This window comes from Phalangium opilio, unplaced genomic scaffold, assembly GCF_054372755.1.
Source record: "Phalangium opilio isolate 3A_F unplaced genomic scaffold, DU_Popi_V2 ptg000055l_1, whole genome shotgun sequence".
NCBI lineage: Eukaryota > Metazoa > Arthropoda > Arachnida > Opiliones > Phalangiidae > Phalangium > Phalangium opilio.
This window is the reverse complement of record NW_028324174.1, coordinates 3,613,703-3,685,791: the sequence shown is the minus strand read 5'-3', so window position 1 is coordinate 3,685,791 and position 72,089 is coordinate 3,613,703. Positions and strand designations below refer to the sequence as shown.

General features: G+C 34.8%; 6 protein-coding genes and 1 non-coding gene across 7 annotated transcripts in view; 4 read left to right on the top strand and 3 right to left on the bottom strand.

The window, feature by feature from the left end:
* LOC149668664 (uncharacterized protein F54H12.2-like) overlaps positions 1-1,124 on the bottom strand; it is a 1,729-nt gene extending 605 nt beyond the window's left edge. Inside the window, exons 1-2 of the mRNA XM_089840874.1 lie at positions 773-1,124; positions 1-657 (exon numbers count right to left, since the gene is read on the bottom strand). The exon at positions 1-657 is cut by the window's left edge and continues 605 nt beyond it. Coding sequence (XP_089697000.1) covers positions 1-657; positions 773-1,124 — 1,009 coding nt within the window. The remainder of the gene's footprint in view (positions 658-772) is intronic.
* A 17,429-nt stretch (positions 1,125-18,553) lies between these two features.
* Positions 18,554-20,976, bottom strand: LOC149668663 (uncharacterized). Its single transcript, XM_089840873.1, has 2 exons — positions 20,037-20,976; positions 18,554-19,944 (listed from the first exon to the last, which is right to left on the bottom strand). The coding sequence occupies exons 1-2, from the start codon at positions 20,974-20,976 to the stop codon at positions 18,554-18,556; spliced, it is 2,331 nt and encodes a 776-aa protein (XP_089696999.1).
* A 5,014-nt stretch (positions 20,977-25,990) lies between these two features.
* LOC149668662 (uncharacterized) lies at positions 25,991-26,729 on the top strand. Its single transcript, XM_089840872.1, has 2 exons — positions 25,991-26,448; positions 26,628-26,729. The coding sequence occupies exons 1-2, from the start codon at positions 26,248-26,250 to the stop codon at positions 26,727-26,729; spliced, it is 303 nt and encodes a 100-aa protein (XP_089696998.1). The 5' UTR covers positions 25,991-26,247.
* A 400-nt stretch (positions 26,730-27,129) lies between these two features.
* Positions 27,130-27,818, top strand: w-cup (world cup). The gene is made up of 3 exons (XM_089840871.1): positions 27,130-27,190; positions 27,257-27,358; positions 27,431-27,818. Exons 1-3 carry the CDS (start codon positions 27,130-27,132, stop codon positions 27,802-27,804), a joined length of 537 nt encoding a protein of 178 aa, XP_089696997.1. The 3' UTR covers positions 27,805-27,818.
* A 22,530-nt stretch (positions 27,819-50,348) lies between these two features.
* On the top strand, positions 50,349-50,421 carry TRNAV-UAC (transfer RNA valine (anticodon UAC)). The gene has a single exon. It is a non-coding gene; the product is annotated as a tRNA-Val (tRNA).
* Positions 50,422-54,255: 3,834 nt separating this feature from the next.
* Positions 54,256-55,805, bottom strand: LOC149668659 (uncharacterized). Its single transcript, XM_089840838.1, has 5 exons — positions 55,626-55,805; positions 55,397-55,447; positions 55,266-55,339; positions 54,868-55,099; positions 54,256-54,383 (listed from the first exon to the last, which is right to left on the bottom strand). The coding sequence occupies exons 1-5, from the start codon at positions 55,768-55,770 to the stop codon at positions 54,265-54,267; spliced, it is 621 nt and encodes a 206-aa protein (XP_089696964.1). The 5' UTR covers positions 55,771-55,805; the 3' UTR covers positions 54,256-54,264.
* Positions 55,806-58,310: 2,505 nt separating this feature from the next.
* On the top strand, positions 58,311-59,538 carry LOC149668658 (uncharacterized). Its single transcript, XM_089840870.1, has 3 exons — positions 58,311-58,374; positions 58,469-58,605; positions 58,667-59,538. The coding sequence occupies exon 3, from the start codon at positions 58,696-58,698 to the stop codon at positions 59,536-59,538; it is 843 nt and encodes a 280-aa protein (XP_089696996.1). The 5' UTR covers positions 58,311-58,374; positions 58,469-58,605; positions 58,667-58,695.
* The last annotated feature ends 12,551 nt before the right edge of the window (positions 59,539-72,089 follow it).

Below are 72,089 nucleotides of genomic sequence, written 5' to 3'. Positions count from 1 at the left end.
ATTGCACTTTCGGAACGTACAAAATCGCTTCCAGAATTTCGCTCTTATACCCGTCGCCGGTAGTGGGCGCTGTACCCATGAGACAAAAAGAGGATTTGGCTCTATACAATTTGAATCTCAGAGATACGCCATTAATTAAAAATTTAGGGATATTGCATAAATTTAAACAGAGTGGAAAATAAGTTTCGAATTCTTTCGATTTGGCGCAAAATGATTTTCTTTTCAGGAACCCCTCGTTCTTCGTTACCGAATCCATATTATAAGCCGTATCCTTGAAAAACATCCCCGCTTGCAAATGAGATTTCGAGGCGTCTGAGCCGTACGTCGTCAAAGTTGAAATCATGGCGCTAATAGCGTACATATTGGCTGAAGGCGTTTCTAGACAATCTCCGATATACATATCTATTCTTTCGAACTGACTATGTCCGAAATTATTCACTGGACCGACTACGTCGCTATCTGTTAGATTACCTCCGGAAGCGCTTGTAATTTTATTACGCGTGTATAACATTATTAACGAAAGATCGATATACTCATTTCCAGTTCCGGCAACTTCAAATTCTAAAGGTTGGTTACCTTTTAAAGACGTCAAAGGCTGATAGGAAATGGTTTTTATATTTTCAATCGACGTTTGAGTGGAGGGAATAGTATGTAAATCTAACGGCGAAAGAATTACTTCACAAATTTTTTTAAATATCTTTGTATTTTAATTACTTGGAAAAAATATCGTGTGGCGTCTTGAACCCGAGGCTACGTTGAACTAATTTTAAACCGTTCTTAGCTCGTCCTTTTATAGTCTTTTTCTTCTTTTTTACAGTTTTTAACGGTTTAACGGTACTCTTCGATTTTCTTCTTCTCTTTCTTTTAATTCCCGAACCGTATTGTTTCTGAACATCTTCTAAAGTTTCATTCGCTCGTCGTTTAATCGATTCTTTCACGTTTTCTCCCCGAACCAAGTCGCCGAGAACTTTATGGGAAGTCCCTAATAATTTTTTCCCGACAAACTTCGCCCCCTTTACTACGAAAGGCGCAACGTATCTCGCGAATCGTCCCAGAACGGACCCAATTCCAAAACCGGTTTGACCCGTCCCAAAACCCCTTTGGTAGGCTTTCCCAACATACATGCGATTACTTAATCCTTTGCGCTTGATTTAAATAATAAGCGTCGTAACAGCTATGCTTATGATACTCTAAAGCCGCTGTTCTACGCATCTTAAATGTAATTTACACGACAAAGTTCCGAACTGAAATGGCGCTAATTGACCAAGGTGATTCAACGTATCGAAATATTTTTTCGATAAGGGAACGTAATGTGGCGAGTCGAAAGTTTTGACGACGATTGACCCGTGTTTTTTGTCATAACCGACGGGAATAATTCTTAATAATGGAACTGTCGAATTTCCGACAATTTGGTTTTCTACAATATCGCTGTATACGTACAATTCCGAAGGAACGTGGAAATTAAGAAGGGCGGAATATTTGCTAGTACCTAGAACACGCTTGTTATCCGCGAACCCTAAAATAGCCGTTATGTGTCGACTCAAACTTAATGAGCGTGACACGTCGGGCGATAAAACATTCCCGTGTCTCAATTTAACGCGGCCGCTAACCTCGTCGTAATGTAAACGTAAAGAAGCCGATTGACATACGTCCGTATCGTTAATAACTTGAAGTAAATGGTTAAGCGATTGATAATTTCCCGCAGAAATATTGGCAATGAAATATACTTCTTCATTCGTTCGGCCTTCGCTACTGGTTTTTTTTCTCCTCTTTCTCCTCTTTCTGCCCTTCCTCCTCTTTCTTTTTCTTCGTCTCTCTCGAGTCCTTGTTTACCTCTCCCTTGGACGTCGATTTCACGTCCACGCTCTTCAATCCTTTCTTCCGGGGCTTGGCTAACTGTATTTCCCTTTTTCGCGCTCGTCTTTCCTCATCGTCTTCTTTCAAAACGTTAAAGAAACTGTGAGTGTAAATTATTTCGACCAAGGCCACTTCCCACTCCCCGTTTAAATTAAGGGGAGTAGGTAATTTGGTAATAAAAGACGAAATTTTATTGGACGGGAGATAATCCATAGACGAGTCGCTAGGCAAGGTTAAATAAAATTCTGATTTTTTCGACATTTTCAGCTAAAACCCAAGCGTTTTGACTTTTAGGTAGACCCAAAAATTTAACGAAATATTCGAATTTCCCTCGACGTTTCCTCTTTTTAATGACGGATTCTATCTTGAATGTGTGAGGTACCGAGCACTTAATGAGTTGGGGACCGTAAAAGAACCCTTTTATATCCTTTCCTTCCAGATCTTGTATTTTATATAAATGAGGAGTTTGAGTATCTAAAACGCTAACGATTTTAAATACTTCCGTGGAGAATTGGGCTTCGAATCCTTTAGCAAAGACAGATTTGAGTTTACTAACTCGAACGTAATCTCCAATTTTGAATTTCGCGGGAATTATTTTCTTTTCTATCTTAGTTTTATCGTTAATTTTGTAAATATTTTTATAAACTTTTAAAACGTTAGACGGATTAACTTCATTCGGCGTCATTTTAATGCTGGAATGATAGGCCAAATTATAGGCGTTCAGAATATTCTCAATTTGGTCTATGTAGCGAAACGTGTTATAATGCGTGAAATATTTATTCTACAGGGCCGGTAGGCCCTTGTAGATATGACTTGATACTCTTTTGTAACGTTAAAGCAAAATTCACATGCTTTTACCAATTTCCTATGGAGATTAACATGGGGTTTTTCCTGATATTTAACCACCTCTAACTGAAAAACTAGAGCGAAGTTACTTTTCGGAATACTCTTAATTTAACAATTAAGTATTCAGGGTGTGCGATCGGCTAGTCTAATCAGAAAAAATTAAGTCTAGGTATGTTAATTTTAGTTAATTACGGAAGCACGGCTCTTGAGTTAAACGTCAGGTTAACCTGTTAGCGCGCTGATACCCATTTCTTCAATTTTCAACCAGATTGAGAACATGGGAGGGCCTAGCTTTGTGCCTGATAACAAGTTAAGTTGACATTTTCAGTTTGCTTCATTCTGTGCTATAGCGCGAGCAGCTTGCGTCCGCGAGTCGCGTGATCCAGGAGGCTATGATCTTAAGAACTTGTTTTTGAGCAGTCGACGCTTGTTTAGTATTTTCCGAGCTTGAACAACTTTATTTGGATTTTCTAACTAACTATAACACCCTTAGAAACAAATACTTTGTTATCAGGTCGAATTTTCGTCTAAAAAAGTAATTCAGGTAAATAATTACAGTTAATAGAGGTTTTTATATCGTTTGAAATACGTTTTCCGACGTTCATTACGGCCAAGGCTTAGTAAGTCTCTGTAAAGACTGCAATATAGTCTTTATAGTGTCATTCCTCTTTAAAGATTATTAAAAAAAGCTAATTTCCAGCTCCTTTTTGGAATTCTGTTGTCTGTAGTCTGCTTCGTTTCCTGCTAGAAACATATCCTAGATTTTACCGGATTTACGGGGCCCTTCCAATTTGAAGTAAAAATGTTATATCTATTCAATTTCTTAACGTGTTGATTCTTGAAATAGAGTGTTTTCACCTTGTGAAAAGTTAGAAAACTTCAAAATACTACTGGAATGATGACAAAAAGTTTAATGTGTTTTCACTAGGGAAGTTAAACGAGTGGTGTTTATTTAATTCAACATTCCCATATGAGGTATACAGGGTTTCATTATTTGTTAATCTCACTAAAATTCTACTAATTTGAAGGTGTGTGATATAATTCCTGAAACTCAACCAACGCATCATCATTCGTTAAAACAATTTTTAATCCTAATGATGTTACGTAATCATTTTTTAAACTATTTGTTACCAACAGTGGATTGTTTAATCCATAAATAGAAGTAACAGTGGTGCTGGTTAATCCAGGAGAACATTGTCTTTACGTAATTTTATTAGTGAAATAATTTTCATGTTTACATCAGCGGAGATTTTTCCAACGTAACCACGTGGGAGTCAAAGAGTTACGCTGTTCGCCAATCGGTTACACGCTATTTCCACAGTCCACATTGCCGTTTGTTTATTTGTCTAAATTGCTATGAATTATTCACGCATTTGATGGAATTACTGACATAGAAACCAAACTATAGAATAGGATCATTCATTAACTTATTTCATAGATGTTCTTTCCGTTACCGCAAATTTAGCAAGGGTATGATAAAAATTTAACGCAATGTGTTGGAATAATCAAAAACTCCTCTAAACATTACAATAAAGGTCAATTATTTATTCAAACTCTTTTTATAACCTAAATGAACACTGTCGAAACACAATCCAGCTTTAATTTCAACTTAATTAAGTATAATTAAAGTGAAATTAAACCAAAAATATACATTTTTCTGGATAAAAACTGAAATAACTTTTAAATAAACTATTTAAATAAGATTAAAACTAGCCAAGCCGTTGGTAAAGCCAAAGGTTTTCTATTTCACTCTTAAATTAATTTGAATTATCTTTACCAGAAGTTGATGACTTCTTATCCTGGGAAGTATTGGACACTAAGGCTTTATATAGCATCCATCCCTGCTAGTCAAAATTGCCTATGGCAATCGTAAAAGAGGGTCGAAAGTTTCCTCCCCACTAGGAAAACTATCTAATCTCCTGAAAAAAATCCCACGCCGAGAGGCTGTGGCACTCAAACTGTGGGGCGTGTTCAAAACTTCTTCAGCGCCAATCGTTGAAAAGCTGTCTGGCTAGAACTCTATGAAAATGCATTACAATCCGTGGGCCTAGGACCCCACACTAGTTTGAACGGAATTTCTAGCAGTCTATTAAAACAGCTGTTCTTGTCACCGTTTCTGATTCGTTACCTCAAACCACAGGACACACCTTAAAGTTTCGTTATTTTCCCGCTGCTGGCGCGCAAATCAACCTGCCAGCGAAAAATGAGGGAAATGCCGTAGGTGGCGCGGTGATCGGACCTAATAAGAAGTTGTCTTACAGAGATGGTTCCGGATATGGTTAGAGTCCAATACTTCCCAGGATAAGAAGTTATAAACTTCTGTTTTTACAGTACATTAAGGCGCAAAATTCTTAACTTTAGGCTAAAATAAGAATCAAAAACTCCACAAAAATGCAATTATGGTTAATTATTTATTGAAACTCATTTTATGACCTATATGGACCCTGCCGAAACAGAATCCTACGTTAATTTCAACTTAATTAAGTATAATTAACGTGAAATTGAACCAAAAATATACATTTTTCTGGATAAAAACTGAAATAATTTTTAAATAAACTATTTAAATAATATTAAAACTACCCAAGCCGTTGGTAAAGCCAAATTTTTTCTATTTCACGCTTAAATTAATTTAAATTTAATTAAAGTACTTTAATAGGCGTGAAATCCAAAAGTTTAGGGTAAAATCAGAAGTTAATGACTTCTTGTCCTGGGAAGTATTGGACACTAAGGCTTTATATAGTATCCATCCCTACTAGTCAAAATTGCCTTTAGTGTGCTACCACGAAGCTAGGGGGGAAAAACTGTGACGTCAATATTGGGTCCCGAATTTGTATTGCACAAGCTGACGACGTCTCGCGACTGCCAATATGGTCGCCTGAAAATAAAATAAGAGATAAGAGCATGTGACGTCGCTACAAAGTTCGTGGTAACACACTATGGCAATCGTAAAAGAGGGTCGAAAGTTTCCTCCCCACAAGAAAAACGATCTAGTGTACCGAGAAAAATCCCACACTGAGAGGCTGTGGCTCTCAAAACTGTGGGGCGTGTTCAAAACTTCTTCACCGCCAATCGTTGAAAAGCCGGCTGTCTAGAACTCTCTGACAATCCATTACAATCCCTTGGGCCTAGGACCACACGCTAGTTTGAACGGAATTTCTAGCAAACAGCTGTTCTTGTCACCGTTTCTGATTCGTTACCTAAACCACAGGACACACCTTAAAGTTTCGTTACTTGCCCGCTTCTGGCTCGTATATTAGCTTGCCAGCTTTAACTGAGAGAAGCGCCGTAGGTGGCGTGGTGATCGGACCTAATAAGAAGTTGGCTAACAGAGTTGGTTCCGGATATGGTTAGAGTCCAATACTTCTCAGGATAAGAAGTCATAAACTTCTGGTAAAATAGATAAAGTTCGGCAAGAATCAAAAACGACACCAAACATTTCAGCCTGTTAAGAGTTAACTACCGCCTTAAGACTGAAGTGACAGATATTATACTAAAATGTCTTAATTTGAACCAAGGCCGAAAAACAAACGATACGAGTGAGGTTTATCAATTGACTGAAGTTTCAGATATTGCAATTTTTCTTTAATTATAATTATTAATTTAATCCTTAATCACAATTTATTTCTATCAACTGATTTTACTGTTAATCGATTTATTCCCTCTAAATTTATTCAAAAAATTGCATATCTACGCTTTTTCAAGAACAATTCCATTTTCCGAAAACATTTTACCATGAAAATATTTTGAAGGGATTTCGTATCGGTGTTCACTAACATGTAAGCACCTTGACGGACATAGTTTTAAATGTTAGTGGCTTGGCAATTAATCTTCAAGTTTGCACCACTAGTAGTCTTTTCAACGGTTACAATTTGCTGAGAAGACGGATATTCGATAAAATATGATAAAGAGAATTTATTTTGCACGGACTAATTAATAAAATAATGACGTTTACTTAAGACATAGGAACAACGTTTGTCCCTTGTGGTTTCTTTTAGTAGGTAGCGCTACTTTCATGGACTGGAAAAATATTATATAGGCAAAACCAAGGTTAGGGTAAAGATTCTTTAAAAAGGAAAACGTGTCAGTACCAATGATATTTATATTCTTTTCCTTCGGAATTAATACATAAACCACTCCACTCTAAACGAGTTATGCGAAGGAGGGCACACAAAAGCCCGCCCCTTCCAAAATTTTCTTAGTATATAAAATTTTGCAATTAACAGTGCTTGCAGTGTATGGGTCATCAGAGCCCGCTCAAAACACGCGGTCAGATCCAAATCTTTCCACAATGTAAACGGTACGTGACTCTCTGGACTATCCTGCCAACCTTAATAATCTATGACTACAAATTGTTTGCTCTTTTTAGGGAGTCAGCAGAATATTTCAAATATTCATTATTGATCCCTCAATACGTATTTTCTTCAAAATAATTAATTTCATGATGTAATGTTTTCGGAAAACGGAATTGTTCTTGAAAAAGCGTAGATATGCAATTTTTTGAATAAATTTAGAGGGAATAAATCGATTAACAGTAAAATCAGTTGATAGAAATAAATTGTGTTTAAGGATTAAATTAATAATAATAATTAAAGAAAAATTGCAATATCTGGACTTCAGTCAATTGATAAACCTCACTCATATCGTTTGTTTTTCGGCCTTGGTTCAAACCAAGACATTTTTGTATAATACATTCTAGTTTTGATAGTTCGATTAAACCTTTCGACAAAGGGCGCGTGGTGCGGTTCGGAAGTCATTAAATCAAATTTAATTTTCCGATTTTTAAAAAATTTCTTTACTTTGAAATTAACGAATTCCTTTCCCGAATCGGAATAAATAAGCCTGGGAGAATTTCTTTCGTCGGGGAACATAATTTTTAACCCGTCCAAAACTTCGTCGGCGCTTTTACGTTTTAAAGGGACGATGTAACCTTTTCTAGAAAAACAGTCGAGGCCCATTAGCAAATAATTGAAATTATCGTTATATTTAGCTAAAGATTTCATGTCGACCAAATCCAATTCGAATCGATCACCGATGTTTGTAACGGGTATTCTACGTTTCGGGAATTTTTTTAAAGCTGTTTTGTGTAAAGTATAAGCCTCGGACCCTTCTAAAAATTCTCGAACATTTTTTCTCGAAATTCCCTTATCTTTCACCGCTTTGTATAAAGATTCGATACTGGAAAAAGAAGCCGGATGCGAAACGTCGAAATATACTTCTTTCAAGACATTCTCTTGGTCTACCGATATGTCACCCATCCTCCCTTTTTGGCAACTTTTTCCTTGGCTGATCCCTGGGTCCCGTCGAGAGGACTTTTTAAAATTAACCTAGAATTAAAAGGGGTTCTCGGAGTATCTTTTTTCTTTCTTAGTATCTTTTTAATCGGCAATGAATTAGGCGTTGCTACTGGAATCGAGGCTGTTTTACGTTTTAAGGGTGTAGGTAATAAATTCGACGGCGAGAGGTTAGGTACACCTGATTGTTTGTTCACGTAATCTTCGATATAAGGATCGAACTCTCGCCAACCGATCGGAGGAGGTATTTTGGAAGCGTTGTTTCCGTTGTCAATGAGCTTGATAGTGTAATAAACCAATTCGCTAATGTCGCTCTTTGCGATCTTTTTGCCGTTTATATAGACAGAGCCGTCGCTGTTAGACCACCTAACTCGTCGTTCGTTATTGGTTAAATAATTTAAAATTTCTTTAGCACGCCCTCTATATTTCATAGAGAACAAATTTATCCAAGGTTGCAAATTATTATCGTACTCGGGAAATTTATATTTCGTTAACGCTAGATATCTTTGCATTAATTGATCGTACAGAATCCATTTCGTCTTATCGTCTAAAACGGTATTCGCTAAAATCTGCCTCATTTCGTTTTCCATATTCGACAAAATATTATAATTTTCTTCTTTGTCAGTCGACGAATCGAGTTCCCTCGTTGTAGAATTCGTTAGAGGTTCTTGATTCTCTCCGAGGGGTATTAAAGTCATCTTTCGCGCGTACTTCATTTTCTAGAACCGAATAACGAGGCAATAACGGACGCCGCTACCGGTAAAAGCAAAGAAAATATCCCCGAACCTTTTTGATTAATTAACGAAGAACGTTTCAATTTCCAATTGATTTTTTTATTAGCTAATTTTCTTAATTGATTTTTATGTTTTGCCAATTTCTGGAAAACTTTCGGACTTAATCGAACGTTTCCGTTTAAAGTATTCAACGCGACTTCGCCGAGGGTTTCTATCAATTCTCTATTAGCCTTTTCTAAAATCCCTAATCGTTGTTTCCTTTTTAATCGCGCTAAGACTTTAATTAAATCTATATTTTTCTTGGCTAAGCTTTGACAGTTTTTGTTTAGTTTTTTGGACGATCTATTACGTTTCGAAGTCATAGTGTAAATGAAGGCGTCTATTAATACCTACTTTCTTTTATTTATTTTGGTATACAACGTTCGTTTCGCCGGAAAAAATATTAGTTCTGATTCTCCATTCGTCTGGACAATTCTGACTTAAATCGAATAGTAAGTAAGAATAAGGATTTTTAGTCGCGTCGGCGTAACTTTCTTGTATAAATTTCCAATTACGAGGATAGATTTGCTTAAACAAAAAATTAACTTGCATTTTATCGCGAATTTGGCGGAATAAAATTATGTATTTAGAGTTTAAAGATATTTCGCGGATATTTTTATGAAATAAATTTTGGACTAAAAAGAAGACCGACAAAGATCTATGATGGCTGTATTTGGTAAAGAGATCGGCGATTAACGCGCTTTTATTTTCGCTCATTAAATCGTCGACGATTAACAAGACGTTTTTACTGCCGTCGTATATCGAAATATCATCCGGTAATCCTCGAATAAAATTAACGCGATAATTTCTTTTCATATCATCGTAAAAAGGTTGATATTCGGAAAAATACCAATCAACTCGATCTATTTTAGGTTCAAACATAACGCAGTTTTTCCGCAACCGGTACTACCGGATATTAAAACGGAAGCGGGATGCTCGAACGGCATCATTTGACGTCCTTCTGGGAAGTTTAATAAAATACGAATAAGAAAAGTTAGGAAGAGTAATTCGTATATAAACGTCGGAAAGTATCGTTTTTTAATTAACCCGACGCGTTGCGCCACGCGGAATTAGCGGCGATTTTTTCTAAAGAAAAAATCGCCGCTCGCGGAAAAATCGCGGTGGCTGCCCTGCCCTGCCCGGCCCGGCCCGCGCTCGCGGGGGGGGGAAGGCGGAAGGGGAAGCAAACCCTTTCACTCTCTCTCATTTCGAATTCCTTTCCTCATCCTTCTAAGAGAAGAAACAAAATCGGTTATTCTTGATTTTTTTACCTACGTTCCCCTCCGTCATTGTTAAATCCGATCTCCCCTTGACCCTGAAGGTTATTTTTTGTATTATTCCGAAAATAGATTTCTCCAGAACCGAAACATATAAATCTCGTTTACGGTCTTTTCCAATTAGGAAAGAAATAAACATAATGGCAAGTTTAAAGAGACGAAAGTCGCGAAAAAAAGGCTTTTTTTAAAAGTACAGCCCTTCTCATCCGAAAGTATTTCTGTTAGTTTGGAAACGTATCGGAATTCGGAAAAAAATCAATTCGTTTAGGCGAAAATTACCTTTTTTACGGATGTTCCTAGAAATAGATTTCGTCGTACCTCTCACCTGATTTGGTGTGTTTACCCTTCCATCGCGACCTTTCTTCTATTTCGAAAAGGGTGGTCAAGATGTTAACCCTCCTCTTCCTTTTAATTTCGTTCATATATAAAAACCGTTTTACCCCTATTTCGGACCATTAGTTCGAAGCAGAAACAGAAAAGACAACAACCTAAAATTTAAAAGTCCTAGCACCCTTGAAATAAATGACCAAAATCCCCGATTAGTAAGCGAATTTTTACCAATTTTTAATAAATAGTATCAATTAAAAATAGAAATAATAAGATTCCTCTTGACGAGATATATTTATTTTCAGTTTATTGAGAATTTTTTGACGCGTACCCCCTAAAAATTTACATTTATTTACTTGACGCATTGCTATCTTCCAATCGGTTTTTTTATTTCGTCAACGGGATCTAGTCGTAGTTATCTTTCTCGAGCATTTTTATTTTCACTCTTGTAATTTGAAGCTGGGATGGTGGGGGTTTGTTTTTTTTAGTTATTTGCAAGGTGTCGATACGCCCTTTTCTCCGAAGATGGATTCACCGCCATCGCCCCCGCCTTCTCCCGTGCCTTCGCCTTCTCCCGTGCCTTCGCCTTCTCCCGCGCCTTCGCCTTCTCCCGCGCCTTCGCCTTCTCCCGCGCCTTCGCCTTCTCCCGCGCCTTCGCCTTCTCCCGCGCCTTCGCCTTCTCCCGCGCCTTCGCCTTCTCCCGCGCCTTCGCCTTCTCCCGCGCCTTCGCCTCCAGCCGTGCCTTCGCCTCCAGCCGTGCCTTCGCCTCCTCCCGTGCGTTCGCCTCCTATCTCGCCTTCGCCTCCTCCATACGTATTCAGACCGTGGAACGTATTTCCGTCCTCGGATTCATCGAATCCCCCTTCACCGCCAGCGCCATCGCCTCCTCCATTAATTTTCCGTCCCTGGCACGTATTTCGGCCCAAAATGACGAAACTTTAAATTGCAACGCTGCCGTGTACTTAACCTTTTATAACTAACTTACCCTAAATATCCGACGTGTTTTGTTAGGATTAAAGCGGGATTCGATATTTTACTGGGACAGGAGAGGGTTTATTTCAACGACGATTTTTACTTTAACGAACTGCTGAATCAAATAACTATCATAGTTGATCAGCACACGGTCACTGTTTTCGAGCCAAAGTGAGAAATTATTTATTATCAGCTATTAAGAATAGAATATTTAGATTATTTATTGAACACAATTTTTTATTATTTACGTAGCCTCTTACCATTGAACTGCAAAGGATTTCTGTAGGTTTTTCCCTTTTCTAATTTAATAATAATAAGGGAAAAAACATCTAACTAGTTTCTAATGGGGGTGGTTTTTTAATAGAATCCTGATTGAACTAATGCAACTTCGCCAATACCGCGCATGGTGGCAACTAAATACCATGCCAGACGACGAATGCGTCCGTGAAGGTTGTCGCGACGAATATTTTTTCGAGAAACTGTTTTTGGCCCTAATCGCGGGTATAAAAAAATATTAAAAAAAAACCATTTTTTTCTCTTTTTTAAGAAAAAAAGAATTTAAAAAGAAAAACTTTTTTATCTTTAAAAAAAAACGTTTTTTATCTTTAAAATTTATCTTTAAAAAAATACATTTTTTATCTTTAAAAAAATAAAGAATAAAAAAAACAAAGAATAAAAAAAACAAAGAATAAAAAAAACAAAGAATAAAAAAAACAAAGAATTTAAAAATATTTTTAAATTCACAATAAATTTTTATATTAAGAATATTTGATTTTATTTACACTTCCTTAACCAATTTTAAAAATTATTTTATTTGGTAACCACACGGGACAGTTTGGAAACTATTAGGCAAAAGTCTTACTTTATCCATTATAATTCTATAACTTTTATATTCTCCGCGCGATACAACGATATGATTAGGTAATCTTTTAATTCGTCTCGAGTCATAAATCTCCAAATCGGTTAGTTTTTCTTCTTCTTTTTCTACAATTTCGTTATCCGTATTTACGCCTAACAAAATTTTCAGATTTTTACTATTAATTATTTGTTCCGTACTAATATCTAGCCGAAATCCTTTTACTTTGGTTATACTAAATGTTTTTTCCGTTTCGGGGTCATAGATAACCATACTATAGTTTTTGGGACCTCCACTAAGCCATAATTTACAAAAAGCTTCTTTTCCATAACCTTCTAATTCGTTTTTAAGTTGTCCTAAGTAATCGCCCGTTGCTAAAAGATGATTACCGGTAGGTGACAAATAGAGCATACTATCAGTGTCGTAATAGTAGCAGTCTTGACCTACTTGTTCTAAAGCTTCTAACAAATGTAATCTCGCCATCGCGGTGGTATAGGCGGCTACAACTACGTTGGTATGTTTATGTTCGATTTCGTGGCCTTCTGAAGGAATATGTTTGACTAAAACGGTTCTTTCATTTATAGTTAATATACTTCTTACTTCAATTTCCGGATTTAACAGTAGCGCGAATAACTCTTGAGCAGTTTTTAACAACTCTGTTTTTGTTAAAATAGTACGTTGGGCGAATTTACCCCATAAAGAATTCAACATAAGTTTAGATAAAGTCCTTAAGCCTTCATTTTTCTTAATATTATCTAAATTCAAATCGATCCCTTCTAGCGATTTAAAATTTATAACATAATTTTGTTTCTCTTCTTCCGTCTTACAGTTAATTGGAAAACCACTAGCTTCTGTTTTGTATTTCAGAAACGTATCTATATATTCCTGAAACAGTCCTCCCGTCCCCGTAGTTTTGTCGTATACAGTCACGTCGTATACCCAAGCCTCAATCTTTTCTAGAATTTCGTAACCTCTTTCAACAGCGTATCTAATCTCATCGACTACCCATGTGCCTTTCAGTTTTCTTTCGGACGGTTCGTGGGTACATTCTCCTTGGATTTTAGTTTTACAACACGTATAACATAGCGTGAAAACTAATTTAGAATTGGCTTTTATGGGAAGAACGGCATGAAATAGATCCCTAGGAGGGAATATTTCGCATTTCAGTAGCCCTTCAAACTCAAAAATATCCGGAATGTTATTTAATAATATTTTTGGGTGTCCCGTAACGTTTTTTTTTCATTTATTTACGTAGGGATATAAACTACAGAAATCTAAATAATGTATCCTTTCCGGTCCTTTCGTTTCGTGGTAAGTTTTCAGAGTATTAACCCTACCACCGTAGAGACTATCTTTCGGATTTAACGGGGTTTTAATTTTGGTATACAGTTTTTCGTTGGTCAGAAACTTTTCGATTTCTGGATTATTTTTTTTTCTCGTTCCATTCGCATTCCCAAATCATAGTTAATTTTATATTAAGGGTTTCTAATCTCTTAATTAGTTTCATCGTACGTAACCATCTATAATTTAAAGTCTGCCCCGGGTCCCCGTATAAAGGCTTATCTCGATTTAAAGGGAATGTCACCTTGCACCCGTGGAAATAGCAGCCCCAAAATTGGAAAATTTCGTTCTCGTACATACCGTCTACTTTAATATTTTTAATTCTAGGTTCTTTCCCCGTATAAGCCGATTGAATCGTAATTTCGCGTTTGTGACTTAGCCACGCCATCCATTCCAAAGCGACGGTAGATTGATTATCTTTAAGGCGATATAAATTCGAGGGTATTATACCTATAGTATTTTTCTTTAAAAACGTTTTGCGATATACCACACTACATACACCTGCCATGGTAACCGCCCCACAACGAAATGGATCAACATTCGTTGTCTCTATTAAGAGTTTACGTAATATTAAGCATCCCTTTTTCAAGATCTCCACGTCATTCGAGCAGTATTTATTCAGGTCTCTCAAAAAATTAAAATCCATTTCGGATTTGCTTTCCTCCTCATACCATTTAAGAAATGATTCTAAATTTTTAGCCGTGAAATGTTCGATACCGTAGGCTTCTTTCGGCGGTAATCCTTTCTCTAATACATAATTCGTTTGTTCTTGATTCTTAATGTCAAAAGGATGATTGACGACATTAAAAATAAAGTGGGGGAAGTATCCTTTAGCATCGTCGGGAAACCCGAACGTAAGGGGTAATTTCGATAAGGCAACGGGAATAAATTTATACGAATCTAAAAACGTCAGATTAAAAAGCTTCATTTGTAATATTTCGGTCCCATTTGCGATTATAGACGGTTTCCATGATTCGTCTCGGTCTATTATTTCTCGAATTAAGAATTGTTGGTCGTACTTACTACCATTATGACTAATTAAAATAACGGTCTTAACGTCGGACAAAGTTCTCAGATAACTTATAAAAAGGGCTATCGGATTAGGTCCCTCAAATCGTTTTTCGCGATTTCCAAATTGCCCGCACAATTCGCACGAGTTAGACGTTATTTTGTTTACGCATTTTTCGCAAACGATTTGACTGACACATAATATTGATTGATGGAGAAAGGCATTTTCTTTGTAACGTTTAATTTGTATCGTTTCGATGTCAAAAAATATGAAAACGTATTCTGGTGTATTGATTGTTTTAATCACGTTCTCGACTGACTTCGTAGGGTCTTGGATTTGTTGAATGTAGCACAGGTGACTAGAATCTCTATATTTTTTGCTCATCTTACAGAACATTTCACCGCAATCGTGTTTCTCTTTTCTCTTACTAAAGTCTATTATCTTAAAACATTCGGAGCAATGATACAGTCTCTCGCAAAGGGGTTTCGGGCCTTTCAAGTGGCTTTGATAACACTCGAGACCCTGAAATGATCTCGAGCATTTATTGCAATATGTGGGTTCCCCTACGCATTTTCTTTCTCTCCGGCATTTCTGGCAGAACGTAAAACATTTGTGACTACTTTTTCTCCAAAAAGGAAGGAGGCATTTGAAACAAAAGACATCATGGTTAAAAAGGGGTTTGATGTTAGTTATTACGTTGTAGTGACGTCTTTCGTTCAGTAAGAAAAGTCTCGGCTTATCGTCGTCGATTTCTCCAAACAACAATACCGGAATATTATTTTCAATTTTGTATACTAATATCGAATATTTGTTTAAATAGGCTCTAAATTTTGCTAAAGATTCTGCGCTACCGCATTCCTTATTCGGTCTAACCCCTGCCCTGATGCAGAGATTGATCGCCTGGTCCTTTTGTAAGGTGTTATTCATTTTGTTTTTTGAAATGGCTAACCAGTGGCTTTTGACGAAAGGGTCTTTTGCCTTGTCATCCATATATTTGCGATGAGCTATGGCTACAACCAAAGCTCTAGGAAGGCACAAAAAGTCCTTATTTACTATGCATTTAATCCCCCTTCGATCTCGGCAAAATAAATTGAAAGGTTTAAGGCCTCTCCCTCTCGGTCTCGACCGACCATGACCGTCCGGGAGTCTTACTACGTGAAACGTCATGTTAATAGGTCCTAGAAAAAACTGCTCTTCTTCGTCGTCGTAGAGAATTTCGGATATTTGATCGAAAATAAGATCGATATCCACTTGATCGGCTCTTTTGAAAGATAGTTCTAGTTCCGCTCTTGATGGTAAATTAGAACTGCTTAAGGATATTTGAACGAAATCCGTAGGCCTATATTGGTTTAAAATAGCTTCGGTAACATTACGTATACCGTTAACTATATCGTCTTCTAATTTTACAACTACTTCTCTTCCGTATAAACTGAAGTTTTCGAAGTATTGTTCGTTCTGGCTTATAATTTGGCAGTACGGTAAAGATCCCACTGGGCTAGGAGGATGATTATCTAACCCTCTACCTTCTTGTTCGTCGTTACATTCTAATTCTGACGATTCGTTACAATTCGATGTGTCGTTACCACTGTCTTCCGCTTCCGAACTGATTTGAGAACTCACTATGCCATGACCGTCCGGGAGTCTTACTATGTGAAACGTCATGTTAATAGGTCCTAGAAAATACTGCTCTTCTTCGTCGTCGTAGAGAATTTCGGATATTTGATCGAAAATAAGATCGATATCCACTTGATCGGCTCTTTTGAAAGATAGTTCTAGTTCCGCTCTTGATGGTAAATTAGAACTGCTTAAGGATATTTGAACGAAATCCGTAGGCCTATATTGGTTTAAAATAGCTTCGGTAACATTACGTATACCGTTAACTATATCGTCTTCTAATTTTACAACTACTTCTCTTCCGTATAAACTGAAGTTTTCGAAGTATTGTTCGTTCTTGCTTATAATTTGGCAGTACGGTAAAGATCCCACTGGGCTAGGAGGATGATTATCTAACCCTCTACCTTCTTGTTCGTCGTTACATTCTAATTCTGACGATTCGTTACAATTCGATGTGTCGTTACCACTGTCTTCCGCTTCCGAACTGATTTGAGAACTCACTATGCCATGACCGTCCGGGAGTCTTACTACGTGAAACGTCATGTTAATAGGTCCTAGAAAATGCTGCTCTTCTTCGTCGTCGTAGAGAATTTCGGATATTTGATCGAAAATAAGATCGATATCTACTTGATCGGCTCTTTTGAAAGATAGTTCTAGTTCCGCTCTTGATGGTAAATTAGAACTGCTTAAGGATATTTGAACGAAATCCGTAGGCCTATATTGGTTTAAAATAGCTTCGGTAACATTACGTATACCGTTAACTATATCGTCTTCTAATTTTACAACTACTTCTCTTCCGTATAAACTGAAGTTTTCGAAGTATTGTTCGTTCTTGCTTATAATTTGGCAGTACGGTAAAGATCCCACTGGGCTAGGAGGATGATTATCTAACCCTCTACCTTCTTGTTCGTCGTTACATTCTAATTCTGACGATTCGTTACAATTCGATGTGTCGTTACCACTGTCTTCCGCTTCCGAACTGATTTGAGAACTCACTATGCCTTCGTTGTCGAATTCTGTTTCCGAATTTGGCGAATCTGATAACGCATCATCTTGCCGTTTCGTCTCTGAAGAATTGACGGAGGAAACGTCTTCCTTTAAATTGTCTTCGATAAAACTGACTGATGATTCTCTCGAATCAGTTGACTCCTCCGAAGTTGAATCGGACAAACTATTATCGCTATTCGATTTGGTTTGAGAATTTGCCTTTAATTCGATTTCTTCAAGATATTTTAATATAATTTCGTCGTATTCGGGATTCATAAAATATTTTATCAGGTCGTCAGTCTCCTCATTAACTTGTCGGGAAAGTTCTGTTTCACGTTCCTCTATTCTTTTCGCGTAGATAGAAGTAAAGAATTCTGGAATTAAACGCCGAAAAGTGCCTAATTCCTCCAAGGTTTCGCAAGACTCCGGAGAGCGTTTGACAGTACTCATAAAATGCATTATTTCTATGTAACATTCAATTGCTCTTAAGCTCACATTCTTACAAAGAAAAATGGGTATTCTCCATGGTACGTCTAATGGATCGATACTTAAAAAGTAGCATAGGAAAAAATAAAATTCATATATTTTTTTATAGACCATGGTCTAGCATCGGCCATAATCACCAGTTCGAACGATAAAGATTCGGCATCCATTTTGCCCTAATACCTAATCTATCGAGAATGACGTAGGCCGCGAAACATAGTTGAGGTGATCGTAAAAGAAGTGTCCGGCGATTCCCTCCTCGTTTTACGTATTTATACTCTTCCCAAATATACCCTTCACCCCTACCTCCTCATGCAAAGTGTTGCAAATATCTATAAATATCAAGGTCACTTACCCAATTTGCTCCGTGACTGATATGTAATTATACCAATTGTTCTCTTTATTTAAGGAGGTAATTTACCGTTTCAACTACCAATTCCTATTTTCGGTATTATTTCATCATTTCGCGAGAAATACTGTGACTCATCGTTGAAAGATCTTTCTTTTTCCTATGTGAAAAGCGTATCTAATATTTTGATTAAAGAAGAATCTTATTCAAATAGTTTATTTTTCTCCTTAAGCGAATGTTTAATCAGTTAATTAGCGTAACCGTAAAATTCCTTTTCGTTCCGGTAACCGATAAAGATATTTCTTAACCGTGACTAATTTTTTCATTAAAAAGGGATTAATAGCTTGTTAAGGTATTAGTTGTCATTCGCCTATCAACATGGAAACATCTCCTGATAATAAGATTATACGGTCGTCAAAGTCTAATTCATTACTTATTTCTTTGTGTTTTCTATAATAATAATAATAATAATAAAGGCTTTTAATAGGATCAGTCTATAAGTCGTTAGACTTTTTTACATAGCAGTCCGTTTTAAATTAAAATATGTAGAGATAAAACAATATGTCATGTATTATTTTAGTTTTGGGTCTTTTGGTTTTAAATGTTTAATGACTAGGTTTCTGAATTCCCTGGGTGATTTATCCAGTTTGAGTTCGGTTGGCAATCTGTTCCATGCTGTGATGCCATTAAATTTAGTACTTTTGTGACGAAACTTGTTCGCAGATGCCTCTTGGTAAAAGTTATTTGCTTGGCCCCTAGTATGATTGTTCTGGGTGTGCTTAGGGAACCAATCAGAAATATATTCTGGCAGGATCGAATTTTTGATCTTGTGCATGAAGACTAATAGGTCAAGTTCGTAGTTGAACTGATTATTGTTAATGTTGGCGATTTTACGTGCAATGGTTGCGGATGAACGTTTCTTAGTCTTTGCGATAAACTTGGCACACGCGTTATGTTGGATACTAAATTTCACCAGAGCTCCGGGATTGGCGTTATGGTAGAATATATTACCGTAATCGGTTATTGGTTTTATCAATGCGTTGAATAATAGTCTTAGAGTATCAGAATCTAAGTGACGTTGTAGTGGCCTTAACAGCCACAGACGGGTGTTGACCTTCTTCCTCGTCTGTTCAATGTGGTGAGCCCAGCTCAGTTTTTCGTCAATCCAGTGACCAATGTATTTGTATTGGTTCACACGGTTTATAGTGTGGTCATATATGCTGGTTATCCCTGCAGCGTGAAGACTTGTTGCCTTGTTAGGGCAAAATATAATGAAATTTGTTTTGGATTTGTTTAAAATTAGTCCATTGGTTCCCAATTTCGATTCTAGTAATTTCAGGTCTTGTTCAGCGTTCATTATCAGGTTGTTTAGGTTTTTGTTCACAGTAATAATGGCATTGTCGTCCGCATATTCGTTAGCCACGGAATTCTGCAGGACTGAGTGGACATCTGCTGTGTAGATATTGAATAATAGAGGGCCCATCACGCTGCCCTGAGGGACACCGTGACGGACTTTTAGAGGTCTGGATCGTTGATTATTATGATATACGACTTGTTCCCTGTCGCTAAGATAAGATGTAAACCACTTGAGCATACTTCCTCCAATGTTCATGTCTTGCATTTTTGCGATCAAAAGCTTATGCTGAACGGTATCGAAAGCTTTTGACGTATCAAGGAATGTCGTCAGTACGTATTTGTCTTGGCTTAGGTTATGTAATATCGTTTCCTGGAGGTGGAAAAATCCCGTTGAGGTTGAGTGTCCCCGCCGGAAGCCAGATTGGTATTTATACAGATGGTTCTGTTCTTCAAGGAACTCAAAAAGTTGTTCATAGGCGATTTTTTCGCATATCATGGATAAAGTGTTTAAGATTGATATGGGTCTATAGTTCTTAGGATCTTGCGGATCTCCTGTTTTATAAGCCGCAATTATCTTGGCAGATTTCCAATTGTCTGGGAAGATAGCTTTGGATAATGATAGGTTTATTATTTTGCAATAAATCCTGAGCTAATAGCTGATATGCTTTTAATTAAAGAAGATGATAGCCCGTCCAGACCGGTGGCTTTGTTAGGTCTTAAACTTTTGAGCATTTTGAAGACGGTGTCTTCTGTGACAGGCTGGAATGCTTCTATTTTTCTATTGTGGGTCGTATTTCTTGAGATTGCGGTAGTTCCGGGAGTTGGTTGGTTTAAGATGCTTTGAGTTGCTAACAGATTGTCCGCTATGTTAACGAAGAAGTTGTTGAGTTCTTCTGCTATGTCACGTGGGGATTCGATAACCTGGTGGTTGATCTTTAGGCTTTGAATATATTGAGCATTTTTGTTGCCCTTAATATATGGTTTTAAGGTCTTCCAGAAATTGGTTCCAGCAGGCCTTTGTCGAAGCTTATCCTTGAAGTAGCTTGTTTTTGCTTTAGCTAGTAAGTTGTTAACGTAATTTCTTTGCGTCCTGTACAGCTCCTGATAATGTACACCACCTTGTTTACGCTTAGTTTTTAGTTTGTCCCTAATGTGCATTTGATGTTTGATGCTTGAAGTGAGCCATGGTGCCGTAGTCGTAGGGATAAATCTTTTAATTAATGGAGCGTGTTCGTCTAGTTGTTCAACTATTTCCCTTGTCAGAATTTCTACGCCCTGATTTGGCTCGTTGAAGTTGTGGTAACATTTGTTTAAGCGGTTTTGAAGTTCCCAGACAAAGTGGTCAGTGTTCGTACGCCTATATTGCCTTATTTCTTTTAGTTCTTTGGTTATTATTGGGCATTTTATCTTCCTGATGACGTAAGTCAAATCATGATCGGAAGCTCCACATGATATTGTCTTAGTTTCGACAATTCTATCGGGGTTGTTGGTATAGACGTGATCGATAATTGTACTTGTCTCGATTGTTATTCTGGTAGGTGTGGTTATCATTTGCTTGAAGTCATACATAATTTTGCTTAGGGCTTTCGTTTTTTTAGTTAAAGGTTTAGCTATTAGATCGCAATTAGTGTCACCCATGACTATCAATTCTGTCGTTGTTGAAGTTCATTAATTCTAGGAATGTTGGAATTTCTTAATTTGTGGTTTAAGAATTTCGACATCAAAATTAACTTACAGTCAAACAACGAAACAATTGATTTTCCACGGTTTTTATCTTTACAACAAAGCCTTAACAGTTCTAATGCCTCTTGTTTAGTATAAATACCAACGGCTCGTTCCAATAGCATCACCAGTTTCTTACCATCCCTTAACGAAGAAACATCTCTCCAAGACCCTTTCTCAACATGGAGACCGCTTCTGATGGTAAACATACCTTTTAAAACATAGCCTTATGAAATAAACTTGAAATTACTTTTCGATAAACCCCTCTCTCCTTTCTTTCCTTTTAAGTTACTATCATTGATACGGGTAGTGGCTCAAAAAGGAAAATTGCTTTTTCGACTGCTAAGAAAATCAATTGTCGATATCATTTAAGCGATAAACTATATCTCACATTTGGATTTGAGAATTCGAATCTTGATATAGTTGTTCGCATTTGCAACAAAAACCGTTTTGAAACCTTCTCTTTTACCGATGACGAATTTTCGAGTTTGCTGTTAAAGATAGGACCCTTGGCTGGTTGGATGTCGGGTAACGAAGCCCACCAATTTGACGCTGTACTATCGCATCTCGGATCAAAAAAAGTAGTAGCCATTTCACGTCGCGACTCTTTAAAATTTATTTCGCAAGTCGAAGACCGCAAAACGTCGGAAATTCTTCTTAATTCGTTTGAAGCCTACGAGCTGAACAAAATCAGCGAATCGATTAATGTTCAATTGCGCAAAATTAAAGCTCATAAAGTAGTATTTAAAACAATGATTGAAATAATATGCGAACACCTCGAAAAAATTTACCATACCATATGTTTTACGAAACTAAAATAATTCCCTCACATTTATACATGGAAGAAGATCACGAAAAATTCGATAGTGTATATAGTTATTTTATCAATTACGTTTCTCCCTTTAAAATTATTAAGGAATTTGAAGTAAAATTGGCTGAACAGGAAATTGTAAATGAATTTCACAGTTACAATGTATTTGCTATTTTGGTCGGTCAGCTTACTATTTTGAAGGATAAAAGGTTTTAAATGTATTTTGGTTTGTAAATATAATTTCGATGTATTTTTTGGAAGAATGATAGGTTTTTGAAATAAACATTTTTTTTAAATTATTCTATTTCTCTTCATTATTTTTTAAGAAACCATGACTGAGAGAAAATATTTGAGAAGAGGGGTGGGGGGGTGGAGAGAGGAGAAGAAACCGGTTGGGCCGCAAGTGGCTGCCTACAGGCGGTAATAGAAGGGGGTGGGTGAGTTAAGAGAGGACGGGGGGTCTATACTGGCATCAGAGGGGTTGAGTTAAGAGAGGACGGGGTCTATACTGGCGTCAGAGGGGTGAGGCGGGGTTGGAGGGGCCTGGGGCCTATACTGGCATCCTATTCTCTACAATTGTTTAAGATTTTCAGATCCTTTCTACACGACAAGCACCTTTACTATTACTATTTTTCTCTTTAATTACTATATGCTAAATTAAATTTATAATGAAGGTTGACCAATAAATTATTTGGTTATATATAAAAATTACCTTACCTTGAGTAGTCTCCAGTTATGAACAACAATATTTCCAAAGAAACTTCGCACTGGTTGTAGGCAACTTTTTAGTGACGATCCAGTATGCAATAACTGACCTAACCTCTTGAGCCCAAGGATTCAAACACAGAAATACGAAGTCCAGCAGCCTGTCTGCCTTTTTTCCGCCACGTCCGAGTTCCTCGCGAATAGCTATGAAACGCCCATTACCACCGCGCAGTGTAAGTTTTGGCGCGCAAAATGACGTCACTAAAGATATGGGACCGTTTCTTTTCGGTAGGATTCAATAAGCAATGTATAAGGGGCATTCGTGGAACTGTGATTGTAAAGCTTCTCTCCCGATGTATTTGTAAAGTGAGGGGAGGGTTAAAGTTACGTTCCCTACCTTGTTCATCTTTCTAGACTGTAGAGAGTGAGAAACTATAAAACTTCACGAAAATCCAATTCGACCACATTCAGTTAAGTATGACTAAACATAAATACTTTCTTGTGAAACAAGAAAATTTAGCAACTAAAAAGGTACACATGGCGCTCAAAGGACCAAGATGAAACAGTATATTAAAGAAAAAATCAATATTTGTTTCTAGTATGATTGGTGAAATTCCACAAATGTAATATAATTTGGTGAGGTGTACCTCGGAATAATTTTATTTTAAATAAAACGCATTAGATACTCAATGTTTGCTAAGCATTTCATTTGGTACTGTTTTTTAGTGTGCTATATTTCTACAAAATCTTGCATTAATAAATTATATATTTTCGGGAGAAAGTTTTGGTTTTACCCCATATTAACTTGACCTAACGAAAGAAAAAAAAACTTGGAATTTGACAAGAAAAGTTAAAAAAAAGCGTTAACAGTTTCATCCTGCACAAATATAATATACGCTCGACAAACAATCTTGATTACTAATAACAAGCAAACCGAGATTGTTAAATTTTTTAGTGATTATATATGATTTAATTATGCGCAGTTCTCTCAGACCATATTTTAATTCAGTTTGAATAAGTTTTAAAACTCTTGACTCTAACGTTCTATTAACTCTGTAGGAACTCCCGAAGTCCGTTAGGAGGGTTAAAAAAATATTATAACGGGATTTTATATCATTCAACTGCCAAAAACTTTCTCGTTAATTTATAATTTTGATGAAAGTTGTTATTTTAAATCCTTTGTATCCAGAAGTTAAACTTATTAAAACTTCGTTGCAATAGCCTTTATAGATTAATAACAACCTGTTGTAGACCTTCATTATCATTTTAAAACCTTAACCCTACTTTCCCTATTCCGTTGAAGAAAACTAGATTGACAAGTCCATAATAACGCCACAAGCTCGCTACACATTAAGATAGTCGCCGGTGAGAGGTCCGAGTCCAAAATTTAAACGGAAGTCGAATGAAAGAGAAAAATTACATCTTTAGGAAATCTTGGAGGAATCACGAAATTTTCAGGGAATATCACGAAATCCCTTACGCTTTTTTGAATGCCGGCGTGAGCGATTAAAACTCTAGATTATCTATGTGTTTCGTATTATTTTATCTTTACTCGAAATGGAATATAAGAACGATGGTTTTGTCGTGGGATTTGTGTTAATTCATTCCTATTATATCTTCAGCCTTGTTTATAAATATTCAAATATACACAAATTTTAGATATCGGGTGGAAGATTCATTAATTCCGACTCTTTTCCGAACTCTACCCTCAGTTGCCGGTGTTGTTTTTTAATGGTTTTATATATTCCTGCACTTGATAACGGCTAATATATAAGCTCACAGCTTGGTCACTATATCAACCCAGAAAGTTGAAAATTAATTTTGAAAATATTTCGACCCCACCTAGAGGCTCCACTACTACTTATACTGAATCTGGTACATCACATTCCAAATAAGAACCACATCATTAAATAGAGAGAAAAATAAGGCTTAGTCCATTTTCAGGAGGAAGGAGATAGAACGACACATATTCCAGTGTCGGGAGAATATTTGGCAGGTAACGATTTAAAGGCCAAGTGACATTGAAAAGGTTCTAGATCGTGCCAATTCACCTATATTTTTGCACGCTTCCAAGTTTAGCCAGAACATGATCTCTAGGTACTCGTCCTTTAATGTACCTTTTAGCTGGAGGGAGATGAAGTACGATAGGCCTAGGTTCCAAAAAAGAGTTTGGGGAAAACTATAAATGTTGTTTGAAAAACTTATATAAAATTAGTTTGATAAAGTTTTGTAAAATTAATTCGAAAAAGTTTTATAAATTTTGTTTGAAAACCGTTTATAAATATTGTTAGAAAAACTGTTAGAAAAACTATTATAAAAATTATTAGAAAAACTATTATAAAAATTGATAGAAAAACTATTATAAAAATTATTAGAAAAACTATTATAAAAATTGATAGAAAAACTATTATAAAAATGGTTAGAATTATTTTTGCGTGCCTGAGTCATCAATTGTGACCGTTAAATTGCACTAGGTTCTAGAAAGACTTTGGAATCAAACTATTGAGCCATGTAAGGGGGCGTTCACGAACGAGCATGGAAGAACAAGTTCTTTCATGCTATGACTATCCGAATTCACCAGCGCTTTAATAAATTTTTGCAAAAACCACATCAAACCCCGCTTCTAAAGCTAGGTTTTGCAAAATTAAAAGATATATCATCTTCCCAAGATGCTAAGGAGTCTGAAACACGAGGCGAACTCAAATAATATTGTACACTGTAGAATACAACGAAAACTAATTTGACGTGTTTTGATTTTGATTTTATTTATTTATTTATTTATTGGTTTTTGTGGGTTAAGACTGCAGCTTATCAAGTACTATGGAACAATTACAAATAATTTTCAGTAAAATAGTGCTCTTAAATTAGCTGTAAAGTCTCGTTACAAGATTTATCCACTTTGTGGATTGACTCTTTTTAAATAACCAATTTTGATGGTCGCGGAAATTTGAACCATATGCAACACTACTTTAAGTGCGAATCAAGAAAATAACTTAAAGAGTATGCCACTAAGTCCTAAAAATATTTTTCAGCGTTGTTGGTGGTTGCTAAGCCTAGTTTCAAGGTTCTAAACGAGGGGCACATCCTTCTAAATAGTAGTTCAAAATCAGCCTTACTAACTTCCATTGGAGAAATCTGGGGTCCGATTCTGGAACTGTCCTTAAAAATAAGGGTTTTTTGTTAAAGGAGAAATCCTTATTCAAGACTTAAGGATTCTCTACGGGCAACACCGAAAATTGGTATTCTACTCCCGCTCTCCTTATGAGAAATCCTCTCCGTACACTTCATAAGGAGAGGCGTATAAAAGTAATAGTCTGACGAATATCCGGTTTTCTCAACCAATAACGAGTCGCGTATTATGTGTTTGTAACCATTGAGTTGTAGACTGCTTGTCTGTCTGCTTAGTTTGTGGCTCTTCTTTTCACGCTCGGTGTAGGGTGTTTCCCTTGATTTTGTATTTAGTAATTATTTTTTCTATAATTTACTTTTATATGCCATTATTAACGACCCGTAAGTACTTCTACGTTGAAAATCAATCACTTGTCTCCTTAAATTCAAGTTTCGTTCCTCACATTAGCAAGTTTGTTATGAGAAATGACCAAGGCTTAAGCAACTCCTCAAAGTTCTCTCCTTTTTATGTTAGCACCAAATTATAAATTTGTATATCAAATATGGCCAAAAGAGTAGGAAAAGTATCTAATAGGCAAAGGGAGAAAATGTTAGATTTCATGGAGTTGCATCCCGAATTGGTAAGTGGCCGATTCACAGCCACGTTCACAAAACAAATCCACGATCGACTCTGGGAAGAGCTTAATAATCAGTTAAACAGTGATGGAAGTGGTGCTGCAAAAGACGTGCCTAAATGGAAAAAGGTAAGTAATTTATTTGTTATTCTTGACGTTCATTCATACATTTGCTACGAGATACGGCATTCAAAATTTAATCATTTAAATGTTGCCATGAATGGACGTTTAAGATTGTCTTCGATAATCGAGGCTTTGATTACCTTTAAGGTTTAATTTTCATTATTTTATGTTATAATGATCTTTAGTGTTGGACTAGCTGGAAAAGCGAAACCAAAACTAAAATATCAAATGGGAGAAGAAGAAAACTGGGGGAGGAGAGAGGGAAGACGTTGATTTGTCACCTTTAGAAGTTAGATTAGCGGCTATTATTTGTGATGTAGTGATAGAAGGAAACCCATTTATTGGTGAAGCCGGGATACCACCGTTAGGTGTTATCAACGAAGGTTTGGTATGCAATCTTTTGATACATCTTTGTATTTTAATTTTCACCGATTAATTTTTAACTTATTATCAATAGGTCGCTCCAATACCTTCAGAGCTCAGCGGGAGAAATAATGAAGGTACAATCAAAACAGCCAATGGAATTGCACCTAATAAAGGATTTGTTATGGCAAAAGCAAGCAAACATCTTGCGAGCTCAATGTTTTGCAACTAAAATCGTCAACATCTGCAAGTTGTTCCTCCACATTCCAACCCACAGCCGAAACTTTTCAAGAGGAAGGATATATTCTCGCGGGCTGCGAGAATATGGGAGAGTTTACGATTTTAAATGAAAATGACTGTCTTCAAGAAGAGACAGAACTTATTGGTAAGTTTCTCCTTGAATTAATCTCAGTGAATATTTGTCTTATATTATGTATAATATTTTTGTCAGACGAAAATATCAAAAACCCTGTGGAACAAGTAGCGGGTTTTTCGAATTCCCAAGCCCGAAAACCAACGACTAAATATAATAGTTCGTTTCAAGCAAAAAAGAGTTGATAGTTTAAATTTTAAAAGATAAACCCTTAATTTATATTAGATATTAAAATATTTTCACTTTTTCTAGGAAGGAAACTCACTCAGGAAAAATCGTATGTTGAAAAAGCAACCGACGTTTTAAGCAATTTGAAAGAAAGCAAACTTGAGGCTTTGAAAAAAATGAATGAAGAAAAGGTGGAAGCTTTGAAAAAAATGAATCAAGAAAAGGTGAACGCTTTGAAAAAAATTAGTCAAGAAAAGGTGGACGCTTTTAAGAAAATTAGTCAAGAAAAGGTTGATGCTTTGAAAAATATTGAGATAGCTCTACTTAAAAGGGTCGCTGTAGAACAAGAAAAATTAAATGTGGAAAAAATGAAAGCCCAAGCTTGGAATGATGCTGCTTTGTCATTAACAAATATTTCTACAGCCATAAGCAATTTTGTAGGAAATAAGGGTTTTTAAACCATTTCACAGTACCGTCCTTCTGTTTGTTTATTTTTTAAAAGTTTAATTTTGGTTATTTGTTATAAGTCTAACATTTAACTTAGGTTATTTAATTGTCCAACTAATGTGATAAATACGGGTATAAAATATTTTCCTTATTCCTACGAGTCAAATGCTTTGTTTTTAAAAAAACCTAGTCATATGGATTTGATAAGAATTCTCTCTGGATTTGACTAACAAATGAACGATGTTTTTCAATAAATTGAAACTAGTATTATTTCAATAAATTTGATCTCTTTGTTTAAAAATTTAATGAATCACGAAAATGTTTCAGTTTTATTACTTTGTAAACCATGCGTTTGTATGGTCATTTCATAAAATAAAATTACATAAAAAATATTTCCCATTTCCATTTTATCTAATCATGAATCTCCTAACTATGCATTGTCTAGTTAATTGTCCGGGTCGCAAAAAATTGTCATTTAGCTGGGGTTGATACTCTGGAATATCGACTACTTGATTCCTTCTTACACGTCTAATCCTCCTCTCACGCAATTGCCTAAGGGTTAAATCCTCATCATCCGTGTCACTGTCTGTGTCACTGAACTCATCATCTTCAGGCTGATGATCTTGCTGTCTACGCAAATTATGCAAAATACAGCAAGCATAAACTATCTTAGCGGCAGTGGTTGGGTGGTAATGCAAAGTTCTATGTTGAAGAAGACAGCGAAAAACTTGTTTTAATACACCATTGCAGCGTTCTATTAAGCATCTTGTTTCGCAGAGGGACTTAGTATAGGCCTCTTCTGCAGACCCTTCTTCAGGATGTAGGATCGGCACCATTAACCATGGTTTTAGAGGATAACCACTGTCACCTAAATAATATTGAAGTTCAGTTTTTGATTAGTGATAAATATCACTAAACCAAGGACGTTAAGAATTTTCCCCACCAATTAACCAAAAATTTCTATGTCCATTTACATAGCTATTTTCTAAATATGTTGATATGGCAGACATGCGAAAAACATGACTATCATGCGCTGAACCGGGAAATTTGGCATTGGCATTTAATATTTGAAGGTTATGGTCACATATCTGAGTTATATAAAATTGTATTTAGATAATATGTAATTGTTAGTGGCACTCGAAATATCTTACCAGTTGCACATTCAGAGAATGGAAACCTTTCCTATTTACGTAGGTATATTCGCGAAATTGGTGATCTTGAATGGATGGAGCTACTATAGCAATGTGGGTTCCGTCGACAGCTCCAATTACGCCGGGAAACCCAGCGATCTTTGCAAATCTTTTCAGTAATAATTTTGTTTTTATTATATTAATTTTAATTTTTAGTAGTTAGCTGTACCCAATTTTGATTGTCATTCGCTCTTCCTCCGTAATGGGGAATTTAATTACTTCATTCATGAAAACATCCGCTATAGCCTGGCTAACACTGCGTACGCAACGGCTTACGGTAGGCTGACTTACTGCAATAAAGAGATCTTGCCCAATGGCACGTTGATAGCAACCAACAGCGTAAAACCTTAACGCAATCAAAATCTAAATATGCAGAACAAAACAGAGATATTTATATAAACATCTAACTATATTTAAGGAAAACATACCTTAATATCTACGGGAATTGACAAAGCACTATTGCCGGATAGCCGATCATTTAGCCTATCACGTAGTAGGTATACAATTTCCTTATTAACTCTAAATAGTCTTTTGAAAAGATAGTCGTCTAATTCGAAAGCTCTCGCCCGGTCCCTAATGACCCTTTGGCGTCTTAAACCGCGTCTAATCAATTCTTCTTCATCCATTTGTGGAGCTAGTCGTAAAATTTCAAGTTCTACAATAGCGGCCATCTTAAAACTACAAAAAAACGACTACCAAAATTAATCCTTAAGTTCATAAAGTGAGCTATACCCTTCACCTTATCATAAGGATTAACTTTTATCCGTAGTAAAGATGTCTTTCATTAAGGATTGAAGTAGAATACCAATTTTGAAGAATATGGACAAATCTGAGATTAAGGATTAAATTTTATCCTTTCGACCCATAAGGACAATTCCAGAATCGGACCCCTGAATCGGGTCCATTAAGTTGGCCCCTCCACCCAAAGTTAGGAGGAAGGTAATGTAGGCAAACGATTGCGCTCTTCTTGCGCTGCAGTGCGCCACCATTTATTTTACTTGCGCCACTATAGTTTAGACACAAGTTGAAAAATAAATTGGGGGGGCCAAATTAACGAACAGCCCCACCACCCAAAGGTGAGAGAAAGGTAATGTATGCAAACGATTGCGCTCTTCGTGCTTTTATTGATTTTCTAGCAAACTATGTGCAGGAAGCTCAAAAACTTGTCCCTTATCTAATTTCTAAAATATAGTGGCGCAAAGAGAATAAATAGTGGCGCACTGTAGCGCATGAAGAGCGCAATCTTTTGCATATCTTATCTTCCTTCTACCGATGCGTGGAGGGGCTGCTCGTTAACTGCCCCCATCTTCTTTTTGAACTTGTGTTTAAACCGTACTGGCGCAAGTAGAACAAATGGTGGCGCACTGCAGCGCACTGCAGCGCACGGAGAGCGCAATCGTTTGCATACATTACCTTTCTCCCACCTTTGGGTGGTGGGGCTGTTCGTTAATTTGGCCTCCCCAATTTATTTTTGAACTTGTGTCTAAACTATAGTGGCGCATTTAGAAAAAATGGTGGTGCACTGCAGCGCATGAAGAGCGCAATAATTTGCAGATATTAATTTCCTCCTGCGGGTGGGTGGAGGGGCCAACTTGATGGACCTTACTTCTTAATAATGAAATGAAAACGCACGCCGAATACCAGGCTGCTGCAAATTTGCTTTACAAAAATTACCCATGCATAGATGTGAAGAGAAATGAGAATCATGATGCAACGGTGGGTTCACCAAGATAGGGCAAACAGACAGCGATTAATTGGAATAATAATGAACTTAAAATATATTTAATATGCCTTTTAGCGTTACTTTATAGACCGGCTATCTGCAAAAATCCGACACATTAGATGGCTTGAGAAGCGGCGGGAAACCCATCCACAAGACAAAAGTGAAATTCAAAAGCCCACAAAGAAGCGAAAAAATACACGAGTCGCGGCATTCAGCATAGAATTTTAGAATTTGAAAAAACAGAAGAAACATCAGATATACCGTACGAAGAAGCTCTGACACAAATAAATGCAGAATATCATGAAGACAATCCAGATGTACCGAGAATGTTAAAATTAAATCGCCAGCCTTTTCTTAAGAGACGAAATTGGATATAGAAAAATAATATGGTTTTTGAGGCCTTTTTGGACAAATTTCCGTACTTTATGGACATACGCCTTGTATGTTGTATAAGAGCATTTAAATAAGAAAATATCCATATGAAATAATTTACTTCTATTTTAGCATGAAGCTGAGTTTAATATGCTGTTGAAGGTTGAAGATTCAAAATCAACGCATTTAAAAAACATAGCAAAGCTATCAGCGATTTTGAAAGAAGCTTTGCAAATAGTAATATTTGAGTTTATAACTCAAATTTATTTGTTCATCGGTTAATAATTCTAATTGAAAGGACGATGAAGATTGCGTTGAGCTGAGTGAAACATTAGCTCTCATCACCTTTTTGGAGAAAAATTTAAACGCAACCCCACTGGTTAAAGGGGGCCCAAAGCCAAGGGGGCAGAGGCAGGAAAAGCGAGCCTTTTTCCATGATAAACATATCTAAGGTAAGAAAAACTATTTAGCTTCCAAAAAATAAGCATGTATTAAAAATATTGCCATTAATTTTTCCGAAGGAAAAACCAGAGTCTTCCTTGAAAGATGCCCCACAATTAGTGGTGGTTGAAAAACTGCAACGGAAGAAAATTGTTCTTGTCCCATTCCGTTGACAAGGGGATTGAAATAATACGTTAACTTTAAATTAGAAGGCAGCGCAAGCGGTTAATCAAAACTTTTGATTTTATTCACATAAACTTAAACTAAATAATTAAACATAACTAAAGAAACTGAACCATGAGGTTCAGGAAAATAAGAACGACTACATTCTACCCGGGTGTGAATGCGAATGTGTATGCTACAAGATAAATTTCTCTTTTATACAATTCCATGTGGATACTAACTCCTATCCGCGAAAGGGGGAAGGGTGGCAACCGGAAAGATCAGGATGTTTGGGGTTGAGGTAGTTAAGCGACGGCAGTGGACTGAGCATAAACCGGCGGTTTTAAAATGTGAGGCTTCCATCCACTGTCGTCTGCAATGGGTCGTCTGCAACGGTAGGCCTAAACCGTTGCAAAACTATCCAATGAAAGGGATCTTTATCTTATTTACAAAAACAAAACAATCAAATTCGAGGTGCCATTAGCAAGCGGCATATATTATTTGTTAGCACTTTGATTTGGCATACCCTTTGGTTTTGGGGCAGGTTTTAGGCTTCCTTCAAGAATATATTGTGGGGGACAAGTCTTCTTCAATTCAAAAATAATGAAAATATTTGAAGTTTGTGGAAGAGAAACAGATTGAAAAAATTTTACAATGATCCTTTATGTTGTTTTAAACAAAGTGAAAACTTATTTTCCTGCCAAAGTGAATTGAAAACTTTTACCTTTTTTTGTTGTTTAAAACAAAGGGGAAAACTGATTTTTCTCCCAAAGTGAAAAACTGAAAAGTAATTTTAATGAAAGTGAAAAATAATTTTTGTGCCATTTTAATGAAAGTGAAAAATAATTTTTGTGCCATTTTAATGAAAGTGAAAAATAATTTTTGTGCCATTTTAATGAAAGTGAAAACTAATTTTTGTGCCATTTTAATGAAAGTGAAAACTAAATTTTTTCAGCCATTATAATTGAATGAAAAATAATTTTTCTGTCACTTTAGTTGTATGAAAAAGATTTTTTTTTTCATTTTAGTTGATTGAAAATGAATTTTTCTGCCACTTAAATTAAATGAGATTGAATTTATATTTTTTGGTTTTTTGTAAAAATTTTACCTAAAACACTTCTGGATTCTATATAATTTGTCTTTCAACCTCAATAGCTTAGCTCTTCAATATTAACTTTAACCTTCTCAAACGTGTACACATTAGGATCTATACATTTTACGATGAATCACCATTAAGAACCGAGCCATTTTTACGGATAAATGCAGTTTAGAAGCTAAACGTTTTACTACGAAACACAGTCTAGAACACACATACATGTCCTGCATTGCTTATGAGGACCGAGTTTAAATAGTCACTTACGGGGACATTTAGAAAACGCAATATCTCCTCCGCTTTAATCGTAAAACCGAAAATATATTTCACTTTTATTACTTGTTTGAAATTGCATCGTAAAATTAATTCCAAATATTTTTAAAGGAAACTTTTACATAATTTTCTTTACATTCTTTATGGGGACCAAAATCCATGACGTATTTCCGGTTAACTTTGTCCCCATAAGAATAGCAATACACTAATATTCTCTATGCTTGAGTTATGGGTAACAAAATGTCTCAATTGAAAAGGAAACGGTATTTAATGCGTTAATACGATAAGCATAAGGCGTAATCAACTAACTGTTATTGCCAAGATTCATTTTGAAAACTTAAAAATAATACTTGTATAAATTTAGAAAAATAATAAATAGTAATACGAAACCTCAAGAAACAAACTATTAAAAACTTGGAACAATGATCCACCTACCAAATGTCAAATGAAATTCAATTAAACTGGTATATATCAAGAACAAAAATCATTAAAGAACGTTGGAACAATGGCCTCATAGAGAATGGCTAATTTTCATCAATAACAAAAACAAACCAATAGAAAAATTTAGAATTAGAACCGAAATGGAAAGTATTATCATTTTCAATTAAACACCTATATGAAAAAATTCCGAGGATATTTTTACTAAGTTAAACGATACCTTAAGAAATTGTATTATTTTCACCTAGAGCAAAAGACACACAAAACCGTTGGATCAAGGGTCCACATAAGGATGTTAAACTCAAAATGGTGTAAATTATAAATTTCATTGATAAAGGTTCTTTTAAATAATTTTAGATACGACAACTTACGAAGTTTACTATTATTCATTTATATGAAAAATAATACTACAACGTTAAGAAAAGGGTCCCCGTAGCGGATGTAGTAATTCAAATTTAAACACAAAATGTGATTTATTACAAATTTGGCTCAAAGGTCCCCGTAAAGGGTTTAAAAATCCAAAATTAAACACAAAATGGTGTAAATTATAAATTTCAAGTAAAACGTTTTTTTAAAATAATTTTATACACGACAACCTTTGAACTTAACTTTTATTCATCCATATGAAAGATAATAAAGAAATGTTGGGAATGGGGTCCCCACAGCGGATGTAGTACTTCAAAGTTAATCACAAAATGTGATTTACTACAAATTTCAATTTAACAGGAAGAAATGAAAAATACGAAGCTATTTCTGCTTCGGGATACGATATCTTGAAAAATCGCATTATTTTCACCAAAAGCAAAAAACATGAAAAACCGTTGCCTCAAAGGTCCCCGTAAAGGGTTTAAAAATCCAAAATTAGACACAAAATGGTGTAAATTATAAATTTCAAGTAAAAGGTTTTTTAAAATAATTTAATACACGACAACTTTCGAAGTTAACTTGTATTCATCTATATGAAAGATATTAAAAAAAAGTTGAATGCGGTCCCCATAGCGGATGTAGTAATTCAAATTTAAACACAAAATGTGTTATATTACATATCTCACTTTCACAGAAAGACATCAAAAACACGAAGATATTTCTTCTTCGTTATACGATATCTAGATAAATTGCGTTATTTTCAGCAAAAGCATAAAACATGAAAAACCGTTGACTCAAAGGCTATGAAAATCCAAAATTAGACACAAAATGGTGTAAATTATAAATTTCAAGTAAAAGGTTTTTTAAAATAATGTTATACACGACAACCTTTGAACTTAACTTTTATTCATCCATATGAAAGATTATAAAAAAATGTTGGGAATGGGGTCCCCACAGAGGATGTAGTACTTCAAAGTTAAACACAAAATGTGATTTACTACAAATTTCAATTTAACAGGAAGAAATGAAAAATACGAAGCTATTTCTGCTTCGGGATACGATATCTTGAAAAATCGCAATATTTTCACCAAAATGAAAAAACATGAAAAACCGTTGGCTCAATGGTCCCCGTAAAGGGTTTAAAAATCCAAAATTAGACACAAAATGGTGTAAATTATAAATTTCATTTATAAAGGTTTTTTTAAATAATTTTAGATACGACAACTTACGAAGTTTACTATTATTCATTTATATGAAAAATAATACTACAACGTTAAGAAAAGGGTCCCCATAGCGGATGTAGTAATTCAAATTTAAACACAAAATGTGATTTATTACAAATTTCAATTTAACAGGAAGACATCAAAAACACGAAGATATTTCTACTTCGTTATACGATATCTAGATAAATCGCATTATTTTCACCAAAAGCAAAAAACATGAAAAACCGTTGCCTCAAAGGTCCCCGTAAAGGGTTTAAAAATCCAAAATTAGACACAAAATGGTGTAAATTATAAATTTCAAGTAAAAGGTTTTTTAAAATAATTTAATACACGACAACTTTCGAAGTTAACTTGTATTCATCCATATGAAAGATAATAAAAAGATGTTGGGAATGGGGTCCCCACAGCGGATGTAGTGCTTCAAAGTTAAACACAAAATGTGTTTTACTACAAATTTCAATTTAACAGGAAAAAATGAAAAATACGAAGCTATTTCTGCTTCGGGATACGATATCTTGAAAAATCGCAATATTTTCACCAAAAGCAAAAAACCATGAAAAACCGTTGCCTCAAAGGTCCCCGTAAAGGGTTTAAAAATCCAAAATTAGACACAAAATGGTGTAAATTATAAATTTCAAGTAAAAGGTTTTTTAAAATAATTTAATACACGACAACCTTCGAAGTTAACTTCTATTCATCTATATGAAAGATATTAAAAAAAAGTTGAATGCGGTCCCCACAGCGGATGTAGTACTTCAAAGTTAAACACAAAATGTGATATACTACAAATTTCAATTTAACAGGAAGACATAAAACACGAAGATATTTCTACTTCGTTAACGATATCTTGAAAAATCCCAATATTTTCACCAAAATGAAAAAACATGAAAAACCGTTGGCTCAAAGGTCCCCGTAAAGGGTTTAAAAATCCAAAATTAAACACAAAAAGTGTAAATTATAAATTTCAAGTAAAAGGTTTTTTTAACATAATTTTATACACGACAACCTTTGAACTTAACTTTTATTCATCCATATGAAAGATAATAAAGAAATGTTGGGAATGGGGTCCCCACAGCGGATGTAGTACTTCAAAGTTAAACACAAAATGTGATTTACTACAAATTTCAATTTAACAGGAAGAAATGAAAAATACGAAGCTATTTCTGCTTCGGGATACGATATCTTGGAAAATCCCAATATTTTCACCAAAATGAAAAAACATGAAAAACCGTTGCCTCAAAGGTCCCCGTAAAGGGTTTAAAAATCCAAAATTAAACACAAAATGGTGTAAATTATAAATTTCGAGTAAAAGGTTTTTTTAAAATAATTTTATACACGACAACCTTTGAACTTAACTTTTATTCATCCATATGAAAGATAATAAAGAAATGTTGGGAATGGGGTCCCCACAGCGGATGTAGTACTTCAAAGTTAAACACAAAATATGATTTACTACAAATTTCAACTTAACAGGAAGAAATGAAAAATACGTAGCTATTTCTGCTTCGGGAAACGATATCTTGAAAAATCGCATTATTTTCACCAAAAGCAAAAAACATGAAAAACCGTTGCCTCAAAGGTCCCCGTAAAGGGTTTAAAAATCCAAAATTAGACACAAAATTGTGTAAATTATAAATTTCAAGTAAAAGGTTTTTTAAAATAATTTAATACACGACAATTTTCGAAGTTAACTTGTATTCATCTATATGAAAGATATTAAAAAAAAGTTGAATGCGGTCCCCATAGCGGATGCAGTAATTCTTATTTAAACACAAAATGTGTTATATTACATATCTCACTTTCACAGAAAGACATCAAAAACACGAAGATATTTCTACTTCGTTATACGATATCTAGATAAATTGCGTTATTTTCAGCAAAAGCATAAAACATGAAAAACCGTTGACTCAAAGGTCCCCGTAAAGGCTATGAAAATCCAAAATTAGACACAAAATGGTGTAAATTATAAATTTCAAGTAAAAGGTTTTTTAAAATAATGTTATACACGACAACCTTTGAACTTAACTTTTATTCATCCATATGAAAGATTATAAAAAAATGTTGGGAATGGGGTCCCCACAGCGGATGTAGTACTTCAAAGTTAAACACAAAATGTGATTTACTACAAATTTCAATTTAACAGGAAGAAATGAAAAATACGAAGCTATTTCTGCTTCGGGATACGATATCTTGAAAAATCGCAATATTTTCACCAAAATGAAAAAACATGAAAAACCGTTGGCTCAATGGTCCCCGTAAAGGGTTTAAAAATCCAAAATTAGACACAAAATGGTGTAAATTATAAATTTCATTTATAATGGTTTTTTTAAATAATTTTAGATACGACAACTTACGAAGTTTACTATTATTCATTTATATGAAAAATAATACTACAACGTTAAGAAAAGGGTCCCCATAGCGGATGTAGTAATTCAAATTTAAACACAAAATGTGATTTATTACAAATTTCAATTTAACAGGAAGACATCAAAAACACGAAGATATTTCTACTTCGTTAACGATATCTTGAAAAATCCCAATATTTTCACCAAAATGAAAAAACATGAAAAACCGTTGCCTCAAAGGTCCCCGTAAAGGGTTTAAAAATCCAAAATTAGACACAAAATGGTGTAAATTATAAATTTCAAGTAAAAGGTTTTTTAAAATAATTTAATACACGACAACTTTCGAAGTTAACTTGTATTCATCTATATGAAAGATATTAAAAAAAGTTGAATGCGGTCCCCATAGCGGGTGCAGAAATTCAAATTTAAACACAAAATGTGTTATATTACATATCTCACTTTCACAGAAAGACATCAAAAACACGAAGATATTTCTACTTCGTTATACGATATCTAGATAAATTGCGTTATTTTCAGCAAAAGCATAAAACATGAAAAACCGTTGACTCAAAGGTCCCCGTAAAGGCTATGAAAATCCAAAATTAGACACAAAATGGTGTAAATTATAAAATTCAAGTAAAAGGTTTTTAAAGTAATGTTATACACGACAACCTTTGAACTTAACTTTTATTCATCCATATGAAAGATAATAAAAAGATGTTGGCAATGGGGTCCCCACAGCGGATGTAGTGCTTCAAAGTTAAACACAAAATGTGTTTTACTACAAATTTCAATTTAACAGGAAAAAATGAAAAATACGAAACTATTTCTGCTTCGGGATACGATATCTTGAAAAATCCCAATATTTTCACCAAAATGAAAAAACATGAAAAACCGTTGGCTCAAAGGTCCCCGTAAAGGGTTTAAAAATCCAAAATTAAACACAAAATGGTGTAAATTATAAATTTCAAGTAAAAGGTTTTTTTAAAATTATTTTATACACGACAACCTTTGAAATTAACTTTTATTCATCCATATGAAAGATAATAAAGAAATGTTGGGAATGGGGTCCCCACAGCGGATGTAGTACTTCAAAGTTAAACACAAAATGTGATTTACTACAAATTTCAATTTAACAGGAAGAAATGAAAAATACGAAGCCCTTTCTGCTTCGGGATACGATATCTTGAAAAATCCCAATATTTTCACCAAAATGAAAAAACATGAAAAACCGTTGCCTCAAAGGTCCCCGTAAAGGGTTTAAAAATCCAAAATTAAACACAAAATGGTGTAAATTATAAATTTCAAGTAAAAGGTTTTTTTAAAATAATTTTATACACGACAACCTTTGAAATTAACTTTTATTCATCCATATGAAAGATAATAAAGAAATGTTGGGAATGGGGTCCCCACAGCGGATGTAGTACTTCAAAGTTAAACACAAAATGTGATTTACTACAAATTTCAATTTAACAGGAAGAAATGAAAAATACGAAGCTATTTCTGCTTCGGGATACGATATCTTGAAAAATCGCATTATTTTCACCAAAAGCAAAAAACATGAAAAACCGTTGCCTCAAAGGTCCCCGTAAAGGGTTTAAAAATCCAAAATTAGACACAAAATGGTGTAAATTATAAATTTCAAGTAAAAGGTTTTTTAAAATAATTTAATACACGACAACCTTCGAAGTTAACTTCTATTCATCTATATGAAAGATATTAAAAAAAAGTTGAATGCGGTCCCCACAGCGGATGTAGTACTTCAAAGTTAAACACAAAATGTGATTTACTACAAATTTCAATTTAACAGGAAGACATCAAAAACACGAAGATATTTCTACTTCGTTAACGATATCTTGAAAAATCCCAATATTTTCACCAAAATGAAAAAACATGAAAAACCGTTGGCTCAAAGGTCCCCGTAAAGGGTTTAAAAATCCACAATTAAACACAAAATGGTGTAAATTATAAATTTCAAGTAAAAGGTTTTTTAAAATAATTTAATACACGACAACTTTCGAAGTTAACTTGTATTCATCTATATGAAAGATATTAAAAAAAAGTTGAATCCGGTCCCCACAGCGGATGTAGTACTTCAAAGTTAAACACAAAATGTGATTTACTACAAATTTCAATTTAACAGGAAGACATCAAAAACACGAAGATATTTCTACTTCGTTAACGATATCTTGAAAAATCCCAATATTTTCACCAAAATGAAAAAACATGAAAAACCGTTGGCTCAAAGGTCCCCGTAAAGGGTTTAAAAATCCACAATTAAACACAAAATGGTGTAAATTATAAATTTCAAGTAAAAGGTTTTTTTAAAATAATTTTATACACGACAACCTTTGAACTTAACTTTTATTCATCCTTATGAAAGATAATAAAGAAATGTTGGGAATGGGGTCCCCACAGCGGATGTAGTACTTCAAAGTTAAACACAAAATGTGATTTACTACAAATTTCAATTTAACAGGAAGAAATGAAAAATACGAAGCTATTTCTGCTTCGGGATACGATATCTTGAAAAATCCCAATATTTTCACCAAAATGAAAAAACATGAAAAACCGTTGCCTCAAAGGTCCCCGTAAAGGGTTTAAAAATACAAAATTAAACACAAAATGGTGTAAATTATAAATTTCGAGTAAAAGGTTTTTTTAAAATAATTTTATACACGACAACCTTTGAACTTAACTTTTATTCATCCATATGAAAGATAATAAAGAAATGTTGGGAATGGGGTCCCCACAGCGGATGTAGTACTTCAAAGTTAAACACAAAATGTGATTTACTACAAATTTCAATTTAACAGGAAGAAATGAAAAATACGAAGCTATTTCTGCTTCGGGATGCGATATCTTGAAAAATCCCAATATTTTCACCAAAATGAAAAAACATGAAAAACCGTTGCCTCAAAGGTCCCCGTAAAGGGTTTAAAAATCCAAAATTAAACACAAAAAGGTGTAAATTATAAATTTCGAGTAAAAGGTTTTTTTAAAATAATTTTATACACGACAACCTTTGAACTTAACTTTTATTCATCCATATGAAAGATAATAAAAAAATGTTGGGATTGGGGTCCCCACAGCGGATGTAGTACTTCAAAGTTAAACACAAAAAGTGATTTACTACAAATTTCAATTTAACAGGAAGAAATGAAAAATACGAAGCTATTTCTGCTTCGGGATACGATATCTTGAAAAATCGCAATATTTTCACCAAAATGAAAAAACATGAAAAACGGTTGGCTCAATGGTCCCCGTAAAGGGTTTAAAAATCCAAAATTAGACACAAAATGGTGTAAATTATAAATTTCAAGTAAAAGGTTTTTTAAAATAATTAAATACACGACAACCTTCGAAGTTAACTTCTATTCATCTATATGAAAGATATTAAAAAAAAGTTGAATGCGGTCCCCACAGCGGATGCAGTAATTCTAATTTAAACACAAAATGTGTTATATTACATATCTCACTTTCACAGAAAGACATCAAAAACACGAAGATATTTCTACTTCGTTTTACGATATCTAGATAAATTGCGTTATTTTCAGCAAAAGCATAAAACATGAAAAACCGTTGACTCAAAGGTCCCCGTAAAGGCTATGAAAATCCAAAATTAGACACAAAATGGTGTAAATTATAAATTTCAAGTAAAAGGTTTTTTAAAGTAATGTTATACACGACAACCTTTGAACTTAACTTTTATTCATCCATATGAAAGATAATAAAAAGATGTTGGGAATGGGGTCCCCACAGCGGATGTAGTGCTTCAAAGTTAAACACAAAATGTGTTTTACTACAAATTTCAATTTAACAGGAAAAAATGAAAAATACGAAGCTATTTCTGCTTCGGGATACGATATCTTGAAAAATCGCAATATTTTCACCAAAAGCAAAAAACATGAAAAACCGTTGCCTCAAAGGTCCCCGTAAAGGGTTTAAAAATCCAAAATTAAACACAAAATGGTGTAAATTATAAATTTCGAGTAAAAGGTTTTTTTAAAATAATTTTATACACGACAACCTTTGAACTTAACTTTTATTCATCCATATGAAAGATAATAAAGAAATGTTGGGAATGGGGTCCCCACAGCGGATGTAGTACTTCAAAGTTAAACACAAAATGTGATTTACTACAAATTTCAATTTAACAGGAAGAAATGAAAAATACGAAGCTATTTCTGCTTCGGGATACGATATCTGAAAAATCCCAATATTTTCACCAAAATGAAAAAACATGAAAAACCGTTGCCTCAAAGGTCCCCGTAAAGGGTTTAAAAATCCAAAATTAAACACAAAATGGTGTAAATTATAAATTTCGAGTAAAAGGTTTTTTTAAAATAATTTTATACACGACAACCTTTGAACTTAACTTTTATTCATCCATATGAAAGATAATAAAGAAATGTTGGGAATGGGGTCCCCACAGCGGATGTAGTACTTCAAAGTTAAACACAAAATGTGATTTACTACAAATTTCAATTTAACAGGAAGAAATGAAAAATACGAAGCTATTTCTGCTTCGGGATACGATATCTTGAAAAATCCCAATATTTTCACCAAAATGAAAAAACATGAAAAACCGTTGCCTCAAAGGTCCCCGTAAAGGGTTTAAAAATCCAAAATTAGACACAAAATGGTGTAAATTATAAATTTCAAGTAAAAGGTTTTTTTAAAATAATTTTATACACGACAACCTTTGAAGTTAACTTATATTCATCCATATGAAAGATAATAAAGAAATGTTGGGAATGGGGTCCCCACAGCGGATGTAGTACTTCAAAGTTAAACACAAAATGTGATTTACTACAAATTTCAATTTAACAGGAAGAAATGAAAAATACGAAGCTATTTCTGCTTCGGGATACGATATCTTGAAAAATCCCAATATTTTCACCAAAATGAAAAACATGAAAAACCGTTGCCTCAAAGGTCCCCGTAAAGGGTTTAAAAATCCAAAATTAAACACAAAATGGTGTAAATTATAAATTTCGAGTAAAAGGTTTTTTTAAAATAATTTTATACACGACAACCTTTGAACTTAACTTTTATTCATCCATATGAAAGATAATAAAGAAATGTTGGGAATGGGGTCCCCACAGCGGATGTAGTACTTCAAAGTTAAACACAAAATGTGATTTACTACAAATTTCAATTTAACAGGAAGAAATGAAAATACGAAGCTATTTCTGCTTCGGGATACGATATCTTGAAAAATCCCAATATTTTCACCAAAATGAAAAAACATGAAAAACCGTTGCCTCAAAGGTCCCCGTAAAGGGTTTAAAAATCCAAAATAAAACACAAAATGGTGTAAATTATAAATTTCGAGTAAAAGGTTTTTTTAAAATAATTTTATACACGACAACCTTTGAACTTAACTTTTATTCATCCATATGAAAGATATTAAAAAAAAGTTGAATGCGGTCCCCACAGCGGATGTAGTACTTCAAAGTTAAACACAAAATGTGATTTACTACAAATTTCAATTTAACAGGAAGACATCAAAAACACGAAGATATTTCTACTTCGTTAACGATATCTTGAAAAATCCCAATATTTTCACCAAAATGAAAAAACATGAAAAACCGTTGGCTCAAAGGTCCCCGTAAAGGGTTTAAAAATCCACAATTAAACACAAAATGGTGTAAATTATAAATTTCAAGTAAAAGGTTTTTTAAAATAATTTAATACACGACAACTTTCGAAGTTAACTTATATTCATCCATATGAAAGATAATAAAGAAATGTTGGGAATGGGGTCCCCACAGCGGATGTAGTACTTCAAAGTTAAACACAAAATGTGATTTACTACAAATTTCAATTTAACAGGAAGAAATGAAAAATACGAAGCTATTTCTGCTTCGGGAAACGATATCTTGAAAAATCGCATTATTTTCACCAAAAGCAAAAAACATGAAAAACCGTTGCCTCAAAGGTCCCCGTAAAGGGTTTAAAAATCCAAAATTAGACACAAAATGGTGTAAATTATAAATTTCAAGTAAAAGGTTTTTTAAAATAATTTAATACACGACAACTTTCGAAGTTAACTTGTATTCATCTATATGAATGATATTAAAAAAAAGTTGAATGCGGTCCCCATAGCGGATGCAGTAATTCAAATTTAAACACAAAATGTGTTATATTACATATCTCACTTTCACAGAAAGACATCAAAAACACGAAGATATTTCTACTTCGTTATACGATATCTAGATAAATTGCGTTATTTTCAGCAAAAGCATAAAACATGAAAAACCGTTGACTCAAAGGTCCCCGTAAAGGCTATGAAAATCCAAAATTAGACACAAAATGGTGTAAATTATAAATTTCAGGTAAAAGGTTTTTTAAAATAATGTTATACACGACAACCTTTGAACTTAACTTTTATTCATCCATATGAAAGATAATAAAAAAATGTTGGGAATGGGGTCCCCACAGCGGATGTAGTACTTCAAAGTTAAACACAAAATGTGTTTTACTACAAATTTCAATTTAACAGGAAGAAATGAAAAATACGAAGCTATTTCTGCTTCGGGATACGATATCTTGAAAAATCGCATTATTTTCACCAAAAGCAAAAAACATGAAAAACCGTTGCCTCAAAGGTCCCCGTAAAGGGTTTAAAAATCCAAAATTAGACACAAAATGGTGTAAATTATAAATTTCAAGTAAAAGGTTTTTTAAAATAATTTAATACACGACAACCTTCGAAGTTAACTTCTATTCATCTATATGAAAGATATTAAAAAAAAGTTGAATGCGGTCCCCATAGCGGATGTAGTAGTTCAAATTTAAACACAAAATGTGTTATATTACATATCTCACTTTCACAGAAAGACATCAAAAACACGAAGATATTTCTACTTCGTTATACGATATCTAGATAAATTGCGTTATTTTCACCAAAAGCAAAAAACATGAAAAACCGTTGACTCAAAGGTCCCCGTAAAGGCTATGAAAATCCAAAATTAGACACAAAATGGTGTAAATTATAAATTTCAAGTAAAAGGTTTTTTTAAAGTAATGTTATACAAGACAACCTTTGAACTTCACTTTTATTCATCCATATGAAAGATAATAAAAAAATGTTGGGAATGGGGTCCCCACAGCGGATGTAGTACTTAAAGTTAAACACAAAATGTGATTTTTACAAATTTCAATTTAACAGGAAGAATTGAAAAATACGAAGCTATTTCTGCTTCGGGATACGATATCTTGAAAAATCGCATTATTTTCACCAAAAGCAAAAAACATGAAAAACCGTTGGCTCAAAGGTCCCCGTAAAGGGTTTAAAAATAAAAAATTAGACACAAAATGGTGTAAATTATAAATTTCAAGTAAAAGGTTTTTTAAAATAATTTAATACACGACAACTTTCGAAGTTAACTTCTGAAAGATATTAAAAAAAAGTTGAATGCGGTCCCCATAGCGGTTGTAGTAATTCAAATTTAAACACAAAATGTGTTATAATACATATCTCACTTTCACAGAAAGACATCAAAAACGCGAAGATATTTCTACTTCGTTATACGATATCTAGATAAATCGCATTATTTTCACCAAAAGCAAAAAACATGAAAAACCGTTGGCTCAAAGGTCCCCGTAAAGGACTTAAAAATACAAAATTAGACACAAAATGGTGTAAATTATAAATTTCATTTAAAAAGGTTTTTTTAAATAATTTTAGATACGACAACTTACGAAGTTTACTATTATTCATTTATATGAAAAATAATACTACAACGTTAAGAAAAGGGTCCCCATAGCGGATGTAGTAATTCAAATTTAAACACAAAATGTGATTTATTACAAATTTCAGTTTAACAGAAAGACATCAAAAACACGAAGATATTTCTACTTCGTTATACGATATCTAGATAAATCGCATTATTTTCACCAAAAGCAAAAAACATGAAAAACCGTTGGCTGAAAGGTCCCTTTAAAGGTTTAAAATATCCAAAATTAGACACAAAATGGTGTAAATTTTAATTTTCAAGTAAAAGGTTTTGTTTGAATAATACTATACACGACAACCTTCGAAGTTAACTTTTATTCATCCATATGATAGATAATAAAACAACGTTGGGAATGGGGTCCCCACAGCGGATGTAGTAGTTCAAATTTAAACACAAAATGTGATTTACTACAGATTTCCATTTAACAGAAAGAAATCAAAAACACGAAGATATTTCTACTTCGTTATACGATATCTAGATAAATCGCTTTAGTTTCACCAAAAGCAAAAAACATGAAAAACCGTTGGCTGAAAGGTCCCTGTAAAGGTTTAAAATATCCAAAATTAGACACAAAATGGTGTAAATTTTAAATTTCAAGTAAAAGGTTTTGTTTGAATAATACTATACACGACAACCTTCGAAGTTAACTTTTATTCATCCATATGATAGATAATAAAACAACGTTGGGAATGGGGTCCCCACAGCGGATGTAGTAGTTCAAATTTAAACACAAAATGTGATTTACTACAGATTTCAATTTAACAGAAAGACATCAAAAACACGAAGATATTTCTACTTCGTTATACGATATCTAGATAATCGAATTATTTTCACCAAAAGCAAAAAACATGAAAAACCGTTGGCTCAAAGGTCCCCGTAGAGGGTTTAAAAAATCCAAAATTAGACACAAAATGGTGTAAATTTTAAATTTCAAGTAAAAGGTTTTGTTTGAATAATACTATACATGACAACCTTCGAAGTTAACTTTTATTCATCCATATGATAGATAATAGATCCCTGCCTTCCGCGGTATAACAAAAACACCTGAAGACCCAAAAGGATTCAAGAATTAAGGATTTTTGGAAACTGCCTTCCAGTAAACTGTAATTGCTACATTCCTACTGCCTTGTTAGCGCCACGTTTTCTTACTGGAAGTTGTTATCCAAACCAAACCCTGACCTACCGACCCCATTCCTTTCTTTTAACTTCTTTGGTTGGAAACTACGTACTACACATCGTGGGAAATATTTCAGAACACAGTAATGCCGTTTTCCATTATAGATATACGAAAAACATAAAGCTCCAGATTCACAATGCTGGATTTTGCTTAACGGAAGAATGCTGGACAAATGACAATCGAAAACTGCATAAAGCCAATGCTACGGTACTTAACGAATATAGACCGATTTCAAAAGGGGCGTCAAAGGGGGCCGCAATCCTCAGTAGAATGATAGAGAGATAGGTCCGGTGAGAAAGGGGGTAATACGTCAGCGGAAAGGGGTACACTCTGTCTGCTTAAACCCTCTTTTTAAATCGGACTGTGGAAGCACTGCCTTCTCTAATACTAGGCCTTGCGATAGGAATAAAAAGAGGGTGGCAGTTAGGATTTCACAAATGGCGCTAGATGTCGCTTTTCTGAGGTTTTAAACTGGCGGCAAATTCAAAACTATGGGAAATTGTTAGCAACGACGAAGTGTAATCTGCTAAGTTCGGCTCGAAAAAGAAAGCAAAAAACCGGTCAATAAACCGGTTCATGATGCTGAACGGTTTCCGAGTTCGAAAAATACTAGTTTAAATTTGGTGTACGTTTTGACACGTGTCAATGGCGTCTGCATGGAAATTTCAACCTATCACAGCCCTTAAGTTTTTCCCAAAAACTGCCACTGCCAATGAAATGCCTTAAGTTTGATTTGGATTGACCAATGAGCGAGCTTAGGAGAGGTAGGAGGAGATTTCTTTGACAGCTGAATTCGGTCACAGACATTATAAACTCCGATATTTTAACTACCCACTTCTCTAATTTAGCAGACGATGTGCCCTGGTCAATGGTCATGGGCCAGGTTATTTAGTAGTTTAAAAAAATCTTTATTTCCCACCCTGGTCCGCCATAAGCGAAAGACGTGACGTCATGCGAGACTGCGCAGTACGAATTTAATTTCGTCATCGCGAAAATTCGCCTCAGAAAAGAGCCATCTAACGGTTACTAAGCGCAAATTCAAAATGTCACATAAAAATGCTTCTGTCGTACATTTCAAGGCCTAGTATTAGAGTTGGCAGTGGTGGAAGATAAGTTTAAAACGTCGCGCTTGCGCAGAGAGAAACATAAACGAGCTTCAGTCTCAACTCAGAAGGTCGGGACGGGGGAGGGCGAAAGGGCTATAAACTCGTTTCGTTTGCTCACCGTAACGCACGCCAGAGAAAAAATGAATTGTGGAAGCTAAAAATTGGGAGTTTTCTCATGCAAAGAGAAATATTAATCCAGCTTGAATCTAATTTCACTCCCGCATTAATATTTAAAATTTTTTTATAGCCAAAAATAGAATTTTTGTGTATATTATATAATATAGCTTAATGGATTGAGAGGAAAAATTTCGGTTCGATATTCGAATCAAGAATTAAATTTGTACAGAACTATTTTTTAAAAGAAAGGTTTTTTATGCATTTCCATAATAAAATAGGTTAAGGCACAGGGGTTTTCTATTTATGCTGAATCCGAAATCGTAATTTTGATCACTTTGAAGCTTAACATTACGGTAAAATAGCAGTATAGGGACCCCACGGATTTTAAAAGTTTGTACTCATTTCTGATAGTAAATGAGGTGAGGAACACGATGCCGTTAAAATTTTCCACCGCAAATTATTTTAAAGTTTTTTTTCTATCAAAATATGCCAATATACTATTTGAAAATTGCAATATTTTGGAAAAGGACAAATCCTATAGGAACTGAACCTGAACCTCGCTTGAACCCTAACCTAACCTGAACCTAAAATATTCCAAACATAATCTAAACAAGTGTATGCGCCCCAAATATCAAATATAAAAACAACCATAAGTAATATGTGCTACCTTTTTTTTAAAAAAAAATCATTTGCGGTGGAAAATTTTAACGGCATCGTGTTCCTCATCCCATTTACTATCAGAAATGAGTACAAACTTTTAAAAATCCGTGGGGTCCCTATACTACCATTTGACCAACATTACGAGGTGGATAGTTTTTTGCGAGTTAGACGTTTTTGTTGTAAAATTTCGAATCATAGAGAATGCTTGAACTACGCAATTAAAACCAAATTTCTCGTATTGATTAAACTTATATTCAAATTGTAATACAGTAATAATTTCTAAATTCTGCGCCTTTGTGGGTTTGAAAAAGTTTCGCCAAGGATTTTCCATATGTACAGTTTTTTTTTAAGGACTACGAAGAAAAACTCTTTTTTGTATAATATATTTCAATATTTATAATCTAATACACTCTAAAGAATGACAAAGGTTAGAAGGATATATTTACGAAAGGCATCGTTAATTAAACTTAAAATAGGGTTTTTAACAACTTCCTCTTATATTAAATTATTCAAAGCGCCCATTTCAATGCTAATTTTTTACTTCCTTAAGAAAGTGCAAAGTGTTCCAATGGTTTGTTTTTCATATTTTTTATTTAGGATGTAGCTAGATATTATATATTGCACTTAAAAAATCATAAATTTGATAAATACCTGTTTAATTGATATTTAGAGTAAATTATATTTTGTGTTTCTTTGATTTATTAAATCTATAATATTTTAATTCCAACAATTTTTGACTTATCTTGACTTACACTTTTTGCATCTCCTTAATTTATTCGAATTAAGAATAAATCCAAATTTTCATACCCGAGATGGGCATTGTTCGTCTTTTTTCTTTTAATGAATATTAAAAACCTTCCGCAACTACACGCAAAAAAATGATTAGATTTTTTGATATAAACCTGTTTAATAAAATCCCATATTATTGGGGTTTGAAGTAATTGAAAATAAAACTAGTTTATAATATTACGACATGATTTATTCAGTTCAACGGTGAGAAGCGAAGTGAGTTTTACAACTTAATTAGACTAAAAAGGTTATCTCGTATTCGGCTTAAAAAATATACATCTGTTTCATTTGCTAAGTGCGATAAAGAACATGGTATTAAAAAATATCGTCGTAAAAAATTCACTTTGTCAGTTCCAACACATATTGTGTCCAATTGTGACTATTTACACTTGTTTTACAGACCCTTCTTCCAATGGATTTTTATGTTTTTGCTTTAGATAAAAATTGGATAATTTTCGAAGGTATCGTATTACACATTAAAAGAGCCTCAAAACTTGTAGAGGTTAACGGTAATAGTTAGTATAGGGCGCTGTAGGTTAGCTGTGGCAAAGGGGCTAGCCACCACCCCTCTATGCATTGTAAAGGGACCCACCTGTAAATAAGCCACAGGTTTAGTGTGGAAATCACTTCTTAGACAAAGCTTAGATTACTATTATTATTATCTACCTCTTTTATTGAAATGCATAATACATCTCATTTTTCTTTAACTTTAAACTTTTATTTCCGTCTACAAACGGTTTTTCATTATTTTTCTTACTGATGAATATTAGTAGTCAGGGCCGGATTAAGGGGGGGGGCTTAGGGGCACTGGCCCCGGAGTCTACCCATTCAACCGAATACCATTGGAACGAATCCCACTCGTCCGAAAATTTCTAGCCAGTATTTTAAAATCTAGCCCAATGGCGGTTTTCTATTAAATGGGAATATTTTCCCATTCAATAGAATCCTATTGGAACGAATTCCCTTCAACCGAAAGTTCCAAGCTAGTATATTAGTTTAATTCTACAGGGCCGGTAGGCCCTTGTAGATATCACTTGATACTCTTTTGTAACGTTAAAGCAAAATTCACATGCTTTTACCAATTTTCCTATGGAGATTAACATGGGGTTTTTCGTGATATTTAACCACCTCTAACTGAAAAACTAGAGCGAAGTTACTTTTCGGAATACTCTTAATTTAACAATTAAGTATTCAGGGTGTGCGATCGGCTAGTCTAATCAGAAACAATTAAGTCTAAGTATGTTAATTTTAGTTAATTACAGAAGTACTTGTTTCGACCATCGTGATTGGACATAATAATAATGCTGGAGCTCTTCGAAAACTCAAAATAACCAAGTATCTATGGTGTAGTGGTTATCACGTCCGCTTTACACTCGGAAGGTCCCAGGTTCGAGCCCTGGTAGATACATGACTTGACTATCGTTATTGGACACAATAATAAGCTAGATCTCTTCGAAAACTCAGAATAACCAAGTATTCATTGTGTAGTGGTTATCACGTCCGCTTTACATGCGGAAGGTCCCGGGTTCGAGCCCTGGTAGATACATGTTTTGACCATCGTGATTGGACATAATAATAAGCTAGATCTCTTAGGAATCTCAGTATTACCAGGTATGTGTAGTGTAGTGGTTATCTCGTCCGCCTAACACGCGGAAGGTGCAAGGGCCCTGCTAGATGCATGTTTTGACCATCGTAATTGGACATAATAATAAGCGGTAAAGAAAACATAATTACTCAAAATTTAATTACATTAAGACTGAAGCGACAGATATTATATAAAAACGTCTTGGTTTGGACCAAGGCCGAAAAAACAAACGATATGTGTGAGGTTTATCAATTGACTGAAGTATCAGATATTGAAATTTTTCCTAGTTATTTTTATACACTCAATCCTTAATCAATATTTAATTCAATCAACTGATTTTACTGTTAATCGACCTAGTCCCTCTAAATTAAATGAAAAAATTACATATCTACGCTTTTTCAAGAACAATTACATTTTCCGAAAACATTTTATCATGAAATTATTTATTTTGAAGGGATTTCGTGTCGATGATCACTAACTTGTGAGCATCTTGACCGACATAGTTTTAATGGTTGCTGGCTTGACAAATTTTGAAGTTTGCACCAAAAGAAGTTTAAATCTGTTTTAAATGGTTGATAAGACTGTCGTTTAGAGTGAATGTCGTCTACTTAAGACAAAGCAACAAAGTTCATCCTGTGTGGTAAAGGGTAAAGATCACATAAACAGAAATACTTCTCAGACTTGTTATATTCATTTCCTTCGGAAATAATATGGTTAAACACATCATTCATTACTAGTTATGCCAAGAAGGTCACATTTAACTCCGACACCCCCTCCCTTCCTCTATTTTCAAAATATATGGCATTTTATAATCACCAGTGGTTTCAGTGTATGGGTCATCTGAGCCGTCGCAACACACTCAGCCAATATTACCATAGACTGAGTTATGACCAAGAAATTCTTAAGTACGGAAAAGGAAGTTCCAGTGCAACTTTACCATCAAAGAGGCGACAATAGAAATGTAGCATTTCGATATACGAAATTAAATGTATAAATTCGCGCAACACCCTTGTTTGGCATCCACGATCAAATATTTACATTTTCCATTCGAGTTATGCCAAAGTTCGCTTGCTTTTTTTAGACATCCAGTAGAACATTTCAAATATTCAATACTGTATCCTCAACATGATAAATTAATTTCACGATAAAATGTTTTCGGAAAATGTAATTGTTCTTGAAAAAGCGTAGATATGTAATTTTTTCAATTAATTTAGAGGGACTAGGTCGATTAACAGTAAAATCAGTTGATTGAATTAAATATTGATTAAGGATTGAGTGTATAAAAATAACTAGGAAAAATTTCAATATCTGATACTTCAGTCAATTGATAAACCTCACACATATCGTTTGTTTTTTCGGCCTTGGTCCAAATTGATTTCGAAGTGGTCTGCGTCCCAACGTGGTCTAGTTGTAAAGCGTCGGATCGTCACGCATAAAATCTTCGTTCGAATCTCCATCAGGAAGGTGAGTTTACTAAAATCGATTTACCAGTATAATTCTGAATAATTTATAATAATCGAATTTAATATCCTTGCAGGTGCTGAATTTAGAAGGCGAATTTAAAATTCAGCAGTATTAAGGATTTCTTAACGAGAAAAATAGTATTGTTAGGTTGAGTTACACATTGGATGTTATAGCTGGGCTATTTTATTTTCTTTTTTTAGGTTAGGTTGGGTTATGTTAGGTTAGGTTTGGTTAAGTTAGGTTAGTAAAATTTTACAAATCATTTAACAATGTTACGCCTTTTCCAAAATATTGATGTTTAGCTTCATTGGTTTCTCAAATAATATGCCTTTTCCAAAACATTACTGTTACGTTAGGTTTTGTTTGGTTAGGAGAACGTCCCCTTACGAAAATAAATGATCAAATATTGATCAAACGAAGTTGATCCAAAATTGGGCCGATCAAACCTTGATATAGTTTGGATTTCAATAAATCTAATCAAAATGTTTTCAAAGCAATTTTTCATTATTTTCATCAAATTTTGATCCCATGTTCTATCACACATTTGATCAAATGTTTATCGCGGTTTTTTTGTGAAATTAATCAAATGTTTATCGTGGTTCTATCATACATTTGATCAAATGTTTATCGTGGTTCTGTCATACATTTCATCAAATGTTTATCGTGGTTCTATCATAAATTTGATCAAATGTTATCTCGATTCTATCCTACATTTGATCAAATGTTTATCGGGGTTCGATCATACATTTGATCAAATGTTTATCGTGGTTCGATCATACATTTGATCAAATGTTTATCGTGGTTCTATCATACATTTGATCAAATGCTATCTCGATTCTATCCTACGTTTGATCTAATGTTTATCGTGGTTCTATCATACATTTGATCAAATGTTTATCATGATTCTATCATACATTTGATCAAATGTTTATCGTGATTCTATCATACATTTGATCAAATGTTTATCGTGATTCTATCATACATTTGATCAAATGTTTTTCGTGGTTCTATCATACATTTGATCAAATCTTTATAACGGTTCTATCATACATTTGATCAAATGTTTATCGTGATTCTATCATACATTTGATCAAATGTTTATCGTGATTCTATCATACATTTGATCAAATGTTTATCGTGATTCTATCATACATTTGATCAAATGTTTATCGTGGTTCTATCATACATTTGATCAAATGTTATCTCGATTGTAGCCTACATTTGATCAAATGTTTATCGTGATTCTATCATACATTTGATCAAATGTTTATCCTGATTCTATCATACATTTGATCAAATGTTTATCCTGATTCTATCATACATTTGATCAAATGTTTATCGTGATTCTATCATGCATTTGATCAAATGTTTATCGTGGTTCTATCATACATTTGATCAAATGTTTATAACGGTTCTATCATAAATTTGATCAAATGTTTATCATGGTTGTATCATACATTTGATCAAATGTTTATCATGGTTGTATCATACATTTGATCAAGCGTTTATCGCGACTCTATCATATATTTGATCAAATTTTAATATCGCTTCTATTCTACTCTTGATCAAATTGTAATCTCGATTCTATCCTAGACTTGATAAAATTTTAATACTGGTTCTTGTATCATACATCAGATCAGATTTTAATCCCTGTTCTATAATATACTTGATCAAATCTTATTCCCTTTTATCATTCATAAAATATAAATATAACTTTATCATTACCTCGATCAAATTTTATACCCAGCTTCTATCGACTTTCTGCTCAAAACACAATCACGATTTATTGTTCTTTCCATCAAAATTTAAACGCAGAATAATCGGTGTTTTAATTCAATTCCGATCCTGGTAGTATAAAAGTTTTGACTAAATTTCAAAATCAGAAAAAGAAACCACGATTTTATGCAATTTTAATATAGGTTTAGTCCGTGTTTTAGTCTAATTTCATTTATAACTTCATCAATACTTTGATCAATTTCAAATACTAGTTTGTTTAAACTGTTATTTTTAATTAATAAAGTAGCAACGTGTTTTTGTGCTTAAGAAATAATTTTTAGTAAGGGGAAAAACCTATAAATTTTCAATAAATCAAGGCATATATTTTTTAGAACAAATCCTGTTCATACTGAATGAAACTGATTTGAAGCTTCAAGAAAATTTTATTTAATTCAATTATCAAAAAATCGGAATCATTATGGATATTCAATTTTTGGCATTTATCTCTTCTCTTCTTAATTCACTAAGTTTGTTTCCTAGTGTTCGCACAATATCTTTTTTACATTCTTTCCAGTTTCTTTTAGAAGCGATATCCAAAACGAAATCTGATATCAAGCATGTTAAATAGTGTTAAGTAACATATTATCATGCTATACTTTAAAGTAAATTTTCAAGTGACCCAGGTTCAAGAGAAAGGAAATGTAAGCGAAAGTTAAGGGACCTGATTATTGTTATATGTGCCTTTCGATTATAGCAACATAGCACTAGTAGAGATTTAGCTGACACCAAAACATTTAATAGGGGAATCCAGAACGTTTTGCTATGTCTTGGGCATCTTGTTTAAAAGATTCCCGCGCATGCGCACATTGTACAAAATTGACGTCAGACCATAGCCAACCAGGCCAACCGCAAAGTTGGCCATGGTCTAACGTCAATTTTGTACAATGTGCGCATGCGCGGGAACATTTTAAACAAGATGCCCATTGCAAGACATTGAAAAACTTTCTGGATATCCCTATTGAAAAATATTTTGTATTTGAATTTTGGATCTTTGTCAGTCGTTTAAAGACCATTATTCAATTCAATTACCAATTATGGCGTCAACAGCTGGTCTATACAACCCTTGCCGTGAATCTGCAGGTTTTCCATGTGGACCGTTTGCCGTGCGCCCATACAATGAACATGTTCGTAGAAATTCTATTTTAAACGTTTCTACAAGCAACAATCGAGCCATGGTTGAAGCAGTTTTGCTGGAGTTTTCAGCCCGTCTTAAAATGAATCTTGGCAAGAAAACTTTGCTTCCATTTACAAGTTCCACCACCTAAAAAATCATAATATAACAACTTTTCTTCGTCGTGACTCAACGGACTATACTACTATCCAAATTAATTAGAAAATAGTCATATCAAATGCGGATACTAATGGTTTCGTAACATTTTTACTTTATGAGAAGTTTTTAAAATGACAACGCTTAGGAAATAGCTTACATCAGAGTCCGATGCGGAGTACTTCAAATGTTCATGCACATTGCTTACACTCGTATTCAATGGTGATTTTGGATCTTATTTAAAAAACTATAATTATATAATTAACATTATTGACAACATTTACAACATACCAGGCAAGACACTGGTTTCTAAAGTGAACTTTGTAGCATCTAAAAGTGAATCTATAAAAAGTGTTTCGTAAAATGAATTTAAAAAACCATCCCTTTCCGCCGTGGGTTGAAAATGGCCTACTGGATCTTACTAAAAACTTATAATTTCATATTTCTCTTATTGCAAAAATACCTGATCCGGCTTAACATGCAAATTGCTTATATACTCTAGAAAATAGTTGAAACAAACCAAAATTTTCCATGCTCGATGACGCAGCCTTTGGAGTTTCTGAAAGTATTTGTTTTCTTGGCTCTAATTTGTTTTCTTTTTCTAGAAACATTTGGTCCTCGTTGGTAAAATAGTTTTTTCCAAGCTGGATTTCACTATCAGGCATAGTTTTTAATTTTGGAGTTTTGGTGGTTGCTAAACCTACATTAATTATATGCTATTGTAATTTTAATAGGTATATTATATGTAGACCAAATAATGCATCGCCAAGTTAAGAACTATAGATAAACCAAATATTTATAATAACCACCATGGGTCTAATTTTAACCTTGATTAATAGTTTCAATAAATAGGAAATGACTTAACTAATTCTATGTAATAATAGTGATCAATTTTTAACTTTATTCAGAGGCATCGAATAATTAATTGGCGTCGCATTATTTTGGCACACAAGCCACTACCTTTATCTTTAGAATATTTTTCTTGCATAAAAGCAAACATTTCTCTTAAAAATCTCCAACTTTGTCAATCTTTTTCTCAATAGCATTACATTTATCTTGTAAGCTGTTTAGCGTTTAAATACTAGTTTCACAACTGTTGCAAGAGATGTCTACTAACTGTTTGGTCTTAGTATCCTCTATTTTGGTTGACGCAATATTGCTGCGAATCAATTCCTGCATTTTCCGCTTCCCTTGGTCTTTGATGTTTTTTTCCTCCAGTTTTGTTTTTTTCTGGTTCAATAATAATTTTATCACCATAAATTGCCTACTAGCAAAAATGTATCCTGATTTCCTGGTTGGTGTCTCTTATGATTAAATACCAAGCTTCCGTAAAGACGGGACGATTTTTAAATCTTAATTTTACCAAGAACGGATTCATGCATGAATTATTAATTGGTCATAATTGAAAAAGATTCGATATTTAAGAAACGATCGATTCTGGAGGCAGAGCTAAAAGCATTTTAGACCAAAAAATTAAACATTTAATTTGGTAAAGTGTTTTAATTTGGCCTAAAGTTACAACGGCGTTTTCAGATCGCTGTAGTTGCTGAGTGGCTTGGTTTTTCATTCTTTAAAACGATGGCCCATTCAACTTCTTTGTCAAGCCAACGAGTAAAGCGCTTTACGTGTAAGCAAGAGCGCCTATTGGAAGGATGTCGTGACAACGGCATGAACGTTTTAAAACCGGTGTTTTTAACCAGACCGTGGTATTATTACCCAATCTCGCATGTCTGTTATCGAACCCTGTGGAAGTTACGTTTGCCATCGAACATTCGTGGATATCTGTGTCGTGGGACATTCTTCTAAGACAGATTCACTATCGGCCACGTATGCAAGAAATGACGCATACGGCGACAAACGACCAATGCTAATTCTAACGTGATTGTAATACTGTATGACTCGTAATATTACCCCCCCGAATCGATCGTTTCTTAAATATCGAATCTTTTTCAATTATGACCAATTAATTGAAAACAATATGGTCAAGCCGTATTCGTCGCTTCACTTGAAGGGAAAATTCATCGCATTTTACGTGATACTTTGATGGCCCGTATCTCCGCGGGTGTTCAGTTTTGGACCATATTTCTTTGGTGACTTAGTCTTGTTTTGACCCGTAGAATGCGCCCCTGAATTTGTGACACATCTTTTTGCATAACACCCTTCATACACATAAAAGTAACAATAAGCCATCTACCTAATACGAGCGAAAGGTTTAAGAATTATTTGACACCTGCTTGTACAGTACTATATAAAAGCGTATTTTGACAGAGTGTACACCAAATTCAGAACAAACTATAAACGCCGAAGCAACCATTGATGCACCCACATTATTTGAAAATATAGGTATACATTTTCTAAATTTCGGTAGTTTTATAAATAAATGTTTCTTGGATGTAGAAACTGTGATAACCTGGCATTGTAGGTCATTCCTTAATATTTTTGCCTTTTTTTATTCGATGGTGTAGTTTAATTAAACACGAAGAATAAAATTATAGGTTTAATATGAATCCCTTCAAAATATTACTTTTAGCATTTCAAAAACTAACATTATTCATCACTTCCCTTACGGTTTGATCGCTTGCCTTTTTCCACTGATTTTAAATGTAAAGCGTGGCATAATGCATACAGTATTAAGAACCAACAAACACATTCTGAATTTTTTATGTATGTCATTTATTGTTCAGGCGCTTACTTTGTACCAGAGCCACTAAATCAAATAGAGGATGAAGAATTTAATTACCATAAAGATGAAGACAGCAGAGAAGAATTGTTATACCAAAACAGTAAAATAACAAAATTTGAGAGCGCTATTTCCATATTATCCCTATCTTTGAAGCACAAACTTTCCAAGTCTTGTTTGGACGATATCATACTCTCATTTTTTGCATTTACCTCCGGAAACGGATTTTTTTACTTCAAAGTTTACATTTTACAAGTATATACAGTCGTTTCCAGCCCCTGTAAAAAGACATTTATTTTGCTCATCCTGCACATTTTATTTGGGATTAGAACCAGAATTAGAAACTAGATTTGAGTGTCCAAGCTGTTGCAAAAATTAAGCTAAAATATCAAAAGACGTTGAAATGTTTTACGAAATCGATATCGTGAACTCACTAAAAGTGCATCTGGAAAGAGGTCGCTTGTTTGACCATTTAAGGCAAAGCTTTGAAAGTAGAGAAAGCCTTGATAGAGAGCGAAATAATGTGGAACGTTCAATCCACAATATTTTCGATGGTAAACAATATTCAGAGATAAATGAACTAAAAAATGTAAAAAACTTTTCGCTAATGTGTAACGTTGATGGCGTGCCCATCTTCAAAAGTAGCAACAAAAGCTTATGGCCAATCCAATTATGTATTCCAGAAATAAGCTCCAATAACCAACGGAAGTACATTTTAGTTGCTGGCCTTTGGTATGGCAGCGGTAAACCTGAAATGAATTCCTTTTTGTATCCCCTAACGAAAACCTTAAAAAAGTTGCAATCAGATGGAATTTTCTGGGTACACCGAGAAACAAAAACCGAGATGGTGTCCAAAGTATTTACACAAATATTTTGCGTAGACGCTGTAGCAAGGGCCCCTTTGCTAAACATGACCCAATTTAATGGGAAATTTGGATGTGCTGTTTGTGAACATCCTGGTGAATACGACATCTCATCAAGGGTGTATAAATATATGGACGGCATCCCGAACAGAACACATGAATCTATAATAGAGGCCGGGAATGAAGCTTTAACAACTGGATCAGTTGTAAAAGGAATCAAGGGATTGTCCGTATTATCTATGATTCCTAAAGTAGATTTATCAAAGGCGCTCGTTCCGGACTATATGCACACTGTGCTTTTAGGAGTTACGAGACAATTCTTAAACGCTATAGTTAATAGTAAAAATCATTTGAGAGAATACTATCTTGGAACAAAATTGCATTTGGTTGATGAAAAACTACTTTCCATAAAGCCGCCAAGATTTATAACAAGAACCCCTCGTTCAATTACAACCTTGAAGCATTGGAAAGCTTCGGAGTATAGAAACGTTTTACTGTTTTATGCATTGCAAGTTCTCAAACGAATCATTCCTGGTCGTTTTTTGAAACACTTGGCTTTATTATGTCATTCAATATATTTGCTCCTGCAGAGCAAAATTACGCATGCCGATATAGAATTATCAGAGTTTCTTTTGAAGGAATTTGTAAAATATGTGCCTCAATTATATGGGAACAGTTTTTGTACATTTAATGTTCATCAATTGCTACATTTATGCGACAGTGTACGCAACTGGGGACCTCTATGGACAACGTCCGCATTCATCTTTGAGGACAATAATCAAAGAATTAAAACATGCTTTCACGGAACTCAAGAAATAAATAAACAAATCATTCAATATATTCACATAAATCATGCTCTAGGAAACCCTCCCTTGCTAGTTCATTTTTGAACCGATTAGCTGGTAGCAATTCTGACGCGTTCCTTGAAACTAATTTTGGCGAGGTTAAATTGCTAGGGAAGCCAAAAAAGTATTCATGTCAAACCAATATAAAAGCAAAGCTGATTGAAATTGGATTTCCGACAACTGTGCGCATTTATCCAAGATTAAAAATTCGAAATATAGTATACAATTCAAAAGAATTAAATCGAGCACAGAAGAGGAATTCATACACTGTTCTATTCAATTTGATTTTGCCAAACGTTATGAATAATACGACCTTGAGACATACTGAAAAGTGTGTAGGCTATGTGCTATATTTGTTTAGTTTTAATGGTTCAGCATATGCAATTATTCAAAAATTTAAGATGGGGATGACGGCCTTCCGATACCAAGAACCATGCAACTTTAGGGTTAATCATTTGCTAAATGTTGAATCAAAATATAACGGAATTGGTATTATTCCAGCCAGTGCTATTGTCAGTCAAGTTACTGAAGTATTGGATTACGTTTGTGTAGTACCAAATTTTGTAGAATACAATCTATGAGGCATCCGCATAAGCCGGGTCATTAACAACAAGGTTTATTATGATATACTAAATATATAATTTTCTTATGAAATTTAATACCATTTCATAATGACTCAAAATAATATATAACTGTCGAACGTTTTTAGCACGAGCTGCGTGAAGTCGGATAATTACTATAATATTTTCATGTCTATCGTCAATTATAGACAATTAGATAATTGTGCTGAATTATTTTGATAGAGATTGCATATCGTTTTTATTAAATTATAATCAATTATATGATGAAGGAAGAGGTGATCAAATGAGTCCAAAACTGTGATTGAGGTTTATCATATTCAACCGAGTTGTTGTCTTAAGTTTTTTTCTATATAAAATTGTTTTTAACTATGATTTCAAGAAGACAATTATTTGGAGACTATGAGAAAGTAATCCAATTTTCGTGTATAGAAATGCATTTGATACTATTCTTGTTAATTCTGGAAAATCAATTAGTAAAATCCTATAAAATATCACGTTATAATTGAGGATGTAAAAACTATCACGTTATTATTGATCATGTAAAAAATTATCACGTTATTATTGATCATGTCAAAAATTATCAAAACTCCATTTCCGAAATAAAAAATATTCAAAAATTGTCTGATAGAGAGATATTTTCAAATATGGGTCAAATGTTTTATCATAGAAAGAGGTATTATCAATTTGATAGGGTGAGATATTATCAAGTAAGGATCAACTTCTCTTTAATAGGGAAAGATATTATCAAATGAGGATCAAATTCAATTTGATAGGTGAAATATTATCAAATGAGGATCAAATTCAATTTGATAGGTGAAATATTATCAAATGAGGATCAAATTATTATCAAATGAGAATCAAATTCAATTTGATAAGGAGAGATATTATCAAATATGTATCAAAGTCTATTTGATAGGGAGAGATATTATCAAATGAGGATCAAATTCAATTTGATAGGGAGAGATATTATCAAATGAGGATCAAATTCAATTTGATAGGGAGAGATATTATCAAATAATGATCAAATTCAATTTGATAGGGAGAGATATTATGAAATGAGGATCAAATTCAATTTGATAGGGAGAGATATTATCAAATAATGATCAAATTCAATTTGATAGGGAGAGATATTATCAAATAATGATCCAATTCAATTTGATAGGGAGTGATATTATCAAATAATGATCAAATTCCAATTGATAAGGAGTGATATTATCAAATATTGATCAAATTCCATTTGATAAGGAGTGATATTATCAAATATGGATCAAATTGTGATTCATAGAAACGGATATTATCAAATATGGGTCAAATTTTGTTTCATAGAAACAGATATTATCAAATACGGATCAAATTTCGTTTGATAGGAAGGGAAAGAATCAAACAATGATCAACTTCTATATGATAGGGAAAGATATTATCAAAAAATGGTCAAAATCAGATCCAACCACCTTATCAAATTGTTATTTTATCAAACGTTCTATTTTTGGAAACATTTTTGATCAAATTCTTAAAATTTGATCAAGGTATTTTCGTAAGGGCTGGCCCAGATAGAGTTCTTATGCGAGCAGTCAAAGAAACAAAATGCAGTAAAGTCATAGCGTGGATCGCGACACTGATGGAGAAATGGACACATGTTCCATCGTCATTGAAAATTGCCAGGTCAATTCTTATCCATAAAGGAGGTGACGAAATGAATTTGAACAATTGGAGATCCATCATGATATTTCCATTGATCCGCAGAATTATTGAGCATGCCATAGACAAACGACTTCGTTCACAGTTCCAGCCTTGTGCTTTAAACAAGCAGATGAAGATCATTGTCTATAGGTTTGTCCATCACAGACTGTTTCCTCGCCCTTTCTGAGTCACTTCAACTTGTTGGACTGCAAATCTGTGAAGACACCTGGTGGTATTCTGGAGGCGATCAATGAGCGAAAGTCAAGTTTTGATTGAAAGCCGCTATTGACTTTTTACTGCTATAAAACCCAATGTTATTTAATATTCTTTTAGTCTGTCATGTTGTTGAGTTTTAAACTGTCGTGTCTTAGCTGCTTGATTAGAAACTTTATGAATTTTTCAGTTGGAAAATTCCAAAATTGGTTGTATGAAAACCCTCGCCAACGCTGCGTACAAAAAATTCAAGGCTAAAGGCCACAAAACATTTAATGCTATTCTGAATGAAAAGTTGGCGGCTATTTCTGAGAAGGCTACTATGCAAGACAGATTAGCTTCGAGTGGCTACTATGCAAGACAGATTAGCTTCGAGTGGCTATCCATTGCACAAATTTCATTGGGCTATCGAAAATTTCTTCATCTCTCATATAGCTCTAGTATTTCGAAAGAACTTTCATTGTAAACACGCTGTCAATACTTGGTAAGAAATGAACTATTCTCTAAAAGACAACATAACTTATAAAGAAATCGTGTCTGTAATTCTAGGTTGGGAATCTTCCTGTCTTCGGGTCTCTTAGAGAAGTGGGATGCCGATGATAACAAGTTACAGCCAAAAGAGACACTGGATGCAATAAATGTCAGTTTGATTGGTTTAGGGGACCTGGCCTACGTCTTTTATGGACTTTTATTGAGATGGTTCACTGCTTTCATCGGACATTACTTAGAAATGTCACGAAAAAAATGTGGAGCTAGGAAAAACCTAACGAACCAGTTTCGGTTCAGATATTAAAAACTTCAAAATTACTTTTGTCCAACGCGAAAAAGGTTAATGTGATATTTGAACTCAGTTTATTCTAGTCGAATCTGAAAGCTCTTGATATAATGTTAAAATCTTTATCATTAATTATTCAATAATGAAATATTTTAGGCGTAGTTTTTAGATATTACACCAAATATTAATGATTGGTATATTATGTTTGAAAATTCAGCGAAGATGTAAAAGAAATTAACTATCGAGTTAAACGAATAATCCAAAGCACATTTCTCAGTTACGCATTCACAAAAGCGCACTTAGCCATTAGAGCGATTTTACTAAACACTCATCTCATTTGAGCGATTTTGCTAAACACTCATCCCATTAGAGCGATTTTACTAAAAACTCATTCCATTAGAGCGATTTTACTAAACACTCATCCCATTAGAGCGATTTTACTAAACACTCATCTCATTTGAGCGATTTTACTAAACACTCATCTTATTAAAGCGACTTTACTAAACACTCATCTCATTTGAGCGAGAGAGTATGCAGCCAGTATGGCGTACAAGATGGCGGCCACTGTTAAGTCGGAGGAGCCGTGTTTTTTTACGCTCTCGTCTTTTTTTGGTGGGGATATTATTTAAAGATATTTTTTTAATAAATTAAGAAATTATTTCACAGTAATGGTAAATTTTATTCTGAGTGTAATAAAGCTAATAACAATTAATATTAATTAAACATATTTATTAAAATACAAAAAAAAATTATATATATACACGCAAATCAATTTTTTCGAATTTAAATTCAATTGGTTTGATAACCATATGGTGTGGTAGTACAATCGGGGAAAACTCTGACTTTGTCTACGACTACTTGATATATTTTTGTTTGATCTATTGTAATGAGGGTATGATTGGGCAGGCGACGTATTTGGGGGCCAATGGGTACTTGGATAGAATTCATTTCAGGTTTCCCCTGGTTGTTTACGCCTAATAATTTTTTCATAATGTCAAAGTTTACATGATTCTCGGTTGATGAATTTAAGTAGAATCCCTTAACTTTAATTATATTGGTAATTTTTTCTGTTGCGGGATCCTAAATGTTCATGGAATAATTTTTTGCGCCTGCACTTCCGAATTCACAAATATATGCGTCTTCACCGTAGGATTCTAGTTCATTTTTTAATTCGCCAAGATAATCACCCGTGGGGAGTATAGGGACGCCATCTGGTGAAAGGTAGATCAGGCTATCGGTATCCATATAAAAACAGAGGTCACCTACCATCTCGAGATGTTTTAAAAGATGAAGGCGTGCCATAGTTGTGGTATAACAGGCTATGACGACATTAGTGTGTTTATGAGCTATCTCATTCTCGGCAATGTCTTCTGATTTAACTAAGATGGTGTTGTCATTTAAAGTCATGAGACTTTTTACTTCTTTATCGGGGTTGAGGATCAATTCGTATAGAGTCTTGGCGTCTTTTATGATGTCTGTTGAGGCGTGTCTAGTTTTCTGTCCAAATTTCCCCCAAAAAGAGTTAAGCATAAGCTTACTGAGGCATCTCAACCCTTCGTTCTTTTCAATTTTATCTATATCTAGATCTATCCCTTCAACTTCTTTGTAGTTCCTGACATAGTTTTCTTTGTCCTCCTGGGTGATACAATCGGCAGGGAAACCGCTAGCCAGAGTTTTGTACTCTAAAAAGGCGTTTACGTAGTCTTTAAAAAGGCCGCCTTGTTTAGACTCTGTGTTGTATTGCGTTATTTTGTAGGACCAGGCTTCGTACATGCGCGTGATTTTGTATCCTCGCTCTACGGCGTATCTCAACTCGTCGGTAACCCAGGTACCCCGCAGCTCTCTCTGATCAGGTGTGTGTGAACAGTCACCTTGAAATTGAGTTTTACAACAGGTGTGGGAAAGGTGAGCTTACCATTTATCCGTGCGGGTAAAACCGGATGTATGAGATTTTGAGCCGGAAGTATGTCGCATTTGAGAAGGCCATCAAAAGAGAAGATATCGGGAAAATTATCTAAAATAATTTGAGGATGTGCAATAGGAATTTTACCCGTTTTGTTCACGAACGGATATAAACTGGTGAAATCAACGTAGTGCATTTTTTCTGTACCAGCTGTTTTATGGTACAGTTTGTTAGCGCTACAACGACCTCCAACGAAAGCATCACGTGGGTTCAATCTTTTGGCTGTTTTAATACGAATGTCCTTGCGTTTTAAAAAATCATTTATTTCGGTGTTATTTGTTTTGTCCTGTTACCACTCGCATTCCCATTTGACATTCACTTTGTAGTGGAGGGCTTCTAGTTTACAAATTTTTTTCTCGGTTTTTGTGTACCTCGTATTTAATGTTTGAGTGGGGTCACCATGTAAAATCATGTTTCTGTTTATAGGGAAGTGAACTTTACAGCCATGATAGTAGCATCCCATGAATTCGAACACTTCTTTGTTTGTGTTAGGGTTTGGATTTTAACCTCCCTACCTCTAAAAGAGGATTGAATAAGAATGTTTCTCTCGTGAGCCGTCCATTCTAGCCATTCAATAGCGCCGAAAGATTGATTTTCGCCAAGTCTGTAGTAGTTTGATGGGATGATGCTAATGGTGTTGGATTTGAGATAATTTTTACGATAGACATAGGAACAAACGCCTGGGAGGGTAACTGAGCCGCAATTAAATGGGTCTACGCTAGTAACTTTAAGTAGGAGGGACCGAAAGGTTAAACACCCCAAAAATAAGAGTAGAGTGTCATTTTCGCAATAATGATAAAGCTCCTTTAAAAAATTAAAGCCTTTACCCTTACGGACTTCTGAAGTGTGCCATTTTAAGAAAGTGTCCAAGTTTTTCCTGGTGAAATACTGACACCCGTAAGCTTCTGTCGGTGGTAGAGTGTCCTCCAATACGTAGTTAGTCTCTTCCTGTCTGTCAATAATGAACTCGTGGTCCACTACGTTGAAAAGGAAATGAGGAAAATATCCTTTAGCGGCATTAGGGAGACCGAAAGTAGCGGGAAATTTGGATAAAGCGACTGGGATGAAGTTGTACGAGTCAAGGAATAATATATTTGATAGTTTCATTTCTAAAATCCGAGTTCCGTTAATTTTCAATGATTCGGGTACAAATTTCTCGTCACGATTAATTATTTCTCTAATTAATAGTTGGTTGTCATAGTTACTACCAAAATGAGACACCACGATGACTTTCTTCACGTCGAATAAGCTAATCAAGTAATCTAGGAACGAACCAATAGGTTTGCCACCTGTGAATCGTTGTTTGCGAGGCCCAAATTGATTACATTTAATACAATTAAAATCGAGGGACGTTTCGTCAATGCAGTCTACGCAGACCAAGATACTAACGCATAAGATGGCTTGATGCTCGTACGATCCCAACTTTTCTGGGCATCTTTTCGTTTGTATACATTCAATGTCGAAGAAAACGTACATTAGTTCGGGTAAATTATTGCGTGGTTTTTAAGCAGGGTTAACATTGATTGTTTTGTCTTTGATCACTTGAATGTAGCATAAATGATCGCTGGGTTGATGCTTCCCACATATATGACAGAACATCTCCTCACAACTATGTCTAGTAGTACGTTTTACGAAATCAATTATTTTAAAGCAGCTTTTGCAATGGTAAAGCCGCTCGCAAAGGGCTTTTTTGTTACCAACAGGAACCAAATGGCTGTTATAACAATCGTCACCCCAGAATTTTCGTAGGCAGGAGTCGCATGTTTTTTCACGTCCATGACAAACAGTCGGACGCATACATTTAAAGCAAAAATCATTGCATTTATGAGATTGAACACGCCAGTAAGGTGTGAGGCACTTCTCGCAAAGTGTTCGTGACTAAACAATGGTTTTAAATTTGTTATGACGTTATAGTGATTATTCTCATTAAGTAGAAAGAGGCGTGGTCTGGTATCTGTAGGGTCGTTTTCGCCTAAAATTAGAATTGGAACTCTGTTTTCGAATTTATAAACAAATATAGAATAGGGGGATAAATAAACTTTAAATTTCTGGAATGAATCGGGGGTACCGCATTCGGATACAGAGACTCCGGCCTTTAGACAAAGATCTAAAGCCTCTGTTTTTTGGCTTGTGTAACGGGGTCCTGCTTGTGATATGGTCACGTAACGATTTTTTAACTCTGTGTTGTTTTTGTTGTTCATGTGGACACGATGAGCGACAGCAACACAAAGGCCTCGCGCTAAACAGAGATTATCAGTGTTTGGTATTCGTCGAATCCCCCTTCGATCCTTTGAAAAAATACTGAATGGCTTGAGTTGACGATGATTAGAACGTCCATACCCTTCTGGTATTCTGACTATACTAAATATCATTTTTATGGGTCCTTGAAAAAAATGTTCGATTTCATCGTCATAAAGTAACTCGGCTAGTTGATCAAAGAGAATAGAAGGGTCTACTTGATCGAGTCTTTTAAAGGATAATTCAAGTTCCGAACGACAGTTTATACCCAGACTTCGTAAAGTTATTTGCACGTAATCTGTTGCTCTATATTCGCTTAATACGTGTTCCGTAATGGTACATATACTATCCACCGGATCATCAGTTATATTTAGAGTTATTTCCCTGCCATACATATTAAAATGTTCAAAAAATCTCTCGCTCTGCTCTAGAATTTCGCAAGAGGGTACATCTTCTATAGGTGAAGTGGGACACCCCCCACCCCATTGATCATAAACATTCGCCTCGGCCTCCTCCGAATCTACGATGGAGCTCTTTTCGCTGGGGGCGTAATCGGAAAAGTTCAGAGACATATATTCAAAAGGGTCGTTCTCCGTCTCGTCTTGTTGACACGCGTTATCTAGAATCTCCCCATCTCCCTGCCAGTTTGTGAATTATCGAAACTGGGTCTCAAAGATTCATGGTTATTACGTTCCATTTCTTGCTTCCGCCTTTTCACGCGGTCTAAGTAAGAAATTTTTAAAGGGGTAGGAATTAAATTATATAAATGTTCCAATTCGTCATGTGTTTGACACGTTTCAGGTGTACGAGGAACATTCTTCATATAGTCTATTAGATCGAGGAAGGTTTGAATAATATTTAAGCCGCCATTTATGATAAAACCGGGTAATGTTGAAGGTATATTAGCAGGATCTAAGTGTAAATAAGAGCAGAGAAAATAATAAAACTTGTATATTTCGACTATGTTCCAAGGCTTATTTACGGCCATTTCGTCAAGTGTCCAGCGAAGTGCTTCAGCGTCCATGTTGAGGTTTTGACGATTGATGTTCGACTGTGAAATACTGTTATTTTCTCACGTTCTTTATACTAGATTCCCCCCCTTCTCTTCCTCCTCTCAAGGGGGGTCAAGGACAGTTGATTTTTCGAAATTATTGACTAACAATACAAGGTACTAGCAAAGGCCATCGCAGCTGATTTCCGACATGTTTAAACACGTCTAACATTGTTTCACAGTGAACAATAGGTGATATAAGATAGACGTACGATGGCTTGACAGGGTGTCAAATAGTCGTATAACAAAACAACGAATTTGCAATAGATTTTATAATTCAACAAAAGGAATAATTATAACAATGAGTTGGTGCGACATTCCACTAGGTGGGGACTTCTTCAACAATGACATTGAGAAAATGTTAGGAAAGAATTTCTTCAATCAATCAAATTGTGACAGTTCTATTTAAGGAATGTTGAGAATAGTAGATAAATAGGTCAAGTTTACTATTGTGTAATTTATTTACTCCTCAACTGTCAGGTACACAAAGCTTGTCAGGAATTCGTCGGATCTTGGAGATTTAAAAACTGCTCATTGTGCTATTTATCTTATTGGTCTTGAGAGTGCTGGAATTCCTTAATCCCTGGTTTGAAAAACGCACCTAAAAATACGCTTATAATCGAAGAAGGGGAGAGGGTTCTTCAACAATGACCTTAGGTCTTTGAAGATGTTAGGAAAATATTTCGTCAATCAAATATTGACAGGTCGAGCTAAGGAATGTGGGTCATAATAGATAAATAGGTCAAGTTTACTATTGTGTTATTTACTTACTCGTCAGCTGTTATGGAGGCAAGTACACAAAGGTTGTCAAGAATTCGTCGGATCTTGGAGGTTAACCCTCAAAAACTACTTATTGTATTCTTTATATTACTGATTTTGGGAATGTTAGAATTTCTTAATCTATGGTTTCAGAACTTTGACATAAAAATACGCCTACAATCTAACAACGGAACAGTCAAGGACAGTAGATATTTCGCGATAGCTACTTAGGAAATTTAGTATAAAAACCGTGGAACACGACAGAGGAGTGTATCATAATTCGAGAAGACCTTAAACGTGCAACATGGAAAATCAAGAAGCTGTTAAGAGGAAGATTGGCGTAACTAACGAACGAAAAATCAACGGTAGATTCCACATTTCTAGAGAGTTGTTCCTGACAACGGGGTTCGTGAACGGCACCCTCGATCCCGAGATTCGCTTATGTAGGAAGCAGTCGGTAAAAAGTTTCGCCATTTCAACAAGTACATGGGAGAAGTTGATCCCGCGTTTACCCGTATTAGCAGGATGGACGGCGGGCCACGAAACCAATAACTTTGAAATCGTTTTGATCGATAACGCAAATGAAAAAACAACTGTTGTGGCGTATCATAATACGTGTCATATTAAAGATTTACTAAATGACAATTCCATTGTTTTGGACAGTCTAGAAACAGCGGCATTGAACCGAGTTTCGAATGCCGTTAAGGAGCATCTTACTAAGTTAAGTAACCATGAAATTGTATTCACGCACATGGCTGATATTATTATAGAATTTTATAATGATATTTATGATAATTTATATGGCGATCACGATCGTATACCGTGTTTAGATGGGCAGCCCGAAAAATTCGACGCAGTTGTGGGTTACTTCACCAATTTCGTAACATCGTACCAAGTGGTAATGAAATTTAATAATGTAATTGAAGAAGAAAATCTTCAAAGTAATTTTTATAATTATAATGTATTCTCGGTAATTTCGGGTCAAATAACTTATTTGAAAGAGAGAATGCACATGTTAACGCATTTTTAAATTTTTATCTATTTGATAATTTGTATTTTTTCATTGATGTTTCAAAATAAATTGAATTTAAAACTGAAAAACTGTTCCATTTTATATAACTAATACTACACAGAAATAATATAAATTTCTATCTTTTCTAGTTTTTAAATTTTAAGCCTACGAAATATAAAAGTAGATATAACTAAAGTGTAGGAAAAACTTTTAAACTTGTCGAAGTTTTTTGATAGGAACTTATTTTAAATAAAAAGAAGTAAATAAAGTACAAAAACAATTTATTTAAAATTCATAAAAAATATTTACAAATTTTTTTTTTTAACTCCCTCCCCCCTCCCCCCACTCAATCGACTGCGAGGGTTTGCACGAGTGTACGGACCCCCTCGAACATTAAATCGTCCCGTCCCTCGTACACTCGTGCATGACCCGCGGGGACTTCCAAGAAACGTACCCGGCGGTACGTCAACAGCTGCGCGAGCTCCTGCATGACTCTGTTGGGAGAGAGAAAGAGAGAAGGGTTAATAAATAAAAGTATTGGATAACAACAAATAATAAAAAAAAATTAACTCACCGGAACCCGCGACAGTTGAAGGCCAGGAGGCTAAAAGAGAAAAAATTAAAATTTAGATAAACGAAACATTAAATAATGCATGAAAACTTACTCGTGGGGTATGAAAAAGCAGTTGTTATACACGACCTGCCTTACTTGATTTAGCAGGTCGTGCATAAAATCGTCATCCTCCACGACCTCGGCTAGTCCCGCCAGGTAGGTTGTTATTTGGAATACTAAGCTGTAAATAAATAAAAATTATAATACCGTAGTGTAACGTAAAACAAAAGGTTCACTTACAAGTCCCCGTTGATGTTTAAGTCATCCACTCGCGGCCGGGGCATAGCTAGCCACGGATAATATATGGCCGGGAGAGGTTGATATTCGGGTTGCGGTTCGGGGGAGGGGGTGCATGGTGGTGGTGGGCTAGGTGGAGGTGACTGGTTCCTGGGCCTTGGCCCTACCACGCAGAGTGGTCTCCGAGGTGGTGGCGAGGGGGCTAGCTCCAGGGACTCGGGGGTCCCAGAGCGGGAAGAATCCGCCGAGTCCGAAAACTCGACGGGGGAATAGGGGGTATCAACCCCATGGACGTAGCTATGGAGAGAGAGATTTTCTAAGTCCTAAATAAAACTAAGTTTTTTAAAAAAAAGTATTTCTTACCATGTTGCGGAAAGGTCTATCGCTTGGTTTTGGTTGTTCATGGTGGTGATGGTCCGAGAGAAAGTGGTAACTTTGAGGTCTCAACTTCTTCGTTTTTACCTCTCCGAGTGACGTATGTCACGGAGAGGTATTACACCGGCCGTGTCTGTCTGTCTGTGTGTCTGTGTGTCTGTCTGTCTGTCTGTCTGTCAGACCCCACGTGACCGCGTTCGCAATTTACAAATCGGAGCAAACAAATACCCGATTTCCGGAACGCGTTCGCGGTTCACGGAAATTTGGTCATTGATCTACCAACACCAGTCTTTACTAACTGGCTTCTAAGGACCACAATCTGCTAGTCTTTGTCCATCCCACATGGACACTAGTCTGTACGTGCTTGCTTCCAAGCACCACCAACTTCTGTTCTTCGTCAATTTCACCTTGACTCCAGCTTCTATGCACCACCATCTTCTGTTCTTTGTCCATCCCACATGGACACTAGTCTGTACTTGCTGGCTTCCTAGCACCACCATCTTCTGTTCTTCGTCAATTTCACATTGACACCAGCTTCTATGCACCACCATCTTCAGGTGTTTGTCCATTCCACATGGACGCCAGTCAGTCAATTCTGGCTTCTTTTCCTTCGTCATCGTTTGGTTTCAAGATATACGCGGCGATCGGCTAGGGTTACGAGAAACGTCTAGCCTCCCAATGGCAGGGCTTCCACCATCGGTTCACGCGAATGCGTTTTTATCTATTATTGGTTTCAAGATATACGCGGCGATCGGCTAGGGTTACGAGAAACGTCTAGCCTCCCAATGGCAGGGCTTCCACCATCGGTTCACGCGAATGCGTTTTTATCTGTTATTATAATGGAAACGAATCGTATATGTACCCCGAAATTTGAAGAAAGCGGGCAAGAGGGGTACCCTTCACTTTGAACGTCAATATTAGCAAAGTTTCGAAAGATAATAGGAACAACTTTATTTTAAACGATTTAACTATTTTTAAAGTTATTTACTGGCGAATAAAATAATTAATATCATTTATATTTAATTAATTATTTAAGATAAACTTATTTCTTTGAAGTGACACAAGTGAGAGTTTATATAGAACGAGTAATGAAGATTAC

Bases quoted from the DNA above. Each gene is read 5' to 3' on its own strand.
- LOC149668663 (XM_089840873.1), bottom strand. From the start codon at position 20,976: ATGGGTGACACTAATTGCGATCTAATAGCTAAACCTTTAACTAAAAAA. The intron at 19,945-20,036 runs GTCTGGACGGGC...CATTATCCAAAG, and splicing joins AAGACCTAACAAAGCCACCG to CTATCTTCCCAGACAATTGG.
- LOC149668662 (XM_089840872.1), top strand. From the start codon at position 26,248: ATGGCCAAAAGAGTAGGAAAAGTATCTAATAGGCAAAGGGAGAAAATG. The intron at 26,449-26,627 runs GTAAGTAATTTA...AATGATCTTTAG, and splicing joins ACGTGCCTAAATGGAAAAAG to TGTTGGACTAGCTGGAAAAG.
- w-cup (XM_089840871.1), top strand. From the start codon at position 27,130: ATGGGAGAGTTTACGATTTTAAATGAAAATGACTGTCTTCAAGAAGAG. The intron at 27,191-27,256 runs GTAAGTTTCTCC...TATTTTTGTCAG, and splicing joins AGAAGAGACAGAACTTATTG to ACGAAAATATCAAAAACCCT. The intron at 27,359-27,430 runs GTTGATAGTTTA...CACTTTTTCTAG, and splicing joins TTCGTTTCAAGCAAAAAAGA to GAAGGAAACTCACTCAGGAA.
- LOC149668659 (XM_089840838.1), bottom strand. From the start codon at position 55,770: ATGCCTGATAGTGAAATCCAGCTTGGAAAAAACTATTTTACCAACGAG. The intron at 55,100-55,265 runs GTAAGCTATTTC...ATGATTTTTTAG, and splicing joins ACTCCGCATCGGACTCTGAT to GTGGTGGAACTTGTAAATGG. The intron at 54,384-54,867 runs GTAATTGAATTG...GCTTGATATCAG, and splicing joins AGCTGTTGACGCCATAATTG to ATTTCGTTTTGGATATCGCT.
- LOC149668658 (XM_089840870.1), top strand. From the start codon at position 58,696: ATGACCCAATTTAATGGGAAATTTGGATGTGCTGTTTGTGAACATCCT.